General features: G+C 40.4%; 1 protein-coding gene across 1 annotated transcript; it reads left to right on the top strand.

The window, feature by feature from the left end:
- Window positions 1-15,723: 15,723 nt before the first annotated feature.
- gabrb4 (gamma-aminobutyric acid type A receptor subunit beta4) lies at window positions 15,724-61,405 on the top strand (the record flags this gene model as incomplete). Its single annotated transcript, XM_079172282.1, has 10 exons — window positions 15,724-15,806; window positions 17,779-17,873; window positions 44,832-44,899; window positions 46,211-46,431; window positions 52,934-53,016; window positions 56,509-56,646; window positions 58,457-58,609; window positions 59,771-60,027; window positions 60,656-60,745; window positions 61,052-61,405. The coding sequence occupies 10 exons, from the start codon at window positions 15,724-15,726 to the stop codon at window positions 61,403-61,405; spliced, it is 1,542 nt and encodes a 513-aa protein (XP_079028408.1).
- Window positions 61,406-72,089: the final 10,684 nt, after the last annotated feature.

Genomic DNA, 72,089 nt, shown 5'->3' with positions numbered 1-72,089 from the left:
CAGAGTTGCCCCAGTGGAGATCCCTGGTGGCCAATGCATTCAATTCTGGCTTTACTTGGGTGATCCCTGCTGCTACTGTGTGTGACTGTATGAAGCTGAACATTGAATTAAAAAAAAACCTCAACTCAGCCAACCTCTCCTTAGTAAATTAAGTTAAAAAAATATTGACTCTAATTGTGGTAGGAAAGCTCAATAATAGATGTATTTTATTATTGGACATGTTATCTATAAAGTCAAAGTGATTACATATTTGTATTAGCACTGTCGCTCTGAATGTACTCTTATTCAAGCTACTGATGTAGATTCTGTGCTTAGTCTTTAGGTTGTGTAGTACGGGAATTTGTAGCTCGGGTACGTCTCCCAGAGCTGCCACACGCTGTATTCGGACGAAGCAGCCGCCTGAATGCTAAAAGGATGAGGCAAGCGTGCCGGTCGTTTTCTCGTTTCTGCCACTTTGGATTTAATCCAATAAACAAACTATAAAATGCACATGGACCATGGATGTATTGACAAGCAGCTCTCCTTCTTCTTTCTCTGGACTGAGGGCAGACTAGCTACAGTGACTCATACCGTCTCTCGAGCAACAAGTGGTACTACAAGAAAGTACGGGCCGGGGCCAGTCCATTATTATGCTCATTTCATCACATCTCTGCAACACAATACATAGACGTCTTTGTCTGACACAACGTCAACATGGTGACTTCTTCACATTCTGATGTTCAGTACATTTTTTGATTCTTTTTTACTTAAGTTCTGGCCAGATCTCCAAGAATATATTAGACATTAGGATTATACATTATCTTTGGGCTTACTGCTCATTAGGTAACCAAACTGGTGAAAGCATTTAGCACCATATACGTATCCCTTTCTCAGCCAACTGACTTTGGTGAAGCGGTGCCACACTGCTCATACTGGGAGCAAACGCTAAAGTTAGCATGCCTCACAGACGGATGGCATGTCCCAATTCCATACTTTTTTACTCTGTTCACTAACAGTGAAATGCCCTTCTGAGTGTTTTGTTGATGGACACCATTCTCCTCCCACAATGCAATGCACAAACATGTTAATGAATGGTGGTGAGACGCTAACTGCTAAAACAGTATATTATGATAACTATGGAGTGCATACTGTAAAGAATTAGTATGTAAGATTTGGGACACCAATACATACACATGAATTATATTGTCGTATAAACCGGCTAATGGCTAGCGGGACGTGACGCATTTTAATATTGATTCAAATCCTATGGTAGACGGAGTACTGTATGTCTGAAATTATACTTATGTAATAATATGTATATTATTGTCAGTACTTTAGTAAAGATAAAGAAGGGACTTAGTTTTACAAAACAAAAGCAATTTCAAAGCAATGCCTTAATTCCATTAGCAAGGGTGATAGCTGCAAAGTGACAGCATCCCATTCATTATCTATGCAGATGAAGAGAGAGGGAAGACGGCAAGAAATCTATAGGAAAGTGTCAACAACATAATTGAAAGTGGCTATGTGCCACTACAACTATTCATATGTTGGTGTCAAACACAAGGTGCATCATAGAGTGAGTAGATTTGTAGCCATGCTAGTGGCTCCAGTCTCCTCTCTGCTGGTAGGATCTCAGTTGGAGAGGGCACCTGGTAGTAGATTCATCACTTCTGGAATACAAGTGGCCATCACTGAGTCAGTCAATAGCTTATATGATTAAAAAAAACGTGTCCTTGCATGTTTGCACTCTGCTGCATCTATTGCCAGTACATGAGCAAATGTGTTGGCCAGGAAACAGACAGTGAGCCGCTTCCAAATAATTCATTTGGAGTACAGTGTGGTCCACTGAACAAGGCCATTCACTGCTCATCCTACAGACACAGTGACACAGTGTGTGAAAGAGGCACCACTGCCCCCTGATACACCTCAAGATTTGAGTTTCTCTAAATCTGTTTTTTTGTATTTGAATATAAGAATTCAGGAATCCAAACAAAATAGATTTTGGCACTAAACAAATATTCTATTCCTGCCAGGAAAACTATTCTGATGTCCCGTTTCTCCAGCATGGTGGATTTCCTCTTTGAAAGTGACACTGGTGCTATTCCTGCTGCTGATGGGATCACAGGGCTAAAATATGAGAGAGATGCCACAGCAGTCTAGTACCAGTACGATTAAAGATATTGGCGTCCAGGACGTCAGCAATGGCACTTGCCGATAGATGGTGTAGTTTATACCCACACATAGATTACAAGATAATGGGTCTGATGCCTAAAAGGGCCCTCGTCCAACCTGATCACAATGGTGTCATGGTGGCTTCCATGTTGTGTGGTCTTCAATATGAAGGACTTTTGACTCTCCAGAAATGTTTTGTGAAAACCATAGAGGGATGCATTTTTCTGAGGATTTCCTTCAGGCTAATATCAGGCCCAGTCATAAGTAAGCTTATAAACTTATCAACTGGTGAATAATGATTGAACATCATGTTGATTGGATAGCGTTCTGGTAACCAGTCATCCTGTGAGGTCAGAGGGTTTTTCAAAAGTCATTGAATACTAAATACCTGTCTTGGCCCCTGGCTGTGATTTAAGGGTGTTCACACCAGTTACAGTAAAAACACAATATAATTGTTTAATATGCTTTATTATTTACAGATAGCAAGGATAGCCAACTAAGTTTTGATAGAGACTTTGTCCATGTCTTGGCTGAATAGTACTCTTGACTCCACTACTCTCCACAAGACATGGTGGTGGTGGTAATTGTGGGTCATTATACATAAGCCACCTGCAACAGTAGCCCACCACTGTCTCTGCTCCCTCACCCATTAAACATGATTATATTAAACAGGTTCTGGATTACAATGGCCATCCAGGGCTTGGTGTCCATCTCCTGAGACCGACCTTTGGTACAGGTCAGCCAGTAACATAACGTACCATAGCTAGTGTGGAGTGCAGCGGCTAAGCTCATTGTTCTGGCCCTGAGTGTGTGGGCACAGTCATTTATTTGTCCAGCTGAGTGGCTGAGAAGTTACGAGGGCCTTCCTCAGAAGCGTGGGTTTGCCTGCTTCCAGAATGTTGTTGGCCTTGGGGGGCCAAATAGTTAACCTGCATGGTTGCTGTAGGAGGCTCCAGAGTCTCCGTCTCATCAAAATCTCAGCCAAGGAAGGATTGACTGTGTTCTTGGGAGTACCAAAGGATGGCTTTAGCTTGAAGGCAAAGTCGGGGAAGCAGGTATAGTTGTAATAGAGAAGGGAAAATGTTGGTGACGTCTAGCCATCTGTGGAGGTGCACCAATGGAGCTGTCAGCCAGGCCACACCAAAGGTTATGAAGGCAGGTTGGGCTGTAGACTGACATGCAAAATTACCCTAATTTCAATTGATTAGCATTCTGTAACTAAAGGTATAACGCTCGACAGTAAGGGTTGCCAGGTTGCCTTGCCAACCATTTTGGTGCATTTACTCGTGTGCACACGGGCATCAGAGGCAATGGTGATGCAAACTTAAGTTGTTTGACTGTGGGGTGAAAAGTTCAACTCACCCTTCAACATGACAAAAAAGTGTGAAAATGGATTCAACAGACGATGAACCAGATGAACCTGAACGTAAAACAAAAAGGAAAATTTGTGAAGTCTTGGGAGGCGAAGCGTCTTTGAGCTCTAAAGTACTGCAAAGCATGTACAACAGTGACACATCAAGTTCAGCAGTTCAAGATAGCACATCGTACAGAACCACGGGGGCTAGACAAACACCGGAGCTCAAAGCAACATGCGTGGGCAGCTCAACGACATAATGAGGTGGAGGCTGCAAGAGCTGGCACACCCATTGACGGGCCGATGAACACCGCCGTTCACAAGATTGTCATTATGCTGACGTAGAGCCGCATGCTACATGCTATGAGTGAATACTTATTACAGGTAAAATGATCTTGTGATTCCAAAGAGGAAAGCAACGATTACAAGACAAAATTGGGTGTTGCAGAAACAAGTTCTTTTTGCTTTCCCATCCTATAGCTAAAGATTTACCTGGTTGATGTCCTGCCTCCCAGGTTGGGAACCACTGTCATATAATTTAACAAGTGGGGATGCTGGGTAATTAATCATGTCGTCATTGCAACGCTAGTGTTATTGTGACACCGTTAAGTATGGGCACAACACTTAAAGTTCAATTTGCACGGACAATAATTTATATACAGAGATAATGCAGCAATATTTATCTGTTAGTGGTATTTGGATGTTAATAGAACAAGTCAAATGAAACAGTATATGTTGCTACTGGTCAGAAATCTATAGTTTTTGATACATCAGAGGGAGTATTTGTCATTATTGGATGATTTAGGTGTTGGTCATGGGAAGCATTGTGTCATCAGAAGATTTAAACTTAATCATTCTTAAAGTTAAATTTAGCTGACAGTGACAGGTGATGAAAACCATCTTCATAAAAGCTTAAAACAAAAGAGAAAATAAAGAACATGAAAATATTTTATTTTTAGGATCTGGATTGTTGTTGGTTCACATACAGTATAATGTGAGTGTAGTGCTCCGTTCATTTGATTTTTTTCATTTAGCACTTTAAACTACAGATGAATAAATTCACAAAATGATGTTGACACAAGCATACTGTTTTTATCAGAGGTATCCTTTGTATATAATATATGCACCGACTGCTTCAGTGAAGCAAAACCAAAAACTGCGAAGACAGCACTTTTTCTTCCAGATGCTACAGTCCAGTAACATAATAAGAGGTAGATCGCTTTTACAACTACTGAAATATAATCAATTTCACTGACATTTCATTTCAGTAGAAAATTGTCCCTCTTTTATTTGAATTCTTCAGTTTTATTAATTTGGAGACTACATTTTCATTGAAAAGTGCAATTTATGTTGATTTCAGGATTGCGTGCCACACGTCCAGCTATTTCTAATGAAAGAAAGGTGGTGATAGCACAGGGGCTCAAGGTCAGCGTACAACCCCAGCTGATTCAGAAACGAATATCAAGCTGAATAATGTCTGCAATAAATAACAGCTCCACATTACCGTAAAGGGGTAATAAGTAAGATTTTACTGCCCCGTCGCACCAAATGACCATAATATATCTGCGCTGGGTTGATAGGATTATTGATCAATACAAGTGAATCAACACAACTCATCAAGGTCCTGGATTTTCTCTCTATTTTCGAAATTGAATCTTCCTGTTCATTGAAATCTCAAGACATTTCCTCCCTCCTGCATACTTCCATTTTCACCTGCCTCAAGATGGAGGAGGGTGTCATGTGCAACCGACCGGCATCACGATTCTCAAAAACCAGAAATAGTGCCTTTCTTTGTGTTCCTGTAGCTAGTCATTATATTTTTCTTTTATAACTCCACTCCCAGGTGGTTCTAGTGTCTCAGAAATAATTGGGAATTCTGAATGGACTTTATGTCAGCCGCAGCAGCTGGTAGTCGCTCTCCTGGAGGTGTGGTTGATGGAGACCTTTGACCTGAGGGAGGACATTGCTGAGAACCTCCTGCCTGCTGAAAGACAGTGAGACGAGTCACAGCAACTTCTAAAGCTGTGTACACCTCTCATTTCATGATGTAATCAGAGAAGGCTAACATCTGAGGTGCTAAATGCTTCATCATAGCAGTTGTTTCAAGTATGAACGTGGTGAGTTTGAAGTGCGATCTTCCTTTTTTGATGAATATTGATAAAGAATCTCAGAATGAGAACCATTTATTGCCAAGTATGTTATACATACAAGGAATTTGACTTGAATGGTGCATAACGACAAACAATAAACACAGTGCAATACCGAGACATCATTTTAAAATAGACCGGATTTCAAGAAGTCACTGCGCCTGACCAAGAAATAGTCCCCCACGTAACTCCCCCTATAACCATAACATGTTGTAATGTCAGTTTTTGCATAGATCAAATATGCCATATTTATGAGTGAGATTTAGAGAAGCTGGAAGATGGATTGTGTGCCCTCTCTTTCCATGCTTAATGCTAAGCTAACCGGCTGCTTACTGTATATTTACAACACTGAGTTCATTGGAAAAACATTTTGTTCATGACAATCTTTGCTTGTGATTACAAGAAACATTCAGATTCTGGACGGAAAAGGCCTCAGAAATGCACCTCTAGTATCTCACCTGCATGTCACCGTTAAGCCTGGCGTGTAATGTCTAGCTATAATAAAAAAAAAATGATAGTGTCCATCCATGGCTCATTTAGCAAATAAGATGATATGTCTTCGCGTACCTGCCTGACAAAGTCACAGAGCCTCCCACTAATTTGCTTTATGACTTACTTCTCTGTGCTTGCGTGATAAGCTATGATAGTCACCTAATCTTGTAACTTCTTGGCAGCTGTGCGCTATCTCATCAATTAAAAACTCCCCAGTGGAGGATTGGATCCCAAAAGGAGTTACTAAAAATTGATTATCCAATTATGATCTGCTTACAGCTGTGTAATTATACTTGACCACAGTTCGTCCTGCTGTGTCATGAGGGGATTGCTGAAGTCCATCTCTTTTTAATTAACCTGAATGAATGTGCCCCAAAAACTTAACAGAATGGGCTGATGCATTGGTCTGAGCTGAAATTATGAAACGACCGGTCCCGTGTGAGCCCCAACCTGTGACATTTCCCGACTAATCATAGCTCATGTTTGTTGATTTCTGAAAATAGCTTCAACTCATTTCTGTCACGAGTGAATGTGAACACTCATCTGTGCCTGTTTCATTTGGACTGCATGCTATTTCAACAGGGAGCAAATGAAAAGCAACATCACAGGCTCTTTTAAGGGTGTTTTTTTTTTTTCTGCAGAGAATGTAAACACAAATCACAAAAGAGACAGAAACTCAAATATGAAAATAGCATAATTAACTGACACAACGTGAAGCGTTGTACCTGAAAAATGGAGCATACACACTCTCTACATCCGGCTTAATGGACAGGACACATCCTGATGGAATGTGGTTCAGTTCCTGGGAGAGTTCCCCGCTCATGTTTCCGATCGGAGGAGAAAGAGAAAAAAAAACAACCTTTTAGTCCAAAATGGACAGACAGACACGTTGGCTTATCGGTGTTTTAATGCTTCTGCCTGTCGCTGTTTATTTATCTTCTCTATTTGTTTGTTAACTGAACACTCCTCGCTCTGTGCTTCCTGCACCTACAGCTCCTTGCATCACTATGCTAACTCCACTTTATGGACCTAAAAGCTTTTCAATGCATCTCAAAATATTTATGAATCTAAATACAGTTCTTTTGCTTCAGCAACTGAGTGTCGGCAGTGAATGCAGCAGAAACCAACCTATAGAGTCATATTTGCAGAGTCAAGCAGAAAAGTCCATTTGGGCAGTGAGACTATTGACTTGCTATTGGGAGGATGGCTAATGGCACTGAAAGAACATGTTTTTGTGCGGGAGTGGATTAGGTTATCCCACCAGCTCATAGTGTGCTGTGCCACTTATTTTTTTTTTAAACGGGCAGGATTGTCTAATTTTGAGGGACAAATAATTATTTTGTGTGTGTGTGTGTGTGTGTGTGTGTGCACAGCCACACATGGTTTTGTGTGTTGGTACATTTTTGTATTTGAGAGCATAATAAGCATCACGGCCCTCAATCTATTCCTTCTTTCTCAGCTCAACCGCGAGGCACATTGCCTTAGGTCTGTTTCATATTGTGAATTAATTATTCTCTGCTGGAATTGTGTTAGGACGTGCGTGTGTGCACATGTGTGTGTTTTAGTGGCTGCGTGTGTGTGTGTGTGTGTGTACTTTGTTATTGCAAAGGAAATGACAGAGCATAGTATTATTTCCCATCTACCACATCCAGACCTCATATTTTTGAATGCATTAACTCCATGGCTATTGCAAATGCATCTCCAATGCCAATCACATTCCTTTGAATTTTCAAAGATGGAGAGAGAGAGAGAGAGAGAGAGAGAGAGAGAGAGAGAGTGAGGAGGGAGGGGGTACGGGGGTGAGGGTGCAAGGTGGCTACTCCTCACTCTTTGTGGCTCTGTGCTTGTTTAAAAAAATAGAAAATAAAAATCTTAAATGCAGCTATGTGCACTGGAAAGCCTCTGCTTGCTGAATTTTAAAATACCTTTGGCTCCATTGTTTTCTTTTTTCCCCCTCCTGTGTGTATACAAGCTGCAAGCAGTCACGCAGCTGTTTCCATGGCAATATCTATCTGTGTGAGGAATTCATTAACCCTTTCTCGCTGGGGTTCCGTGTAGAAATCCCACGTAGAATACAGATAGGAAAAGAGGAAGGGATGCTACAGTGCTATTTTTGACTATACGCTACTATTTATATAATGCTACATATTTTTGGGGCGTAGCTTTTTGCTTTGGTGTTGACATTCATTGTTTTGCGTGCTCTGGAGACAACTGAAGGCTGTTGCATCAGGCTTTGACATTTAAATTTAAGGAAAACTGAAATGAGGACAGTTTGAATGCAAATAAGGGAATTACATGAGTTGCCCTTTTGCCAGAGGAATACGAGAGTGACCAAATGAAGCCTCCACCTTACAGCTATAAGCCATCCTCGCCGAGAGAAATACATTGAGAGCGTGTTTGATAAAAGATAACTCAATGGCACGCTGAAATCCATCTAGCTGAAAGACAGTGTAATATAAAAAATACATGCAGTGTAAAGAGACAAAGAGGGATCTATGACAAACACATGCAGACTGCTTGTACCTACTCACACATGCAAAGACAAACAAGCACACTTGCATACGCTCATTCTCAAGAGGGAGAGCGAGGTAACGCCGGTGACTAACTAAAGACTTTGCCGGACGGCGTACGCGTCACAGACGTGCCGTTTTCATATTGATAAACCATTGAGAAGATGAACCTCGTGCCAGACCTTTACAAACACTTAATTAATTATTTTTGATTGTATCAATAAAAGGCCACAAGGGTCTGGTTAAATATGCACCACCCCAAATGTTCTATAAATGAAATGCACTGAGAATCGCAAAGGGACACGGGCGAGGTGGGGGACAGAATTACAGATTTGTATTAGTGTTTGTCCTCCATCAATAGCTAGTTAGCATCGAGTGTTGCGCCCCGCCCATGCTAATTTTGGGGCCCGGCGAGCCACGTGACTGTTTGAGATGTGCACTCCTCAGGTGGAGAGGACAGGGGAGTGTTTCAGGTCAGTTAGCTGTGTGGCGCCTGCAGGGGGGGAGGGAGGGAGGGAGGGATGGGGGGGCGAGCTCTTCGTTTTCTCACTTAGAGGGATGAACAGGTAGGTGTTAAGCTGCTTACCTTGCATGTAATTGCACAAACTGCACAGAATATTATTTTTTACGGAGGGTGGTGTGACACATCTAACCTTTTGCTTAGTCTGATTAGTATTGTTCAGACCAAGCACCTCATGTCATCGCTATTGATCATTTTTGAAATATGTATTACATTTTCCCTGCCTGTCCTTAAAGGGCCACGACTCTCTTGTTTATGGTCAATCAGGACGTGTTCATTAATTTCCAATTAGGTTGGAACATTGATACATTGCTGTGAGCAATTTAACACGAGTGTGAAACAAAGTACTAAATGTTGAAGGTGAATGTCTGTCAATTTTATGGCTGTGTTTAATAATCATGAATGGATGTCATTCGGTCTGAGGTCATAAACCATACACAGTGCACCACATACAGTAGTATGATCAATAGAGGATATTATTCATGATGCATCAGTCTGGCTTGTTTACATGATTGTGTTCTTTTCCTGCAGAAACCCGAGGTGGACCAAGCGGAAGCATTAGCATGTGTTCCCCCCTCTCTCGTGTGTGCTCTCTATGGTTTGAGTGTAAACAGCGCTCCTCACAAGGATTTGGAACATTGTGGTGCAGTTCAGCCTCAACGAGCAACACACTGCACTTTGATTGGTCTTTCTGCGGTAGCATAGCAACAATTGCCTGGTAGCCTGCTACTAGGTATAGTGCTTCAGAGCCGTGTGTTTTCAAAGCCTCCAATCTCATCACTGCGGTCAATGAATGGTGTGCTGTTGAAGTTGAACCTTCATTTTCTCAAAGCTTGCCAGGTGTACTGTTACACAGCGGGGAGGCGTGCTCATGCGGCGCTGCTTTGAGCTGCCAGTGTGATCACAGTGTAATATTCCATGGTGAACAGTGGATAATCATCAGGTTTAGTCATACGGTGCATACATGCAGTACGCCTATACAGATTAAAGCTGACTCACCTGCCTTCGAACTCCCATGTACAGAACCCGGCACAGTGCTTGCATAGATCACAACTTTTAACTTGACTCTGACTTTATAGTCAGATGATTAGGTAGTGACTCAGGAGGTCAATAGGTTCCCAATTTGAGAGGGGGTTTGGCTTGTGTGTGGCCGGGGGAATCGAGAGAACTGAAAACACCTGTGGATCTTACAACGCTGCCGGCAAACTGTGTGTCTCATTGCATACGTTTTGGTTTCCACTTGGTTATTGCTTCACTTTAAGCAGCATGACGGTGGCTCGGGACACTTTGCATTGTCCTGGTGAAGTCACATCGACCACTCCTCCATCTGCAATGGCGTGTCCATTGAATAGCCTTAAATGTGTTTGGCCACCGCAGGTACCCACCCCATTATTCAAAACTACGATTGGCTAAGTGCCCAGTCAGGGGCGGGACCTTAGTCGGAACCAACTGTGACGACTAAACCGGACTTTTGTTTATAGGTGACAATTAAATCTTATACCGGAGAAGTGGCAATGCGATGGATGAAGAATGGGCGCTTTATATTAAATTTGTATGTGATTGGTAGTCACATATATCTTTTAAATCACAATTGTAAACTCGGTAAAGTAAAAAACTGTAAGATACTGCAATGTAATTCAACTAGATGTGAGTGGGCCAGTCTGGACACACTACTGTCCATCTAGTCCAGGGTAAGTCTGGGCTTGGTAACACAATACACTAAAGACAAAGGTCAACAAGTTCAGCCAATATTGCAGTCATTCTCTCCAGGCAGGTTTCCTGCTCTGCTTTTCCAACACAAGGTGAGACAGCCGTGATGCCGATTTGATTCAACCAGTAAAGGAGAGCCCTCTCACAGTGAGGTGGACCAAACATGAACTCAAGCTGTCGTTTCACCTCATGGTTACAGACTGCGTTGCCTTGAATGAAACCTAACTTCTCCATGAGAAGCCCTGATTGTGATCTCTGATCAAAGGGAGTACGCAAAGTCCCACAAAACATTAGCATTAAGCGAACCCTCATTAAGTCAGCCCCTTTTACGAAACACACACATTCACTTATGTCACTGGCTAATGGTGAAGTTGCCTGAAGAAAGGATGAAACATGTTGAAACGTCTCTAAACACATCCGTTAAATATCTCATCTGTTACTTAGAGGATTGGGGTGTGTGACAGATATGAACAGCGGGAGGAACAGGGAGTGACTGGAAGGCACCAATGCATTAACCATGTGATACTATTTATATCATGGGAGCATGGGTGACCCAGTAACTCACGTGTGTTATGCAACATATGAATGGAGCAAAAAAGAGCATGGTACATCCCAGGGGCTGGGATCTCCTTGTCATAGATGCCAATTAAAGGTAATTGCAGTAATCAGGGAATGCTGTGAACGGGAGCGCTATCGAGAGCGAGGCCGACTGTGGCATAAAAACACGGACTGAGCATGCCCAGGCGGTGAAGGGATCAACCTAGCACGGTGCCACATAGGTTCTAACTCCATATTGCACGCTGCTCTACTCTGGCTCTCACTAACATAACCTATGGGAGATGGACTGTCTACAAAGAATACATATATGAATATGGTCTGCTTTTTCAGCAATTATCCAGCACACAATTACTGTTGCCTTGGCGCCTATACATGAATAGAGTGATTAAAAAACGAGAGTACGTCAAGCTAGTTTATTCTCAAATTGCCTGGTGAATAATTTGCATTTAAATCACTGAATCCCATTTTGAAAACCAATGTGGTGCTAGATAAGTATCTACCACAGATTCAAAGGTAAAAGCCCACTAAATTACTAGGTTTACAAGGTTATAAACAAACATACAGTATTCTCTCCATTTAGGGACTGTATGAACAAATCATCGGAGTGGGTGTTTCACTTCTTTAAAAAAAAAAAAACTGTCAAGGGTTATTAATGTTTCTTTGGATCCTCCCCTCTTAACTCAAACTTAATTTTACGACTAATATGTTAATGCTGATTTTTACACAACCCAAATCACAGATGAGGAATTTCCACTCGCCGAAATTATGGTAAACATAACAAATGGTGTGTCCTGCTAACCGTGCTGCTAAACAAATATTATTTAACCACTGTCACTGAATAAGTGAACGGTGTGCAGGTAGTTACTCAGTGGCTGCTAAGGGGCTTCAGCACTGTGCTATGTTTGCTTTGCTCATTAACAGTTTTGTCTCTGTTAAAGATGCATTATATTATATTATAGGTTTGGTAATATAATGCTTTATTATTAATATTATTACTTGTAATGCAGAATAATGTGAAGGCGAGGTTTGGCTAGTGAGAAAATGTTCAATCCCTACACACCTTAAAGATCCACATTAATAACATTAATGTTACGGTCCAACTGACTGATAGCGGTCGGAATAGCAACTAGAACATAAAGAGATTCTGAGATGGCAAAAAAATCATCTGTTGAGCCCACAAAAGGATGTTTTTGATGTTAATTATTTTGTTTTTACAGCAAATCCCATAAGAAAAGGATGACATTAGATATAAATCAGGAGCATTGAAAAAATAAAGACCCTCCCTTGCTCTCCCAAAGAATTCAGATCACCCTCCTTTTAGCAAAAATACATCCACTTTTCAGCTTTTTCAATTATAAGTTCATTCAGTATTAGAGATTGTAAAGTTTCTATGACTGCTTCAAATGATTTCCTGAGTGGTTGAAGACAATGCAACATCAGACATTTATGTGCTCTCTCCGAAGCCTTTAAACTTCTGCTGCACAGAAACACCACCCTCTTAGATTTTAACTTTGGTCAGCAAATGTTATTAAGCTTGCAGGCAAACTATTCTGCACAAATAGTCTATAAGAACGTAACTGACTTAACTCAAAGTCCACTGCCTAACTATTCCCAAAGCTTTCATCCACATCCCATGGTCTTCTTTGATGGGTTAATGTAAGTAAATGCATTACGTGGTTCCCCCACGGAAACAATTTAACATTAGGTTTAAGCCAGGAAAACCACTTAGTTAGGTTTCTTAAACACATCATGGTTTGACTTCATATAAGTTCGTAAAATATGTAAACCTGTCACAGATTTAACTTCCCAATAACGTCACAATCAGGCTGTGGAAGCTTGTGGGCACAACTCTTCACTCATGTGATGCAACAAGTAGGCCATGGACTGTGAAAGCCAGTCTGTGTCTTGCAGATCATGCTATGTTAATTGCTCACCCTTGGGTGCCAGGTCATGGTCAGTCATGGTGTTGCCCTGTTGATGCACAGTATGTAATGTACTTATGACTTCTGGTGACTGGTAGTTCTCTTGAATACCTGTTGAATACACTTATTGTAAGTCGCTTTGGATAAAAGCGTCTGCTAAATGACTGTAATGTAATGTAATTGCAATGCCATTTATTTTTTAAAATGTCCACATGATGTCAGACTTATGATTGGGGGATTGAATATAGTCATGTTAAAAAGTACAGAAAAGCCAAAATACAAATGTATAATCATTCTATTTTTTTTGTTTTTGTTTTACATTGACACTCAAATAAGTAATAAAAAAACATTCATACAGAAAACATGTTTTTTTCTTTGCCATTTCACAACCCATGTGTTCAGTGCTGTGACATCACCTATAGGAGGGACAAACTGAATTCTACTCCTATGGGTTCAGATGACTGCAGAGAACAGTCAAAAGCAACAAATACCTGTTGAGTATTCACATGTTTTAAAAAGAAGAAGCTATCGACTGATTGATTCATCACAGTGGCCCTGACAGTGATGGTGACGATGAGGAGTATAGGACAATGATGATGAAGCAAAAGTAGTGTGAGTGTGATATCCCTGACACGCCGCATTTCTTTTACATGTATTATTGGAGGCTAAATGCCCCCCCCCCCCCCCCCCAACCCTATCATAACAGAAATGGCTCCATGGTACATCAGTTGCTGTCTGCTTTTGTCCCACTGACACCCCAGTGGTGACAGCATCGGGTCTACTCCTTTAAATGAGCCTTTGCGCATAGCCTTCGAATCACCACAACTGCATCAGTGCTGGCTGGGTTGCTTAGCAACTGGACAGCACAGAGATCCCTGAAGAAAGCCTCCTCTGAACAAAACACGAGCTTGTGTGATTCTTCAATTGTGGTGTGCGCGTTGGCAGTTTCCAGTAAGGATGTGTTTGCTTCAGATACATAGGAGCGAGTCCTGGTTCGCCATGAGGAATTAAACGAACAGAAATAGATAAAGAAAAAAAAAATTGTTTAAAGAAAAAGATTGCGCGCGTTCACGTAGTGTGTACGCGCGTAACTGTGTGTGTGTGTGTGTGTGTGTGTGTGTTTGGGTGCGTACGTGCGTGTCTCTCTGTGCGCGTGTTTCAACTAAAAAAAATTGTGCCAAAGTGGAAGAAATGCACGAAAACGCACCGGCACACACTCCCAGCATCCTAATGGGTTTCAGAGAGAATAGACAGACGCGATTCAGCGCATGGACACACTGTCGCTAAGGAATTCACCTTAGGTGTCCCCCCTTCCCCTCCCCTCGTTCTCTCCCCCTCCAGTAGGCTAGGACATCATTTTAATTTCAACTAGGAACTCAAAAAGACAATCGAAAGGAGACAAGATATCCTCGTCGTGTCTCCTCGGACTGTTGCATGTCTGTCATTTGCTCAGTGTTTCCACGAGAAGCGGAGCGGACCCACACTAACGTGTTGAAACGCCATTCAGCGTTGGACAGCGGAGGCAAGTGGACTTTTTTTCCCAAATAGGTACGCATCTTTGGCACGAAATCCGACGCTGTGATACATGCATTGTCGTATAAGGGGGCCATCCATATTTCTATCTATTTTTTTTTTTTTCCACCAGAGGAGTTGATATAGCCTGCTCTGACGTCTGCATCAGATATTACCCAGTGCTTTTTCAATGTGCATTTTCCCCTCAGTGACTTTGCGCTGATCTACATCATCAGCAGCGGCGGCAACGGGGGGGGGGAAGAAGAAAAAAAAAGGGAATGAAGATTTCAATTTTCTTTTTTTTAAACCCACCGCTCCCCTTCAGCCGACCAGCGTCTCCAGCTCAAACAAATATCTTTTAACCAGCATCACGTTGTGGAATAGTCTGGCGCCAGAGCATCGCTGGAACCATGCCTCTTCTGCAGATTTGGACTGGGAAATTTCATCCACCGATTTGATCATCAAGAGGCTGCCGCTCAGTCATTCATGCCAGTGTTTGTTTTTTTAAGGGGAAGAATACTTGTCATCACTTTCAAAAGTATTGTGTATGCTGTTTTTTGAGCAAGATGTCTGATCTTCTGGTGTTGGTCGAGGGGCTCTGTGACCTGCACGGATTTCCATAGCCGTTGAAAACAGCGGGGGCCAATTACGAGATTTAAAAAAAAGAAAGAAACACAACAACAACCCAAGAAGCCTAATATAATGAACACATCGCACGCGTAGGTTAGTTTCTTCGACATTTTTAAAAGGCAATTATTTTTTTAATTGCCCGTTTTTACTTTGTGCATTTTCTGGAGGACCACTGGACTGGTTGGATTATAGAAACTATATCTAAGGATTTGTGGAGATGTTGGGTCGTCAAGAAGATAAATTATGTGGAATTTTCTCTGCTCTGGCGGCTTTGTCCTTCTTCTTCTGCTTTGTTCAAAGGTAAGAAAACGTGGCTTGGACCAAAAGAAAAAAAAAATACCCGTCCCCACCAACAGACGTGATTGCCGGTCAATAAAAGGCTGAGATGTGGCAAATCGCATAAACGGGGCACCCAGGCCTACTTATTAGGGGCATTGCTGCCGATATATGCTCTATTAGACGGTGCTGTGGCGCGCGCGAGCGTAAAAACACGCGCGTGCACAGTATCAAGCCTATTGTGAAACGTTAACCTATACTCCCGATATCAAAATGGGGATGTACACATGTGTACTGGAAAGGGCGACTCTAAGTATGATGATGCCTAAAGTGACAGCCCTCAGTAGGCTACAGTAGTGTTGGCCGATGATTAGCTGATGGGATCGATTAGCCGACAATCGACTGATTACTCCAGGGTAAGCAGCCAGATGTAGGTCTCCAGTGCTGTGGCAACACTGTCCGAAAGCTTACTTATTGTATTCATCTCTAAAAACGCAAATCCTATTCATATAATCTACGTGATTGCCCATTTTAGTGACCGGAACCAAATCAATACAAAAAATAAAAAATCCCTCTTCTAATGTTGTTTTAAAGACGGTAGGCAGTGTGTAAGAGTTAACGTTTCAATAAATACAGTCTTGTCAAGTTCTTGAGATGTTTAGCCTACAGTATGAATTACTGCACAGGCCTTAAAGAACATCATCACACTCCCAATCTCCAGCTCAATCCCTTTATTGTTTTGTTGTTAAAGGCACTGATACATATCCCTCGTGGCCCACTCCTTTTCCTGGGCTGCAGTAACCTGCAGCCTCACTTATGAGATGCAGGTGCTCAGCTCAACTGGGTCGCACCTTTTATTTATTTTTTGACATTTTGAGCCCATTGCAATAACCCGGAATAACAAAAGAAAGGGGCGTCATCTTGCATGTGTTTCAGGTGTCATTGATATTCACCTCATAATGATGCTCTCAGGTGTCAAACCCACAAGTCCTGTAACCGGCCAGCTTGATTAACAGCTGCACTACCTATGAGCTAATTGAACAGTGCTTCCGTGACTGAGCCGAGGGCTACTGCTCCTATCAGGGGAGCAATTTTAATTTTAACCCCCCCCCACACACACACACAGACACACACACACATGATCATTGCACACCCTCCCCTTAACAAGGAACCTCAGCTGGAGAGCCGGTCTCGGTCAGGTGATGCAGGTCATGGCACCAATGTTATAAGTGTCAGTTAGACGAGTGCGGACTATGCGTTCCTCCTGGGGATAGTCTGTCTCCAGTCCAGGCTCAGACCAACGAAGCCTCTGAGAGCACGATGGGAGGCTGTGTTTAAATACGTGGCTCACAAATAAGACTGAGCACCTACTTCTTACGTGAGCGAATAAAACTAAACTATAACATTGTTAATCTCAGTGCCACTTTTTTGAAGGACCCACATCAATTAAATGTATTACAACGCAGCTCCTAAACTGATTAGATGAATACACTGTAGGTGGAGTTCCAAAAGGGGTTTGTTCCCTATGACAAAACAACAGTCAGCAGGCTTAAATATATTTGTCTGACAACTGAAGACGTTTACTAGCTAAAAATCTTCGCGTGGTGAATGTTTATTCTTCTGAGTGTGCCCAGAATACAAAAATATAACTGAAGTTGATTAAAATCTAGGATGAAATGGATGAAATATGACATACAAATGCTCACTTTACAAGAAAAAGGGATTCTTGGATGAATGTGTGTGTTGTGTTTCGTTTAATGCATCCTAAGTCCTCATTCCCTTTGTCAAATCCTCACCACGTTGGCGTAAGGGCTTCCTCTTCCAATTCATGTCATTGATGTTGAGAACAGAGTAGTAATCATTGTTTAGTGCAGTAATCATTTATCGTACAGTTGGTGTGCTGTAGAGAAACAAAATATCTATGACAAAAGTAGTCAATCTTCAGTATTCTCCCACTACTTAAAATGGCTCTTACACTTGTGGTTTCTCCCCTCAGCTCTTCCACTGGAAGCACCGGAATGTCTTTGGCCAAGACCACCGTGGACAAGTTGCTGAAGGGATATGACATCCGTTTAAGGCCTGATTTTGGAGGTAGGTGTTGCGGCTACGTCCTCTTTTGGGTCTCTGTTGTCGAGGGTATGTGCACGTCAGGGGGTTGTACACCGTGATATTCACGAGTCATCCCTCTGAAATCCGTCGAAGAGGGGGCCTGTGGCAAAATATAGGGGACGGCTTTGATGTGACTTCTACCGCGTCATTACTATGCATCTATTCGCATATCGGAGATGGCTGCTCCTCGAGAGGTAGAGCACACATGGAGAAGAGCAGTCAAACACGTTGTTCTTTTAAGACCAGGGATGGTGAACATATTGATTTTTGATACTTTTCTGATTGTCTGATGTTCTGTTTTTCATGGCGTCTTTGTGTCACACGGCAGTTTTTTCTGAGCATTTGATTTGCAAATCAGGGAAAGCACTTTTGCCCCATTAACTTTTATCTTTTATCTTTTTACATCCGCTCTTTAGAATAATGGATGATGAATTATTTTGATAATTTGATGAAAATAGAAGGCGTGGGGGAACAACTCATTAGTGTCATTTGGGCTGATTGTTTTGCTAAAACGATTTAACCACAATATATGTTAAGCAATATAAAAAAAAGTTGTTTTTTTGAACAGCTTACTAGCCTAATGGCTGATGGCTAATGGTGTATGACAACAAAGGCCTACTTTAATCAAAAATAAAGGTTTCCAGAAAAACTATTCTTGCAAATTGAGTTTGGCACCTGTATCTACATTGTGTAGGATGAATTTAAAGATGAAGCTTCCTGTTTCATGGTTCTGACATTGGCATCTGGGCCCTGGTCTGTGCAAGGCCACTCACTGAAGACATCATAACTCAGCGCTGACTGACAGCCACACTGATGGCTCTAATTGAATACAGTATATGACTGTACCTAATCATTTCAGCACCAGCTTTTTGGTTTCTGCTGTACACGTGCCCCAAATCTTTGTGTTCAGAAAAGCTTATTGCTACTTTAAAAAACAAAACAAGAAACAAAGAGGGCTTTTTATTTCCAGGGCATGTTAACGGAGTGTGATGCTAATTTAATGAGAGTCTGTCGCCACTTGAATTTGCTCTCGCTCTGCTGTTTCATATAAACAAAAAATCTATCCTATATGGAAAGATATCAACATGCTGAAAAAACCTGCTTTCAAAATTGATGACCACCCCTTGTTCAGCCACAATTACTTAAAATCTTAGTCAGAAATAACAGAAATGACATTGAACTTATTGAAAAAATCTATTTGAATGAATGTATGGAGAGACAATGTTGCGTGACTCACCTGCAACATATCGGAAAATGCTCTGCAGTCAGGTTATGTGTAAAAATGCTGGACCGCATTAAATAATATTGCATGAGACATGATAATGTTCATTGCCTCAAGAACTTCACATATTTAATTCACTCTGACAGGTTGGCTTTTTTTTTTCAAAGCTAAAAAATTATTTTACGTTTACAATATTTGATATTTTTCAAATTTAGAAATACAATGATTTACATTTTTTAGACAGAATTTGGCCTATTATTATCGGTATTATCATATTCAACATATACAATCTAATTTATGGCTATTAGATATACACTATTCGCCAGTATCTTCTTTAAATAGGCTTGAGGCAGCAGTTTGTCAGTTATGCGACCACATCACACTTGATGAGAATGAGAGCAAGCAGTGAAAAGCATATAGCAGGTGCACCTCCTCATATAACCTTCCTCTGTTTAGGTTCTCTGCCAAAAACAGATGCTCTGATGAAGGCTTATGTGCCAAAATGCGTTAGCCTGATGTTAACCATTGTAAAAATATGTTATAGTTGAGGTTACGTCTTCGTTCTGTGTTTTGGAGCGCTGCCATTCCAGAGTTGTTTCATAGATTCGGTGGAAGGAAATCAGAGCAAGAAGCAAAGAAAAGTCTCCTTCACAACTGTGTAAAACAGTGGAATCAACAGTAGTTATGAACATTTCAAATTTAAAAAAATTTCAATTTGCAGCCAATTTCAGTTGGGGAATTATCAGCTTGCTTCTATAACATATTCACACCTTACTCAGTTAGTAAAAAGGCATTTCAAGTAGTGCTTTCATGACAGTTGGCGGCAATTCTAACAAATCTAAATGACTTTAGAGACGTTCTTTTCTTCCTCAGCAACAGTTGCGCTCACCAGTTCTACCGGTCAAAGCAGACAAAACGACAAAATGTAACCAAGAACTGCTAAAATGTTGTTGCCCACTTTGATAATAAATATGACTAGAAACCTTTTGTTTATAAAAACAGAATGAAATATAAAACTGCATTTATTCTGATCAGACGATTGGGTAAAAGGCATATCTACAGTATTTTTCTGTGTATACTAAATATTGGCACATTTATTGTATAATTTCACCTCTGTGCAATTCTTTGGTTAAACAACTAATGGATTAACGACAACGACAACATTTTGTATTACTTAAATAACTGTGAGTTCAGCAAAATCCAAGGAAATGAAAGAGGAAGTGTTTTGATGTTTAGCTCTAGATTAAATTATTTTTTGTATTTGACTTCGTTATTAGCAGGTTTGTAATATTTTTAGAGACACTTTGACTTAAAAGTGATTTCAACAAACATTTCGACTTCAATGTTGGTTGCTTGACTGTTGGCTGCAGCGCACTATTGTCTATAGCAGCCTGTGAATGCACTGGAGTGGGGAGAGCAAGTTTTAGAGAGTGAGTATCCCAGGCAGAGAGAAACTGTGCTTTACCCTCAGGCCAGGGGAGCTGTAGTCCATCATGTCTTTATATTTCCAACATCAGTCAGCTACTTCTGTCGTGACACACACTGCTGACGACCTTCAGCTCTCGAGATTCAACAGAGAGGGTCTTAATTTGGCACAAAAGTGGACAAACACTGGACTGTGGCTCCTAACAGCCTGGCCAACACCCACATTTGAAATAAAAACCAACTCAGAGGTGGACATTGCTGGAAAAATATGGCCCTAATGGTCAGAAAGAGTTTGGCAATAATGCTGCCATGTGATGTTAATGATGTGTTGGGGCCTTACCACCAGTATATCTAGATGATATGGCCACTTTGAAGTCAGTCTATTCAGACCCTGCCCTCGTCCACCCTTTGGCCTGTGAGCCAAACTGGAATTCAAGAAATGAGACACAGACCCAGATGGCAGCTGTCCTAGAATTCCGGATCTTGCAGGGGAAGTGAATTGTATTTTTTTTTTGTAATTATAGTTATTGTTATTATTTAATTTGCAGAAAAAAATTGTTACATTACTTAGATTTGTATTCAGCAAGATAACCCGACCATTGCATACCCGGCAAAGAAAGTATAATTATTCAAGGATCGTTTTCTTTTCTACTTGTTTTTGGTACGCATTTGAGGTATGAGAGTGTAAAATCAAATGTATGCATATTAGCATAATATTAATACTACATAATCCAATACCGGAATTGAAAGATGTGCTTTGTAAGGACAAATGGCACATATGTTTGTATTACACTCTGCCTTCGTCATTGTTATGTGATTATAAGTTACTCTAAATTGGCATTGGGTACTAGGAAATAAGGCACATTATAATAGTGATTATAATAAATTATAAAAGATTATAAAGTGTTACAGCTATGGGAATTTTAATACACTATTATCCTTCCAAAAAAAATTACAGTGAGTGACCAGCAAGTATTATGATAATTGACCATATAAGTCATGTGGTCAGAGTATGTACGAGTGCTTATAACTACGCTTATATACAGCGCTGTAAGCACAACATAACACATTGTAAGAGTTTGTGTAATGCATTATAGACATGGAAAGTGCCACCGTAAATGTTTGCTATCTCAGTGCTGATTATCTTCTCCTATTTAATATACAACCCTAATGAAATAAGGATGAACACATTTTACTTCCAGTTTCTCCTACTGTAGTTATACTTTCTCACACACAAATGTCTCTTGTACGCTAGCTTTAACTAGATAATGAACGGGCAAATGCTTTAAAAAAAAAAGTATTCCTGGTTAGGCATATGATTCAATGACATGAGTAAGGATGTGTTTGGGTAATTTGGGCCTGTTTGTCAGTTAATCTGTGTAGGGAACTAAAGCTTATCGGTAGTGTTGGGAGAGAGATTGGAACACTGGAACATTGCTAATGGAATTACGAATGAGGTTTAAAAGAGCTCTATTCTACTACGTGTTTCTTCTGTGTGTGATATCCCGAACCACCGTGATCCAAAGCCTTGGTTGTCCCGTTTCAAAGTTCACAGCCATTCCAATAAGTAAGGAGAGTTTGACGTCTATATTGTGGCAGAGTTGTACCACTTGTTGGAGCACTGAATTTGACGGTGTGTTTAGAGACACGCTAAGACAGGCTGCTCTGAAGGGTTAATGATCATGGTGTACGGAACCTTCTGTTGGAAACTGTCTGCTGGTTTTCCGGCCAACCAAAGACTTCGGTTACTGGGTATCATCCTGGTACATGGTTGCCCTCCCTTGGGTTTCCCGCCCTTTTCCAGCAGCAGTTTAAACACTGAATAGAGGAGGATCTGATCCTTTGCCATACGTCCTATATCGGCACAAAATAGTGTCTGGAAGAAAAATGCATTCCTTGGGGGACCAGAACGGTTGTACCTCCCTGTGACTGATCGCAAATCGTGGAGGAGATTAAAGTAAATTCATGGCGTCATCACAACAAAGGGTTTGCAGTCCAGGCCCCTCAATGGTTTAACAGAGCAAACGTGAGAGCAAAAGTGAAGGAGGGTTTAGAAGATTAAGAGGGACAAGGACAGGTTTGTCTTGTTTTCTGCACCTTCTCATGCTCCGGATAGCCATGAGCTGCAAGTTGCTTTGAGCTCCAAACCCAGTAGGGCCCAGTCTCATTTATGTCAAGATGGCAGACAAGAATGTCTTTAAATTGCACTGAAACCACCTTCATTTGTGACATGACTTACAGTTTTTCCAAAACTGCTAGTGGCAGCATCCGTCACAAAACACCAGGGCACCTGGTACCATCAGTGTTGATGCCAGGAGACCAGAGAATGGCAGACAGTTCAGACTCAAAGGGTAGAACCTCCTCACAATAACAAACAGGATCTTTCATGCCATCGACCCCTGATTGCTGTGAGCCTCCTTTACCTGTAAGGTCTCCTGTGATGCTGGGGTTCTTGCAAAGCTCTCACTTGGAAACATCCTCCTGTTGAGTTAAACATGTCTTGTTGTTAAGGTATTTATGCTTTTATGGCTGCTAGTTAGTCCCACGTGTACAGCTCTGCGACTGCTTTTTTTCCGATCTTTGAGCATGCTCAGGGACATTCTACAAAATGTACAGTTTGCTTTGCTGTTCTAGTTTACCCAGCTGAGAGGAGTGAACTACAGCTGCGGTTTGTTAAATGTCCTGACAAAGACCTACTGTGGTCGTAACATGTTGGCTCCTTCAATGATTTAGCCACTTAACAGCTTTTAAAGTATTTCCTTACTCGTTGTTCTAAGATTTTGGAGTGCCTGGATTGCTTTCCTGTTTATCCCCAACTACAGCTGGCACAGGGACTCTAATGAGTATCGCCCCAAATGCAACTAATGTGCTCTTTTACATATACGATGTGGATTACCAAAAACTCTATTCTCTATTCTAGCACAAAAGCATAAGCTATGTAAAGCTTTGCATTTAGTCAAGCTTTTTGTTATTAGGATAAATTGATTCTTTTTGTGGGAACATGTTGATAATAATAAAAGGATAAAATGACAATATCCTTATACTATGATTTACATTTTTCATGGTATTTTTTTCGTAAGCAATTTAAAGCTTTGTAATGTTGATAAATTAGCAAGAGTACGCTAGATTAAAATAAATGATCCAACCGAAAACCCAGCCCAGTGTTGCAAACTCTTCTCCAATGAAAGTAACGAGCATCACTGGCTCCAAAAGTCCCTAAATCTAGCAAGCAAGTCGGCAACACTGACAGCCCGTCCTATCAGGCCTCGCTCCAAAGCCACTCCCCCAAAATTATCATTATGACCATAAACGTATCATAATGAATGTAAAAATAAGATTCTGGTGAAATGAGTAACCCGATGTATGAGTCCAATGATTTCATTCAGACTGAATGGTTTGACAAGCTTATAAGAAGTCCTGCAACAGCCACATATACCAGCTTTTTTCCCTTGCTTTTGTCATTTGATTTATTTATCGCTGTCCAAACCTCGCTTTTGTTTGTTTTTTAAGTTTTCCATTATTTCCATTTCCATGCATTTAAATCGAGCTTTTTGTTACACATTAAGAAAGATGCAGAGATGTATTATGCTACAGTTCAGTCGCACATCCGCCTGGCCGTTTGGCAAAATGAAGGTCATGATAATCACAGAAAAACACAAATTCATTCCAACTTCAATTATAATTTTGTATCTATACAAAATTTCACTGAAACCATGTGTCACTTTTTGAATACTCCTCTCATTCACGCTGCCGTTCATGCATACGCACAAACCCGTAGGCATTTAAGAGTGCTTGAGACGACGCATGTCTCTGCATCTATTGATTATTTCTCTGTCGAGTTGTCTGCCATTACAATAGAACCGCCTCTTCTGGACAACACAGCCCACCTTGAAATATTCAAACCCTCTGAAACTGGCACAGGTTTCTCTGAAACATGGCTTCAACACATATGTACATGTTGGCACGGTTGGATGGTACGCTCTATGATGAAGTGGTTTCCATAAACGTCCCATAAAATGCAACTGAATAAATTTATTAAGTAGAGTAATGAAATACATGACCCAGCTAAATCAGTTTCATAAGAGGCCCATTTAATTATTAACCAGTCTCTCAATGCGTTTACAAATATGGTGTTACCTTGAAGTAGGCAATTATTCCAATATCTTTTTTAGAAGCAACAACAAAATGTACACGGCGATTGTCTTCTTTGCTCATTACTGCATGAAAAGGCTCCTGAACTGCTTGTTGTTCGACCTAGTATCTGCTTCCAGTTCAGCTTTCCAGGATAAAAATACGAGGGGGGTTTGTTCTGTCGGTCAGGGAAAAGGACCGGCTGACATCGCTTCTGTCGCTATTATTCATTTGCACATGGGAACTGGAATCATGTAGAGTAATGGGTCACCGGTGGGCAGACTTTCTCAGGATTCTACAGGATTGAGAGATCTCAATATTTAAAAACAAGACGTCCAGTCAGTTGGAGGAGGTAACAGGAGCCAGCTCAGCCCTCACCTCGGTCACACAATCGTCCTTCTGGAGGACATATTTAAATCAAGCTGTCATCATCACGGGAATGGGTTTTATGATCTCAGCTTCCACCATTAACAAAGCATGACGGGTGACATATCGATAATACTGTCAACATGCCATTCTTTCGAAGTGCACGACATTTCTGGACTTCAAAGAACTGAATTTGTTCAAATCTATATTTACGGTCAGCACTACAGCATTTTATGGATAGTTAAATGTGCCGGGGTAGGATCACGTTTAAGAAAATGAGGCTGTCTATATGTATATATGGCACCAGGCATGGCAAAACATGTGTTCAAATCCAAGTGTCCCACTAAAAATGTCCAGGGGCTGATCTGAAGCAAGCACTTTTGAAATGGTGACTTTGGGATGAGCTTGTAGTCATAAGAATGTATTTAGAAATGAGTGACCCGATGTATGCTGTGCTGTAGAATACCAGAGTAGACTTAAGTCATTTAATAGTACATTGATGTAAGCAGAACCAAATGTACACAATTAATAACTTCAATATTCTTTCCACCTGAATTTCATTTGAATTAAAAAATGTAAACTGCTTATGAAGGTCATTATCTACATCATCAAGTGGGAGGTGCTACGCTGAAAACATTTATTCTCTACATGATCAATGTGCGGTACATACCACGGTCTATAATGTGATTACAGAAAACTGCACGTCGCAAAACATGCAACATTATAGTGGGAAAGAAATCACTCAGCAATGGGTGTGAAGCTCTTAAACTGATTAAACTACACATATATCTTCTCCTCTTAATTACATAGAAAAGCCAGAGAAAAACACACACAAAAAACACACAAAAAAAGTTAGCTGGTTGGGTAGGTGTTTAATAACTAACTATGTAATGCGCTTGCTGGCAAGTTGGTGTCAACACATCAACTGCAACTAAAGAGATAAGTTGATTTAACTTGGACTGTGATGCAACGCGTTGATCATTTCACTTCCATTGCTTCTATTTAAGGCTCAAGTAGATGACAGTAGACGACAAAGGTTTGCAAAATCATCAAAAACAGTTATGAATAATGTTGTAGAGCAGTCACGATGGCTCTAGAAAATTGCATTTGTACTGTATATAATGTATTTTATGCTATTCAGCATTTTCTGCAATGGTTGTTGATTATGTCAGCATTCACATTGTCTTTCTCTCCTTACTATACTGAACATGGAAAATAATTTAGATTATCAGCACAAATACGGCTCTCTCATGCTTTCCTAAGTTACTCTCCCTCCTTACTTTGTCCTTGTCTGGCGTAATAAACAGTGATACTGGCTTAGTGTGTATTAAATGGTATTCTGTCAGTTGTGCAGCAGAGAGAAAATGAATTTCGCCGAGCATACTGTTGATGTGCATAAACGGTGAGAAACTGGAGAGCCTGTAAATGTCTAACAGAGGGTGCTGCACCGGGGTGATTTATGGAGTGTTGTCATTTGTTGTAGATAGCCCTGCAGATTTTAGAAATCCTTGTGACTGCTCAAAAGTGAAAATCAGTTTTGTGATTATTTTGGATAACTTCAAACAAAACGCTTTCAGAGGTGCATGTGGAGATGCAAAATGCTTCTGTACAGGATGTACCTGAATTAATGAAGGTTCGCCTGGGTATCTATGAGGCAAAACAGACGGAAAAGAATGTGTCCTGTCCGCGTGTGAACATTCAATATCAACATACTCACAAAGTCCTGAGCACTGTCAATGTAATGCGTGTAGAATGTACTGTAGATCAAGACATTAGATATCGACATCGCCCTAAAAAAGACATATTGTAGCAAGAAATTCTGAAAATATGCAATGAGTGGAGAAGAGAAAACAGGAACACATGACAGTATAATATAAAGTACAGCCATAGAAATACAGTGTATTTTCATACAATAACACAAGAACAAAATGGAGCTTTACAAATGTTGCTGAGCTATTGCATTACATTGTTGGTACGGTAGTGTTGCCCTGTTTGTAGCCAATCGAAAACATACAAGTTTAATGTTGTTATTAGGTTTGCATGTCATTGTGTTTGGTTTAGATTCTTTTAAAGCCCATTGTTGGGTTTGGTTCTGCACAAATTGTACGTACGCGCTGCATATTAATGTATGTGGACATTACGTATTGGCAACCTCGGCTCGTGTCTTCTAATGTGTTCTCACCTCTAATGTACAGTACGTTGAAAGTCGCGTTCGTAGCTACACAACAGCACAGCTGTCTCTCAAGGCTCCATTATGACTGAACCGAGTATTTATCACAATGTACTGTCGAGGAAGTTGACATGAGCCTTTAATGGTTCCAGCTGAAGGCGCATTAGCGTATATTTTGCAGTTTAACGATCGCAGAACATGAAAAAGCCTTAAAAGGTGCCAGGAGTACAGGGATGTGAGAGCCTGACTCTATCTGCAAGGCAGCTTCTAGCCGTAACTGTAAGCACCTGATCCCTGGCCATATAGGCAGCATTCATTTCACCACTGCCTGTTCATCCTGCAGCCGTGTCATCAAAGCATGGTCACCTGTCCCTGTCTGCCATACACAGCCTGGGTTTTACTGATCTCATTTCCCATTGACCCAAATGAGCCCCAGCTGCAGCTTGATCTTGTTTGTAATGGAAAAGCAGTAAATGTAGCCATGAAACTGCAGATCAGTTGCAGTGAGACTGGTGAGTAGAATGGACACTTAATTGACCGAATATGAAGGAGAGACCCCGGACATGTGAGACAAGCAGGAGCTGCAGCACTTTATGTTCAGTTTCTGATGTTACCGTATGTAACGTCAGCGTAATTGATCTTTAAGGCTACGCTTTGTGTCCTATGAGATAACGGACTAAATGCTCTTCACATACTGTATGCGTGCAGCCATTTACAAAACCGCTTCCCACACGGTAGTTTTACCCTCTGCGAACATGACCGCTGAGTGATGCGTGCAGGACATCAGCTGCAATCTGCATTTTGGCGGCTGCGGCCATCAAGTGATGTATGGCAGCAGTTCTTTCAAGACCAGTGGACGCTTTTACAATACTGAGGACAATCTCTTAGTCTGTGTGCTGCCACATGTCAGATGGCGGGCCGCTTTGCATACAGGCGGATAGCACAGGCCGTCGTAACTCAGTCTCAAAGTAATGCCTATTCAGCGCAAAAACGGGAGTGTGTTGTCAGAATCCCAGGATGGATGCTGGGACATGAACAAATGGTATCTATCCTGATGAAGAGAGAACGCCCCATGATATATTTCGGGGGAAACACAGGAAAAATGCTCAAGCTGGGCACTTTTCCCTTTTCCCTTCACTTAGATTTCCCATTTGAATTAAATGAGGTGTGTATGTAGGCAGGCAGAGGGGGGCAAGGGTGGTGAGATATAGCATGCAGGAGAAAGGACATACTTCATCTTCACATTCAAAGTGTTGTTTTCAGCAACTTTGAAATGAAGGAGAAAAATGCTGATAGAATTGCACTGGGATGTATTGCAGCGGACTGCAAAGTACAAAAACCCTGGGTCAGACTTTGGGGAGGCATCCTGCATGCTGGGCTTTTTTCCCCCCATTTCCACTCTCCTCTTAAGGTCCCCAAGGACACACTTTTTTGAATCTGCAGTGATTGATGGGAGGTGTGCCCTTGACAGGGCCAGGACAGGCTGGCCAAGGGCAAGATGCAGCTATCCAATTGTTTCACATAGATAAACAGGGAAAGAAATGTCATTTACAGCATCTGGAGATAAATGCTGTCATCCTCACTACCAGGAAGCACGCTTAAAAGCCCACCTCGTTATTGAATTCCAACAGCCGGCCGTATGAAACGGGTTTCCACATAACTATGATTTGTGCGTCATGCAGAGTTGGAGGGAAAACAAACGGGATGAGAGAGCGTAGATGTTGAAGTCAACAATATGCGAAACGTTAAAAACATAAAAGCTGGATATTGCAGTTCACAAATACGCTTAAGGTCAGAGATTTTGATATTAAGTGGCCTTTGTAGTTGCATCCTCTCTGATGTTTGGCCTACTGTGTTCACTACTAGTATCCATCTACATAGAACTGTATCTATTCTTTGACTGTGTACCACTCTCTCATGGGTGTGCGATTGCTCAGCATACACTAGAACATTTAGCATATTCAGAAAAGATGAACTGTTTGTGGTTCATCTGTGAGTTTAATCCAGTTGCCGTGTCATGTCTAAAATATACAGTAAAATGTTGTTTGTCTCCGACAAAAAGCATTAATTTCAAGTTGAGATTAAATAGGAAAAAAAAGCCAGAGTCCTCTGTACCTCCATATTGTGCTACATTCTAAGCCCGCCCACTTTTTAGCTGTCCATTTAAATGCAAAGGATTTGATTAAAATCCCTCTAATAAATGTACACAGCTCAAATATTCTGTTTCTCTCGGGAATACTCACAGTACAGAAGCTAAAGACGCTCTGTTCTACATTTCTACTGGGACTTTAAGGACATAGAAAATTCAGGACGCCACAAAACAAGCGGTAGTTCCTGTCAACACATCGGTTACCATTCAAATTTGAACTGCGGATAACCATAGCAACAGAACTTTCTGCTTTGTGCTGCGTAGACCTTGGTATAATCGTGATCATGCACTCTGAGGTGCTCTGATATAAAGAATAACCTAGACACCATTTTGTGTTTTGTCACTTACTGTACATGCAACTGTATGTGCTGATATTCAGTGTCAGGAAGCAGAGTGATCTGCAGCTCCAAGCGGTTTCACAGTAGTTTGCCAAAATACATCCACACTTTAGTACTTGAGGTAATGTATTGAGACATTGAGAGGCTGTCATATAGATTTTGCATAGATCCTTACTTAGGCTCACATAGCATACAGAGCGTGACTATAGACAGATGGGGCTCTGTGCGGTTGGGGGGTCCCATAGAGAGAGTGGGCACTATGACAGTGTGTTGAGCAGAGAACGGGCCTTTGCTATGGATACAGATTGGCACCTTGAAAACCCTCCTGTGTTCAAAGAAGAATTCAGTTAAATAAAAAAATGCCGCCATTTGCTATATATGCCCTCGAAAAGACAAACTGATGGTTTTTATTGTTTCAGTCAGCAGCAATCTATAACAAAATGCGTATTCTACATAAACAATAAAAGCTATAAAGAAACTATAAAACTAAAACTATAAATTAAATGAATAACATCTTATTTTCTTTGGCATTTTGTCACACAGATATGCAATGAATGATTGCTGAGTAACGTGTATGTTGATGTTGTAAAGTCTGTGTTTGATCACGTGACGAGAGGATACGTTACACGGTAGCTTTCTGTTTGACCCCTCTACTTCATTCGACTGTAGAATCCAACGCAACGTGGTAAAATATGTATACGCCAAATGGTGTGTGTGTGTGTGTGTGTGTGTGTGTGTGTGTGTGCGCGCTCCCTACCTAGTAACCAGTGCGCACTGGGGCCCGTCGTAACTACCTCACACCACTGATACAGCACATTTTGCGGTATATGATCCCTGTAACTACCCTGCAATGACAGCTGCGTTACAATCATGCGCATTAACTTAAAAATAAAGCCGTAGCTCCAAATATTGTGATCATAAAAAGTAAATAACTCCAGCCGCTGGCTGTTTTTTGGCACTGTTTTGTAAAGTGCATGCTTTCAAAAGATGATCCATTATTCACGACTGGTTTTGTCTGGTGGGTACTTGGACGTCGCGGGTACACTGTGGCTGCTCTTATTGAGTCTCAGTTTCCGTCAACGACCGCTACGCAAACATGTGCTCACACTTAACCGCGTGTTCTCGTGTCAACCTGACAGGCTGTTTTTCTGCTGATTTGATTCATAATCAGCTCTATTGATGATCTCTGTATTAGTCGGACATTCTGTCCTTTTCACAGCATCGCTGCTGTGTACATCATAAATGTAAGTGTAGTCCAATGTCTACTGGACTGCTATCATTTACTACCTGCAAAGTGCTCATTTAGTTTATAATTTATGCTGTCTGGTCTCCATTAAAAGCATCTGGAACAGATCCGTCCATTTTGCCTCTAAGGTCACATGCCTCTACAGTTTGAATATAGACGTACGGAGCTGACGAGCTGAACTGTCCTCCAGTCACACAGCACACCTTCTCTGTTTCCCTCCGTCTTTGAGCGCACAATATCCCTTTTCCTTTTGATTCCAATTTTTCCATTTGGTCTCTGTGAGTATCTTATCTTGTTGTCCTCACTTTACATTTATGTGGGTTGTTTTTGATAAACTATTTTCTCCTTGTTTTTGAGTCTGTCATTTAGAGCCTGTTATCCAGCTCTCTTGACTTTTGTTTGTCACGTTGTTTTTTTCTTTGCTTTGTTTGAGGTGAGAAGTTTTTTTTTTTAGTTTTTTTTTGCGTTTCTTTTTTTATCTCACCTGCACAATGTGACTTTCTCTGTTCCTTTGGTGTCCCATCATTTCATGTGCAGATAAATGAACTCTAAACTCTAGATGGTGGTGCGTGAGAAGCAAAGAATATTCGTCAGACTCATAAGGGTAAAAAAGAAGTGTATTATGTGACGCACGTATTTCTCGGATTCAACATTCTCATACCTCTCTTACATCCTGGACTGGTCAAGTTAGGAACGTTCATTTTGTAGTTGTCATTTGTAGTTTTCTTTTAGGACATTTGTTGATGGCAGGACTACATATGGGAACACCCAGAATCCAGTTTAACACTGGGATTTTTATCTTCATGACATTGGAGAGATGACGTGAGACGAAGGGGAAATATATGGGGGATGACATGCAAAGGTCTCGGGCCAGACGTGAACCAAGGACGTTGCGATTTATCGTCGGTACCTTAACCCCTCAGCTCCCAGGGCGCTCCAGTATTTCACATTTTATGGTCTACGGTTGCCTTCTTAAAACATTCTTTGGTCGCTGTAATTGTCATAACAGCATGAACAAGCGAGTGGAAAGAATCAGAGGTGTTAAAAACATGTTCAAAATGGCAGCCAACAACATGATCCCCTTTTTTCACTTGCACGCACACCAGAGTTAATGTAATGGCCACAAATTAATATATTAATAAAGAATTAATTCATGAATCCTAGTCTCTTGAGACACATTAGCCATGATCGTTGAGGAGGATCTACACATAATTACCACAGGTTAATGTAATTACGCAGGCAGCTTCGGCAGGACTTACCATTACACGGCACGCCACTGAAGCAACTGGGATTTACTGCACATGTTGGGTTACGCAGGAGATGAGCTTTGAAGGAGACAGAGAAAAAGCGCAAATACCTAAAAATGTTTACCTTTCCCACTTGGTCATCCTTCAAGATGTTCACTTCAAAATCATAAAGGGACATGGAAACGATGGCAATTGATTAAAACTGCCAATGTGTGACTTGCTGAATAAATCAGGTCTATAAATACATTAATTAGAAGTTGGACCATAAATTAATCATACACTTCTTTAGCCAATAAGTTTCCGAATGGCTTCAGGATAAACCCTGCTACGAGGACACTTTGTCCTCAAATGCCCACACTGTACTTGGGCTTTTTGTTATTTATTCATAAAGAAACTAACCTCCCAGGGTCTTCTTTTTTTAATTTGAGTTTAAAACATTAACATGACATCACACTATCTTGTAACTTACATACCTTTGTTTGTGCAGCACATGGCCGTCAAATCCAGCTCTGCACGTCTTTTGACGGTATAAAGCATCATGTTGAGGTCTTCTAATGTTTTGTCCATTTGATGATTCCCCTTTGCTGTTTCCAGTCAATGCATCTCACCGTTCAACTCAAGCTTACAAGAGAGCGGGCATGCATTTTTGACTTCCTTCCATTTTTTTGATATTTCCACAAAATGGACTAATTATTTACTCACGCAATATAAGTGCACTAAATATTTATTTCATACTTTTAAACTATATTTTATTTACCAGACTAAGCTGAAATATACTAAACTAAATTATAATTAAACTAAACCTTCTATTGTAGTTCTTTTTCCATCCCTTCGGAGTACTTTAACAATGTTCCTCATGGGATTGTAATTTATGAGTTGGAAAGGCAGCCGGTAATATGCGCAGTGTTTCATAATTCACCCACAAAATCTGCGTATGTAAGTAGGAAGCATTGTTCTTATGCATGCGGCGTCTTAGTGTGGAATCAAAGTCGGTTTCATATATCAGGTTGGAGGTTTGTGACAGGATAGGACGATAAGATGAGGCCACCTTTACTTATCCCCTGTCTCTCTGGCTTCCTGTGATGTACTGCCTCTGCTCTCCTGTTTTACCTCATCATTTTCTTTTTCCTTCTCCTCTGTCCTCCTTCACTCGTCGCGCCAGAGCTGCTTTAATGATTTCCCGTTATTCACCAGCTATCACTAATCTTACCTTGTGGTTTCTCCATCCATACAGTAGTTGCCATAACAGTGTGCTGTATATTTAGAGCTGTTCGGCAGCGTTAGTGCTAGCAATTTATTGTCCTCAGATAATGCCGGAAGCTGCATTCATGCCATGTAACTTTTATGTGATTTGGAAAGTCCCATCGAGATTGAGAGCCCTTTTTTCAGGGAGAGCCGAGTACATGCTAAAGAATAATACAGGATGCAATATATATAGTAAAAAGTCAAAGTCATTCATATAATACAATATATACAGTATCATTCACAATTACATGCATGTAATAATATGTTCATGGTGGGATTAACAATACTAAAAGCATGGGGAGGGTAATAATCGTATCGGCTCAAAGATAAATAAAAAGTTGATCATTTTGAAGCATTTGAAAGTTTTCTGAACAACTTGTGACTTCATATAATAATAGAAACTGATTGATGCAGAAGGTGTCCAGGTTATACGACTGAAGTTGGAAATGTACGACACGATTAATTAGGCGTCAAGAAAAATAACATGAAGCAGAGCAGCAGAATGAATCGCTGTGTCAAGACAGTTGGTCTCCTGCTGGCCTGTTGGGCAATAAAACTGAGCAGCATGGCTTAGATCAAATCACACTGGGGACGCTACTACAAATGCTGAAATATCAAGTGTACCGTTTCCAACATTAACCTTTTTACTGCAAACATAATTATAAAACAACAAAACCCTTTTATATCTTCCCTTTTTTTTTTTTTTCTTCCTCTGTTTTGCCCGCTGTTAAACTCTAAACTAAAACATCTGAGTCTGTTCATCATTCGTCTTCATATGAAAACTTAATGTGGTGTAATGCTGTACTGCATTACATATGTATCGAGTTAAAAGCACAGCATGTCTTTGACTGATTGTATGGTTGTATTTTTTTTTTTATATATCCTTTACTCAATCAGAAAGCTTCCCTTGATATACAATATCGGGCTGGGAGTCCTGCACAAGATGAGCAGCGCTTAAAAAAAGGTTTCATATGTGTCCAAAGGGGGACGGATCATCATGAAAAGTGTACCGGAACACAGCAACAGACACAAAACACACAGGAATCAGAGGTTCAAATAATCAAAGCAACATAGTTGCAACAACATTGCCGAGAAAAATAGATTTTAAAATATTTCTAAACATGTCGAGAGAGGGAAAAGATTTCAAGATTAAGTTTGTCGTACAGCTCGTTTCCAGCTCTTCCTGTCATATTCCAGTTCCCCAGCTCTGTCCGGGGGATTGGGACCATGACGAGAGTTTTATCTGATGATCTAATGTTATAGCTATATGTCAGTAAACTGTACTGTGATATTTTACCCAGTCAAGCTTTTGATGAAAATGAAAACCTAACTCGATCGGGATATTTAAAATGTATTTATATAAGTGGCAAATGTGAATTTAAAGTGTATTTTTTTTCTAGATCTATTTTTCAGTTCGTAAGGCTTTCAAAGCAGGGGACAGCATTGCCGTTGTGAAGAACAGTGATTGTTGAATGTCTGTGTATGAGAAATACATACAACAGTGTTTCCTATTGCAAACAAATGACAGTGGAGGTGTGATATTGTACTTTACCAGTGATTTACCTTCTGTACTGCTTGTAAGCAAGCATTTTATTCTGAAAAGGCTACGGCAGAGCACTGTGGAGGGGAGACAATAACACGACTTATAAATGTTTTTGAATATTTATTAAGACCACATGGTGGCTCAGCGGTTAGCGCTCTCGCCTCACAGCAAGAAGGCCCTGGCTTCCAATCTGCCAATCTGTTCGAGACCGAGATCTTTCTGTGTGGAGTTTACATGCTCGCTCCATGTCTGAGTGGGTTTCCTCCGGCTGCTCCAGTTTCCTCCCACAGTCCTAAGACAGCAGGTTAGGTCAACTGGAAACTCTGAATTGAATTGCCTGAAGGTGAGAACGTGTTCGTCAGTCTATATGCGTGTTTAGCCCTGTGATAACGGCTGGTGACCTGTCCAGGGTGTACTCTCCGCGACCAGTGCATGCTGGGATATATAGGCTCCAGCTCCTCGCAACCCTGAAGAGGAGCACGCAGAAAATGGAAGAATGAGTATTAAATTATAAAATAAGGATATAATATGAAAATATTCTTCTTCATTTATGGCTATAAAGAAAAATAAGAGCTTAAAGAGTTTATATGCCTTACCTAGAATATTTATTTTTTGTTGATTTCTGAATTGCAAACTAAATACAGCACCACGCAACACAAGTATTCTGTGAACGGATATTTAAGGTCTTGAAGGTGCAGCATGAATAAACTCTCAATGCACTCTCAATGTTTGCCATCCATAGATGTTCATATAACCAACTCGGTAAAAGCATGATGATTAGTCCAATTCTATTGATGATTTGTGTTTGTAACCAGCCTTCAGGTTCCACATACTGAGATTTAAGTGAACACTTTTTGAAAAGTATAATTGTCAACTATGTTTTTGGACATTAGGAGAATTTGCTGTGACGTAACGTGTTCTCTTTGTTAATTTCTTGGTAAAAAGGGCTTCATGAGGGCAGCGGCCATTGAAAATAAAAGCAAACACAGACTCGACTGGATAAATCATCATGCTTCTCTTGCAACACTGTGGGGAAAATGCTGCACAGTTGCTATGGAACCCTGTGTTGCTAGGCAATGGGTTGATTATCAGAGTTTTTTTTTTTATGTAAGAGGCAGAGTGGTGTTTTCTTCGCTGTCTACCAAATTTGCTTTCAAAGCTGACAGGTTTTTACAACTGACAGGATCTATGGAATAACATGACAACGCTGTCCACGATTCAAATGCAATTCATCCAGTTTGATATGTTCACACTCTCCGGACGGGAATCTGTGCCGCACTGAATATTCAAACGCTCCAATATTTACATGAAATGTAAACACGAGGAAAGGTTTCACTGGTAAACAGCGATGTTGGGGAAGGAATGGTGCTTCTCCTTCCTATGTATACAGTAAAAAAAACGTATATGTGAGTGTAGCTTCCTTAAGAAGCCTCTTTAATTAGATTTCATCACGCACTGGTGCTGAACGGGGCGTATCGAGATGTCTTCTCATCGGCTGAAAACTCATTTTTCTTGGCACAAGTACAGAATCAACCCAGATATGCCAAAAGATTTAATTCAGCCCCTAATCTCAGCACCTGTTTGCTGGTAATTTATGCTGCTCCATTTATTAAAATATACAATTTATAAGCAGTGGAGATGGTGAGGGAATATCATAATGTTGCCCTCTTGTGGTTGCATTCAGATATCAGGCTGATTAAGCCTTTTATAAGTGGAGAAAGCACTTTTGTTATTGTTGATGTTGATTGTCTTTCTTTTTTTTAAACAGCTTTTGCATGGCACCTTTCTTTTGTTTTCAGACATGTCATGAGATTAAAGGGTAGGCTGAAAATCACTGCAATTTCTAAAGCAGACATTATTAATGTTCATAGTCTAAGAAAATATGGATGTAATGCCCCTTTTGAGGTTTGCAAGTTTGCCAAATACAAAGCACAAGCAGTGGATATCAGCAGGGAGGTCCGACTCTCTCTGCAACCTCCTCACATGCTTTTCTGCGTCCATGCGGTCTTCAGATTAGTCTGACGAGGGACTCCTCCCCTGCTGCCCTTACGTCTGATGAAGCCAGCAATTCTTCAAATTATATTACATTTCACAAGACTAAAACTAACAATGGTCACCCTAAGGCCAGAGTAAGCAAAGGCCTGATGTGTCTTGTCCTGCCAAACTCCATTAAAAAGTCTAAATATTAAGTGCTGCTTTTTTTCATCAGTAAATGAGTATACAGGCAACGCTGGCAAACATATGAACCATCATGCGGTGTTTCATTTCATCGCAGTGCAAGCAGGAGCTTTGGTTGACATTGACAATCCGTCATAAAAGCACTTGATGATTTTTGCAAATCTGTGAAGCACCCATCTGGTTACTCTCTCACAGATGAAGGAGTGAGACCGCATTAATTACAAGCTAAGACGCCCCGTCACAGCCTTCTTTACATAGACGTCTAACGTCCAGCTACTGTGCTTGGTGGCTCAAATTTGAACAGACAAACAAACAAGATGACTTATATTGTTTTCATATGAGCTTCCATTACCAAGGAAATCATTAAATAGGCCAGCCTCACCGCCCACTACAGTTTAGCTTGTCTGCCCTGAGGCTAGATGAGACCGTCAGACTTGAAGCTGAATGTGGCAACACATTGTTGGAGTTGAGAGGACAGCATACATACATAAGAGAGACGGAATAGGATGAATAAATAAAAAAGCAACTGTCAACAAGGACAGGAAACATGATGAGCCGAGCGAGATGCATGACTGGCTGGTTTTTTTGATCCATCGAGGGAATCTAGATCTTGAATCGAGCCGCTATCGTCATCGCGAGGTTCCCAACCTCGCTGCTAATTCCCTCATCCGTGATCCAGGTCAATCATCCGATGCAGACACACACTTTAGATGTTGTGAGGATGGTGTAATAATTGTAAACTGTTACCATGGGGATCATCAGGGAGGCAGCACCATTCAGTAAGCACGTAATGTAAATGCTGCAGCGTTTAGTTTCAAAATGCAGCCATGTTAGTATTATTAAGGAGGCATTTCCCAATAAAGATAAGAGGAATTAGGCCCATAACACCCCAGCAGGCTAAGCAGTAGTTATTTCCCTGCTTACAATATGTACACAATTCCATCAAGCATCATTGCTTTTTTGAAGAGTGAATGCCATTTTATTATGCACTAAAAATACCATTTGTTTTTGATATGTTGTTTAATTGATCACCTTTAGTTCTGCTAGATGGCTCTTTTGGGACAAGGCACTGTCAAAGTCATTAGCATATAATTTATACTCTAATAGGAAGGATATCGGCTGAGGTAATGATATCCAGGGAAGCCAGCCATACTGTTACACAATCGCAGAGATTGATCATGAATAATATTTTCATTAAAAGGACTAGTTTGTGTTTGTCAAATGTCCTCTCAGTAAATGAAACAGCCTGAAACCAGATAGACCGGTTAAAACTGGTAAAATACCAACAGGCTCGGATGAAGACACACGCCGTACAATAGTACGAGCACTGTCAAGACAGTTGGAAAATACCGCTCCTCTATGGCAGTTTCTCAATCATTCTGCACTTAGTGATCAATATCTCATTGGCACAGAAGTGTATGGTGGTCGTCTTTTTTTCTCCTTGTTGACTGTCGATACGCTGTCAGTTTTCCAGGTCTCTCGGCTCGGTGGGAATTGAATGTACTTCGTGACTTGATTGTGTTGCTCCCAGACCTAATTCTCTTATTCTATTTAATAATAGTCACCTCTGTTGCCATAGAGAAAGCTGGAGGATACACTGTACGTCCTGACTTGCTGCTCACCTCCAGAAGCCCCACTGCTGCAGTAAACAGCATGTTTGTGCTGGAATATCTTCATACGCCCTGAGCTCATTTTTGATAAGGGTTGAGGCTTCGTCTTTTTTTGTTTTGTTTTTGCAAAAATGATCATAGATTGATACCTGTCCTATATTTGATGGATAGTTAGTTGCCATGGTAATACTTGCACAACAAAGGGTGTAAGAAAACGTAAGACTATGTCATCGCATAAATGACTCATTCTTTAAATGTGTATGTTTTCTTTCACTTTATTTCTATAGTTAATCATGAGTGAAAGGACGGCAGCAGCCTTGGGCGAGCCAGCAGGGTCCTTACGTTTCAATTGTTGTACAAATTAAACAAACAAGCTATAAAACAGGTTCATTAGTGAGCTTTAGATGAGCTGATATTGGCGGATTTTGTTACCTTTGAACAGAGCCAGGCTGGCTCTGTTCCAGTCTTGATGCTAAGCTAAGCTCTCAGACTGTTGCTGTGTGCGTGTGTTTACCCGACAGATGACTGTAACTGTAACTGTACCAAACTTGCAAAAAAGCGAATGAGCAAATTTCCAACTCATCTTTTATTGAATTTAAAGAAATCACTGCAAAATGCTGCCATATTTTATATATTGAAAGGCTGCTAAATAGTTATGATTGGCTATTGAATTTAAATAGATCTGTATAGGTGCCAGTTGTCCATTTATGAACTGATAGAAAGACACTAAATGCTCCTCCAAAGTTAAATGTCTTCATTGCTTAAAGACAAACCCTAGATCAGCCCTCTTCTCCTCTTTTATTGGTGCACTGGTGCTTTTGCAGCGTATATCCACCAGTAATTGTTACCACCCTTTGCAGTCCCTTTGTGCTCACGGCAAGCATGTGCATTCACGTGTGCATGCTGGTAGTTTGTGTAGTCCGGACTCTGCCACACCTCAAATGGTCAAAAAACCCCACAGGGCACCTTTCATTTTGTAAAATTGCAGTAAATCTGTTCTATTGTCTGAGCGCTGTCGCTGTGCCCAGTTCTGCGGGGGGCCACACGCTGTGTTCAGTCAAGTGGCAAAACTGGTCGACAATTAGAGATCAGTGCATATTGTTTCTTTGTCTAGTTTGTTTTAATGGACTCGCATCTATATCCAGCCCATCATCAGACATTTGTTGAAAGCTATTCCTGTTGCGATATTGGCCTGACATTGGTATAAAATCAGAAGCGGGTCGACGCATTCAGTAGATTCTTGGAAAAGTAGTGGAAACTGTTAACACGCTGATACGATAATTGTTCAGAGACAATATGGTTTGCCTGGGGACGGTATGTTCTCTTTCACTCACTCACTCCTTCCTTTGATATGAAATCCAGACAAAAGGATAGACTAAAGGATGACTGTAGCACTTTGTGCTTCTGTTCATTAGTATTCTTTTTTTATCTCCAAATATTAAGTGGTGAAAATAAATCTAGCATTTTGTAGACAATGTTGGAAATGGTGGTTGACACCGAACGGAGAAATGCTTATTTAAAGATGTAAAGTCGTGTTATTGTTCTCCCAACTTGTGAAGTACAAGTACAGGAGGAGCTTGAGAAAAAAAAGAAAAAGGCTGTGGTGACAAAGTGAGTGAGTGCCTCCGTTTCACTAAAGATGGGTCAAAATATGCAGAGAGAGAGAGAGAGAGAGAGAGAGAAAGAGAGAGAGCGAGAGAGAGATTTTATGCTTTCTGTTTTCATCTAGCGAACAAATGTACTTTGACATCTCTGGGGAAAACTGTTACTGGTTGCCTTCACAAAGTGCGATGGAAAATGGCTCTACTTTTTCCCTTCTTTTTTTTTTTGAAAGAGATGGGTCAGGGAATATGACAAAGCTTCAGGGCATTTAGCGTAGTAGGTGGAGTGAAGGGGGAGGAAATAGGATTACAGAATATAACAGGGAGGAGAGATGAGCCTCTTTTTTTTTTCTTGGTGAAGTGGTTGGATAGTTAATATTTTAGTACAAGCATTTGAAGAGAAACATCATAATTAACCAATATCCGCAGGAAGAAGTACATGATGTTTACGTCTTTTAAATGAATAAGAGTACATGTTTACATGTCAATTTCTTACCATCATAGTTTTTAAACTATTTGTGCTGTTTGTCTTTTGGCCATCTGATGGACATACTATGGTCAGTGTGTCCACACCAATGATGCATCCAGTAGTGTTGACCTCGAAACAGAAAGGCCCCAGAGTTTACATCAGGAGTTCTGTATGTCTCTTAACGCTGTGATGTCACAGATGAGTACAGTCACGACTGTCTCCCCTCAGGCTTCGAGGGAGTATTTCCTGACCCTAATACCTCAGTAGAGATTACGCGATACTACATACAGTAGTTTTGTGTGCAGCAGAGGTTACAAATAAAGGACTACATTGTGATCGTGTTTTTCTAATTTTAAGGTTTATTAACAAAGCTTTGACCAAATGGTCCAGTTGAGATCATTAATACGATATTTTATGATCTATTTACTCAAATTAAATCAGCTGGTTTGGCTGCCTGCGCACAGAGTTCCATCAAAGGTGCCGCGGTTGGTTCCCATATTTCTTTCTTCAGTGAACTTGAGAACAAACTTGCTAACTTGTGATTGACTGGGGCCGCTGGAGAACACTAATACTACTCCGTCGACTTGTTAGCGTGTGCATAAATTGCCCAGCACACAGCTGCCACATGTTTTTTTCAAAGCAATTAGCAATGTTATAAACCCAGGTGGTGTTTAGCACATGTATGCCAATCCACTTTTATTTGCAAGCTGCACCACAATAGCTACTTAGAGTTCAGGTGGATTCATGCGCTGAAATGTGTGCAGTAGGTTTAGTTAGGGCTGTTAATGTGTATTCATAGGATGTTTGCCTCTAGGTTTTTAGCAAACGGTGCTTAACGCTAGAGACGCGTCACTTGAGTGAATGATTTATTTGGAGTAGTGTTGGTGCAGACGCAGACTCAACGGTCCCTGCGGTCTGAAGTTGGATCGGATCCTGGCAGTGCGCCCGGCAGGAGGGCGTATAAGTCTGCCCAAGCATGCAAACAACCCTGTGTTAAACCACCTGTTTAAGCCATATTTGCTTTGGGTCAGTGGGACGTGGTTGGACTTTGCACGGGGTGCTTGGACCCCGTTATAATTTCATGCAAGGCAGCGCGTGGCGATACACTGAAATGTGCTGATACAAAGTACAATTAAATATTTATTAAACGAAGTGGACGTCACGCTTGGTGAATTCTCACCTATAGAAGAAAATGATGATTTTCCTTTGTTTCGTCAGAGCAAACTGCTGCGGGATCAAATCATGCTTAATGAAGTTTTACCCAACAGCGCAAGAGTTTCCACTGGCTAATTTGTACATCAAACTAAATGCTGGTCAAATACTTTTCATGAATATTTCTGTCAAACAAAATGTTTTTGCTCAGATGTGCTCATTCCTCTCTTATTTCATACACTCGCATGTACAATGAGCTCCATTCTCTAAGTAATTGAAGCCAGACACACGATGTGTGGGTCTACACTGTTATTTCGGTGATGAACACTATAGTTAGAGAGGGTAAAGTGCAGACTGACAGCTTTGATTGGACTGTATTTTTAGCCGTATCTAATAAAAAAAGAAGTACAGTCGTATGGCCTTTTCATGCACTTAGATTCTTTATTGAGGGTTATATTGTCAATTTTTATACATTGTCAAAAATATTTATGGGATCTGAACTGTGCAAGTCTGCAACCCATAAACGTCACCATTACACATGCTGTCTACAGTGAACGTCAAGATCTTTCCATTCTTTTGGCATTTCAAAGCGTTATATTTTGAGAGGATTCAGAAGAAACGCTGAGTTGTAGATCTGATCTGGTCAAACAGACAATACACACAATATGTTAAAAAAAACCCTGTGCAGTACATCCATCAACTGGGCATAGAAGCGCATCACCCCATCTTCTGTGAGTCACAGTGACCCATAAGAGTCTGTACCTTATCCTAAGAAATTAAGAAAATCGAGACTCCTACGTAACGCTTGCTTCAGCTCATGGCCGTCACATTGTGCAAGATACAACTCTGCAACGTTTTAAAGAAGAGAGTAAATGTGAAAACAAGTGCTCTAAACATATGTGCAAGACAAAGAACAAACAACTAACTTCTAGCTGCTTTTGATCAGGATTATAAAAAAACGGTTCATTTCTCGTCATTAGCGTCTTCTGTTTTGTTCTCGATTTGTGCAGTGAGTCAGAGACAAAGACGAAGACAAACAGTGACAGAGAGAGGAGGGGTCTACACGGATGGAAACAGGGGGGGGGGATAAAGAATGCACATAAACATAATGTTTAAATCCTATTTGAGCAAAAGAAGGTTCTGCACCTCCTGATTGTGTTGATACATGCAAAATGTACATACTGAAGTACAGCTGTTTTCTGTGTTGTTTATGATCCTTATGCTAATGTCATTTCCACTGTGATACCATGAAACATTATCTGAATATACTGATTCAGCACTGCCTCATAAACCAATCACTGGAATGTTTCTGCTGTTTCTGTTCTCTGCGTCAGCACTTCATATTTTGTGGCCTGATCATTCTCGCTGAAGCAATGTAAGGCTGACACGTTTCAAAGAGGTGGGAGGGGGGGGGTGTTACAGATAACATTAGGACTAAAAAATGCATGAAAGGACAAATAATTTGTAATGATAAAACACTGAGAATCCGCGTCAGAAGAATCTATTCACTCACAAAGTCCACTGCCTGGGGTAACAGCTTCTCAAGTGCTGGGGTACCGAGAAAAGAACACATGGAAGAAAGAAAAACAAGCAACTGTGAACAGACTCCAGCCCTCTCTGCAGTTCTTCGTCTAGCTTCTTCAGTGTTACTGTCTGTGTTGACCAAGCAGGTGTTGTTGTCGTGTTATCTCTATTAACAGATAGTGAAGGCAGGATCTGTAGGCAATGGGACAAGATTTCTGTATCGGAAGCGTTCTAGTGTCTGTGCGTAGTCCGTTTGTAGTCCGACTATTATCGACCAATTGCTTTTGAGCAGAATTTGGTAGCATGCAGTTAAACAGTCTGCGTGGTGGGCAGAAGAGGGGGAATGCATTGATGGAAAGGCCATCACGCAACCTATTGGCTATTGTCTGACAACGATTTAGCTATCGAAACATTAAGAACTTGACAAAGGAACCCCCATTCATACTGGTTGTTGTCCCCAGAGGGTAAATCAACGTCAAATAGGGTTCCGAGATTGGTTGCAGTGTGATGCTAATATTCAAAAGTTTATTTGGATTTAACCTAATCTGAAAAGAGCTGAAAACAACAACAAAAATGAACTTCAGGTTAGTCTTAAAAGGAGAACTTAAGGGTCAGGGAATGCCCATTTATCACGGCAATTCTTCAAAATGTGTTTCAAGCACACAGATGGGAAGCATGTAACTGAATATGTTGCACATACGCTTATCCATGTGATCATACACGACATAGTCACACAGCGTGTCTGAAGGCACCTACTCGTGGTTACAGTGTGGGCTCATGGGCACTGTGAATGGATAATCCTTGTAAACCTTAAGTTGTGTGAATGCTGAAGTGGGCTCTAAGTGTTATCTGCACATGTAAGGGAGATGATGTGCATAGCTGTTTACATGTCGACAGCATGTACTGTAATCATGTAAATGAGACACAGTCTGCTCTTCCCGCTCCTTGCTAGCCCAGAAATTAGGATGGATGAGTGCATTTTCCCGGTGTTGTTTAATCAGCGTATGCTGAGAGTAGCTGGTCTTTACTTTCTGTTTCATGTACACGCTCTGAACAGAAACAACTGATTTTAATGTTTCATCAATGTAGTTCAAAATGTCTGATGTGGGACTTTTAACAAGGAATATTAAAATCCGGTGAATGGGTGAAATCCATTCTTCGCAGTTGCAAACATTTTTCCACTGTGGAAAGTCTGACGTGTGAATTTAACATCATCATCATTACTACTCTATCAATTTACTGTGCGTGGTGCACACACATTCAAAGTACACCAGTTGCATAATTATCCTTCCTGTTCTTGACCGTTTTTGCTTTGTTTCCTCAGGTCCTCCAGTCATCGTAGGAATGAGCATCAACATAGCGAGCATCGACTCCATCTCAGAAGTGAACATGGTAGGTTACAATCTTCTTTGTGTTGTGATCCCTCATTGGCTTCCCACCTAGAACTCCTGCCAGTTGTGATTGTTGGACAACATTTTGGCCTTGAATACTGATATCTAGCTCATATTGTAATCCTTACACTACTCTGCCAGACAGCACATATTGTTACGCTCTGACACAGACTTTGGAGCAGTCGCGAATGCAGGCTGAGTTGTGAAGAAGGCAATATGGCCGGTGTCTGAGTGACGTCATTCAGTCTCACGGCGCCCTCTTTATTTCACTCAGCTTGACTCCTCCCACATGGTGCGGCAGATTTCCTTTTGAAAATGTTCTGTAGTATTCTTTATTCTTTTGTTTGTTGGTCTCGCTTTTGCTTTTGAACGGATCGAATGATTTTCAACCTGTTCAAATCCACAGCATGCTTTTTTCTTTGATTTGTTCATGATCTACTTGAGATGTCTTCTGGTGCATCTTTCAATCATGACATCATAGTAGGAACGTAAGAACCCTTCTTATTAATGATGAATCAAATGAATGCTAATGTTCATGAGGGTTATATATATAACCCTCATGAACATTAGCATTCATTTGATTCATATATATATATATATATATATATATATATATATATACACACACAAATATATATATATAGAAACAAAAACAAACAAAAGGACAATGTTTGTCATCGGTTTGCTATTTTTGTAGACAGTCAAGTGTCAAAAAAGATTTGTGCTCTGTGTTTTTGTCAAACTCATTTCTATTTCTGCATTTGAAAGAACACATTTTTAATGACAGATATGATCGAGAGCGTTGATGAAGTTGTTTATCAGTAGCGGGGCTGAGTGCTGATTAAGACCTGGTTGTTCTTTCACTTAATCATGAGTGATTCTTTTCAATACAAAACACATTGTTAATTACAAAACAGGGTGGAAGGGTTTGTATTAATAAGTAATCCCCACTGATAAGAATCCTCCCAAATCACATGTATCACACTTCTTTTTTTATATCACTAAACATCTTTAATACTACAGGTGAAATATTTGCTTGGATAATTGTTGAAATGAGTCCAAAAAAGAGAATAGGGGGGTCAGTAGGACACAGCCATGCAGTTTGAACTTGGAAAGTGGTATTAAAGTGTTGTTTTTTGCCTGTGATAACATCTATATTCATGTCTTACTCCCATTTTGATAAACCAAACTCACTCAAATCAGGCACTTATAGGCACGATAGCTTTTTTTGCTAATTTCTTTCCGTAGCTCATGACCTTGTGTACAATTGAGTTGTTTTTTTTACTTCACATAAGTGTTTCCTTCTCCCCAGGACTACACCATCACAATGTATTTCCAGCAGAGCTGGCGGGATAAGCGTTTGGCCTATAGTGAGATGAAGCTAAACCTGACTCTGGACAACCGTGTAGCAGACCAGCTTTGGCTCCCTGACACCTACTTCCTTAATGACAAGAAGTCCTTTCTTCACGGTGTGACGGTAAAGAACCGTATGATCCGACTGCACCCAGATGGCACTGTGTTATACGGGCTGAGGTAAGAACGCTGAACACTCTGCTTTTCACTGGTGGTTTACATCAGAATTTCTCGTTTTAATTTGTGGCGTATCAACAACATATAGTGTTGGTTGTTTTCCATCCTGTTCCATGTGTCATCAACATGTTGAGCCTGAACTACTGGAACGATTTGCAATTCTCAAAGAGGATTTACATAAAGAAAATAAACAGCTGTCCAGCTTTAGTCGTAGATAAAAATAAATTAAAAATTCATATCATTATTTTTAACTCACCCAAATGACAGTATTGTTCCACAAAAGTCAGAACTGTTAAGAAAACTGATAACACATGATCAGTGTTAATTAAAGTATGACTGAGAGTTTGAAGTAAAACAATGTCCGTTAATGCAATACTGAACTCACACATTCTTCCTCTTACAAATGAAATGTTGAGTTCTAAGACAATAAAAGCCGCTTCAATACACTAAGGGGGTTTTTGCGGCGATAGATTTACTGGTCTGGAGTTGGAGTGGTCAGATTTCAAAGGGGAGATGTCACACGTCTTATCGTTGGGGTAGAACACAGCTGCAGTTAAATCTGATCTGCACTTGGCTCATTTATTGGCGCAGAAGCGTACCAAAAACGTTCTGTCGGGCCGAGCGCAACGAAAGAGCAACTGAGCAAACACCATTCCTTTATTTTCAGTGCCCTGTGTTGTATCCCTGCAGCATCGCAGCTAGATATTCACTTCACCAACTTTATGACTCCTCTGCACCGTCTTTGCTCTCGCAGTCCGAAGTTAAAGAGAGCAGGTGAACTGCCCACTCTAGATTGCCCGTAGATGATTCTAATGTGAGTGTGACTGCATGTGTCTGCCTGTTCCCAGCGATGGACTAAAGAGACCTAGTCCAGGGCGCTTCTCTGCCTTTTGCACAGTGCATGCTGGGAATTACCCAGAAAAGGAAGGTGGTACGGTATAGAGAAGGGATGGATGGAGTTATAGTGTCTTTTTAAAATGTTACTTTCAGAAAGATTTCATATTTGTGCTGGGATAGGCTTTACCCCTCCATGACCCTAAACAGCATTATCACCTTCAGAAAATGGGTCGATGGCATCACCAGTATTTAGAAATCTAGAGCAAGAGCAAACGGATGGAAAGGACGAGTGGTACTTGCCAACAGTAAACTGCTGAAGACCCAGACAAACTCCTCATAACTTTTGACTGCTGCCTCACATGTGGAGCCAGAAAAACAAGATCACGGCTGCTAGTGTTCTGGTCTCGATTATGACACATCTATTTTTGGCAAGAAAAAACGACTTTAAAGTTTTATTTATAAAGTTGATAGTCCACAAAGTTCTAAGTGTGACTCAGGACAAACACAAACAATATTTTGGAAGGAGAGGGGTATATTAAATCCAAGACTCTTTGTCCCAGAAAGGCTAAAAAAAGGTTCAAAATACTCACTACCTCAATGTCCCAAATCACTGTGACAAACTAGACAATTCAGTCAACAGTAAATGTGCACAGAGGGACCCATCTTGATTCCCCAGGGGACGGCTAAAAGTACGACAGCGTCCTGAGGTTTGTTCAAGCTCAGAATGGATTGCTGCTTTTCTTAACACAAGTCATTAAAATGAAGTAGTTTGATGGAGGCAAGGAAGCTGGGAACGTGTTTTGTTCCATGAATAAAAGAAAATGGCAGTGACAAGGTGTAGATCATACGGAGTAATGAATTATTAATGCAATAATCAGTATTCAGAAACTCTGAATTACTGAATTGGCGCTGACACAAAAGGAGATTTGATGGCAAAAGTTTTTTTTTTCTTTCTTTCTTTTTCCTTTTATGACTCTTCACAAGGTATCAGCTTTGTGGAAATGCAGTCTCACTGCTGCTTTAACTAAAGGCTGCGCTGCAAATGTCTGCCTTTTGGATGACTCTCTAAGGTTTGCTTTTCACCCTCTGTGACAGTCGCACATGGGCCTGGCAAATGTACAAGTGCAATCTTGGAGCAGCATGGTGAGAACGGTCTGGATGGAGATTTTAATTTTTAGAGGAATACGTGACCAGGTAACCGTTGGTGCGTGTTTTAAGGCCAATCAAATCACCTTCTGTCTTCCCCCTTCTGCTGCTGTTTAATGGCTACATCCTACAAGGAGTTTTAAATAACGTTATACTGTAAGTAAGAATAACCCATTTGTGTAAATTCTAATTTGGTATTAATCAATTCATTAAATGTACCATTGATTGTTTTAAATGAACAACTTCACATGTGTGCACCTCCACCAAACAAAGCAAGTGGAAACGGGATCAATTTCAAGCCATTTGGTGCCAACATCACACTGTGCCACCTGATCACGTTCCCAGCTGCTCCACGTACCTCCGCACATCCGGGTTCCTTTGGAGCCACAAAAGTACCACGCAGACACAAGCATAGTAAAATGGACTTGTGCCTGAAGAAAATAGCATTACACCTGCCTTTGCACCTCTACTGGCTCTGTGCCTGCATGAAACAGAGAGCGAAGGCTGTTGCCAGGGACACTAGCATCTTCCAACATCTTGACTTCAAGCATACTGCACGGTTTTACTGTTACCATCACCCACTGCAGTAATGGCAGATGGCATCAGGCCCTTGGTTTTGTCCTCCAGACCATTTTTTTTCAGCAGTGTACAATAATTAGAAGCAGTGCATAATCTACATGCCATGGTGATTTCAGGACCTTTGCAAGCCTGTAAGCATGCAATTAAACCGCTTTGTGAAAATGTTTGACTTTGCCCAAGGGTTGTGTGGACATATTTTTCCCCCCCGGAAACAATAGATGTAACTTTAACAATAGATGTTGCGTTCTCAGTTCAATTCATTTGAATGCTGCGCCTCTCGAGTTTGACCACTCGAGGTTTTCTTAAATGTGTTTTCTTGTAAAGACCGCCTGTTTGAACACCTGCGCACAGTAGAATGCAAACTGTGGACAGTCACATTACACACACTGCTGCACCTACTGCTGCACTCTCACCTATCCACTCACTGTGCAATGTGCTGATACTGGTCTTTGCCTTTTTTATTTTTTATTTTTATTTTTTAAACCATTATTTACCTTGAATCCTAATGCTTAAAATTGTTTTAACCCAAGCTGTGCTGATTTGTGTTGAACGCCCTCTACTAGTTTCGCATTCATTTGAAGTACAAGCTCTACGACATCCACTGATCTCGTGTTGAGCGTTCTCCGTACCTGCAATCTTTATTCTGTGGATAAACCAAGCACATTACAAAACATCAAGTTTTTTAATGTGCGTTCTTTTTCACCAGGTTTGTTTTATATTCCTACAAACAAAAACGTACATGTATGCAATCGGATTATTGAAAAAAAGTTGCTATAGTCAGATATACATTTTTAAAAAGAAATTTAATTAAAGTGAGAATCAAACAATGGAGGAATGATGGTGCACTGGAAGCCCAAAATTCAAATCAACTCACGCCCCTAGAACGAATGTTGCTTTTGCAAACCTTGCTTAAATTGACATTTTTGAGACATACCGTAGTTGGTGCTTTATTTTTAAGTGAAGAGGAGGGAGGGGGCCGGACCTGAAGACTGCTGAGTGGTGCAGCAGAGCGTTTGGGTGTTGCAAACAGACAAAGTCATTCGCAACGTCAATAAAAGAAGTCGGTGTCAGTAGAAAGTGTCCGGCCCTCTGTGCATGACAGAGCAGCTTTTTTCGAACTTGCCAGTGAGTCGAGGGGCTGAATCATCCATAAAGAACTGACAACCCAGGTTTTGTTGTGCACGTGGTCCTGAGAGCATCGAGGGCTTTTTTTGAGGGAAACGTTTGCCAGATGGTGATTTCTCTCTTCCAATCTTGTGTACCTCTGTTTATTAAACCATGGTGTAGTACTATGATCTTCTTTGGTAAGCAAGCTGCCTCACAGAGAGAGATGCAGGAGTAGACTGTGTAGGTGTCGAAGCTATTGCTCATATATCTGAAAGCCTCCCTGTCTGTAGTGCTGAGCCTCTTGGATCCACCTCCAGGTTGCTTTTAGTTGTCACGTAATGCGGGCACGACACATGGTTTGAAAAGCCAAGAGTGGCCTGTAGAAATGAGTGGAACTCACCTTTTAGTTGTGGATCAAAAGTTTGTACTACCTCAGACACTACGCCCTACTAGCAAATCTCCTTTTGTGTGTGTTTTTGCATTGTAATCACATTAAAGAATTTATATTTACATCAATGATTCTCAAACTCTTTTGCCCACGATGTACAGGCGTCTCACACCTCTTGGTAATAATGACAGAACAATACAAAACAACTAACATTGCATATCATGTTGCAAAATCTGCAAAGTGAACAGACCGCTGAGTGTCGGACTGCAGTGGCTGCTCAGGTCTGAGGTTGCTGCTTGACCGTCTCTGGTGGGACTGGAAGTTGCTGACCTACATCTGCTGACATTTCCAAATCCCAGGCCCTCGCAGTGAGCCGTCCCAACTTGTGCCTACTCAATGAGGATTCTCTCCTGGCTTGTTAACTGTCACATATAAAGTCAATTGTATTCGTCCTGAGCTTTTACCCCCTCTCTGCTAGGGTGTAAAGGGGGGGGGGGGGGGGGGGGGCTGCTGCTGCCAGGGATTCACTGCTTCATTGTGCGACCAGAGGGTATTGTCTTTAAAGAACAGTAACTGGGTCTTGACAGGATATGTCTTCCTGTTTATGATCCTCCATATTTCACTTACAAGATGCATTTTTGGCATATTTTCTTTTGGTGATGTAATTGTATTACCACTACTTCAACTTTTGTACTTGATAAATTGAATAAAAAGGCTGTGCTTAAAACGTATCCGGAAGGTTCACTCTAATTGGACTTAAAGGCCCTTAAATGTAATTTCACAATCAGCGTCTTACTCTGAATAACAGGATCATACATGAATACGTTGAGATGTGTTGCTGAAGCTAGAACAGCTTTGGTTGTCTCAGATTAGAGAACTCTGTACGTCTTCATTCCTCTGGGTGTAGTAGCTAGTAACTTGGATGTTTATTTGTTTAACACCGACATCCACCGCTTTGCAGAGAAACACTGTGGAAAACTTTTTGCCTAGTGACCTTTCCTATTAATGTAATTAGGCATGATGCTATCTCCTCACAGCGTGTGTCAGTAGGGGCCCTGCTGTACACTCAGAGCAGAGGAGCACTGTGAGGCAGCAGGGCGGTGCAGCACAGCACAACAGAATGCAGTTTGAGCAGCTTACTGCTTGTGCAGCAGAATGCAGCTCAGTGTCATTGTGAATATATACCTGTCACACATTTTGTTTATGCATTATTTTCTTTACCCTTCAGGTGCCTCCTGCTATCACGGACCCAGAGGCTCCACATGCTTGTGTGCTTATTTGGCCCAATCAGCTTTAGCAGAACATATTTTGTTTCCCAATTACTCGTCGACAGCACCTCTGTTCACCCCACCATGACCAATTTACAAACTCCGTGTTCAAGCGATATATTTCCAACGCAAACAGCTTATTATCTACTGTATTACTAATTCTAAGGTACAGTAGATGGTGGTGCACATTTGCTTACTGCTCTCGCTGTAAAACCACCGCCTGTAGCAGCATTGGTGGCTTTCACCGAAACATGATTGATAATCTATCCAAAATGTGAAACATGCTTTAAAGGGTGAAACTTCACATTGCTCTCATCATGCTCGGTGTCAGGAGCCACCAGCCCGTTCACAGGGGAACGAGCTGGTGGCTCCTGACACCGAGATGATGAGCTGAAAATTAATTTTTCTATTTCCTTTACACAGGAGGGCAGTAAGCGAATGAAAGCTAGTATGATGAACACATAGCAGCTGGTATGAACAGCAGAAATGTAATTGCTAAAATGTGCTGCTCCGGTAAATATTTCAGTTAAATGCCAAAGACCCCTACATGTGTAATTTGTAGCCAAAGCTGGGGTTTTTCCTGGGCTACTGGGTTTATTGATATTAATAAACTGCTATGCATACATATTTTCTAAAGCTACCTGACAGAAATGCACATCTTGGAACTAGCAATAAATAACATGCATTGACAAAATTGCAGATGCTGAGCAGTTAGTGATCCATATAAAATGATATATTTCTCCAGACTACTCACAGAAACATAAAAAAATAATCATATTTATGAGTCTATTTATGAGAAACTGTGGGAAACACCCCCAAAACACAAACTATCCCTTTTAAAATAAGAGAGCAATGGGTTGCCGCATATGCACCATGACCCTGAACCATGAATGTGCTGCACAGTTACATACAGTCAAACCCACTAAGATGCATGCCATAGTGGCCAAATGTCTTCTCAATAATATAGGTTTAAAAGCTAGCCGTGAATTATTGAACGGCTTTCACGTTTTTCCGCAAACAGCCACAAAATAATTTCTATGAAAGTGCAACTTGAGTAAGTGGCGGACACACTGGCGGTTCATCATATTGTGAAACTTGTTACACCCCGTGTTAACCTTTTTCTGGGAAAACATGTTGTGCATCCATGTCATTATCTCTGTACTGTTTCTGTTTTTCTTAGAATAACCACCACTGCTGCGTGCATGATGGACTTGAGGAGGTACCCTCTCGATGAACAGAACTGCACCCTGGAAATTGAAAGCTGTGAGTATGATTTGACTTTGTCTCTCACAACAAACACTGAACTCACAGTTACCTTCAAATGCAATACACATGACTGCCAGAAAGATGTTTGAACTTGGTAATCTTAAAATCATTGAGTTGCCTCTAAAATATGACACGCAATTAATTGAGTTTTTTGTGGTAAATACATTTTTACGTAATAATTTAGAGGTGTCGTTGGTGAAATATTTGGCATCTATGCCAACGTGTGCCATTTGTCAGATGAGTGACCTCTGCAGTTGATGACCGCCTTGAGAAATAGAGATGAAATCACAGTGCTTGCTGATGTGCATTGATTAGTATTCCCTCAGTGTGACAGATGGACAGGCCCACCAGTGAGTGGTGAAGGCAAACTGCTAACATTAATATTAGGGACCTTACTTCATCCTCTATATGGCTCTTAACATCTAAATTATATTAGTTCCATGCAATATGTGAAGAAACACCCGCCATATCCACAATATTCATTTCAATGAATAATTTGCACATGTGACACACGTGTAAGTAACAAGGAAATAATAATGAGTTATTGGTTAAGTGTCATTTAGCACCTGATTAATCAGGAGTGATTCATTAAGGAAGTGGTCAGTATGTAGATATCCAGATATTTGGTTCAGTAAGATAGTATCCAGTAGTGTTTTCTCAATGATAGTAACTTCAATTCAATTAAATCATTATCTACTATTGTCCTTAAAGGATTATTTTTGGGGAATAAGCTTTTTTGCTTTCTTGCAGGAGGTTACATTAGAACAAGACAATAAATAGTCTGGATTAAACTAACAAGATATGATGTGTTAATTATTGAATTGTGGAGGTTCTGGTAGGTGGATATTGTCACCTTTTGGACAATCAGGCTAGCTGTTTCCGGCCGTTTCCACTCTTCTTGCTAAGCTAAGCCAAGCTAACCACCTCCTGGCTTTATCTTCATATTTTCCATACAGTTATTGGGGACATGCTGGTTAGCCCCTCTGTTCCTACGAGAGAGTTATGATCCATCTCTTTTCACCAATTGAGTAGTACTCCTCATGGCTAATAAACTGGTATTTATGTGTGAAATTGGTGGAGTTACCTTTGAAGATCATAATAATGACAGCTTGACACTTGAAAGAAATGCCGACTTTACACGATATCACACAATATCATTTAATTGACATCTCATGTCTGTTTTTTTTCAAATGCTTTAATTTAGATAAATCAATATCCAGGAGAAAAATGTGCTAGCGGTGTAATTAAAAATTGTATTTGCTTGATCATTTTCATCGACCGCACCATCAATCAACCCACTTGCGCCATACAGTAGATATTTGTGGTCCTTGTTGTTCAAAATAAAACTGCACAGTGTTTACCCTCGGGGACATCAGTAGGCAATGAAATATGGATATGCCATGAATTAAAAAGTTGCAAGAATATCTGTTAATGCTCATGGAATAAGCTGCGCTAGTGGGAGTCATGCACATTAGCCATCAGTTTGATTGATTAGGCAGGCAGTTGTTTCAATTTCATGAACAATGTCACATTTCCTTACCCTATAACCTCGGAGGGAGATTTAATGGTAATGAATCCCGGTCCTTTAGTGAGTTTAATGCCATCCAGGTCTGGATGTGGGGTAGTAGAATGTGAAATGTACTAACACTTCCCGGACTGAGAAATTGCTCTGCAGTGAATGCATACTGCCCAATTGACATAAATCTTCTGCTGTGGTCACTTTCGATTGCGCTGCCAGTTGAGAATGTGTGGGAGCGCCATAAGAAGTGACACGTGTTAATAAATATTCATGCACCAGTTAATGCATGCATTGATACAAAGCTCCATATAGGAGTCTGGACTGTGTAGAGCATGTGATTGCAGGCCGAGACAACATGCAAATTTAAGTCTCAGGTAGAAATGTTTTTTCTTTTTTTTTGGTGCTGCTTGGTCCTACAGGAGAAAACATTTCTCCTTAAAGCCCGTCTCCTCGCACCGTCTGACTACAATCTGTAATACATCTTTAGGATTACTTTGGTAAACCTGTGATGTCTTGTTAAATGAATTGTACTTAACTCAACCTGATAGTCCCATCTCTAGCACTAGGTTTGAGTTTGATCAGTCTGGTCTCCTATAAATTACATTCCCATTGAAACAAAACTACATTGTCAATTAGGTTTTGAGGGGAAAGTATTTTCTCCCGGGTTTACATTTGTTTTTGATCACAAACACGTTTCTAATTATAGTCTGCAGAAATCTGCATGGGGAGGTTGGGTCAAAACAAGACTATCATCCAGGAGACAGCTGTTCATGTCCCGTGTGAAACCAAAAGTCAACGTTGACTTATCTTAATTTACACCCGCAACTTAAATAAGTTAACCTATTGAACATAACCAAGTTGTTTTGTTGGGTTTTTGTTTTGCTGTATTTCAATTTTCAATGTTAATTACATGTTTAAAACTGTTACAGTGACCAACATCTTTTCAGAATGAGACCTTGTCAGGTGGCTTCATTCCAGTAAGTTAGCAGCAGAAAAATATTTTCTATTTTATTTTATTTTGCTTTAGAGGTCTCATTGAAGATAATTATGTAAAGTCATACCCCACAAAAGGATGAATTTGTAAAAATAAAAAACAGGCTTTACCAATAGATAGAAAAGTCCATTGATGGCAAAATTAGTATTGTGAAACAGTTTTGCAGCTATGCGAGTATAGTTTTGCCATGGGATACATAGTTTTATGATTACAGTTGTCACTTTGATTAATCTAATGCTATTTCATTGTATATTTGTTGAAATTATTGGACATTTTCAATTAAAATACAGTTAGCAATCAGTTAAATACAGGGTGATACTAATAATATTGGCAATAATGAATCAACAGAGCTAAATTTAATCACAATGACAGTTGTGGACATTGACAAATCTCACTGTGATTATTGGGTGCTGTGTAACTCATGTCCGAAGGGTAGATTGAAGTGTGTTGGGAATATTAATGGGGAAACCCGAAAAAGAAGCCTTCGTTGAAAAACCTGTTGTGCTGTTGTTCCACCTCACAGATTTCAAAATGTTTCATGCTTATGTTAGTTATAGTGTGTGTGTGTGTTTCACATTGCTCTTGCCAAAACAAAGAAATGTGAAAAACCAAAAAGTATTTGATTGCACTTTGATAGAGAAAATATTATTTGTTCCGTCGATTTTTGCGGGTTGGGGGTTAAGATGGGTTACGATTGGTGAAGATTAATATGATCACTATAGCCATTTCAGGAAGTAGTCACAGATTCTTCCAACGCAACAGCCTCCAACAGTCAAGATACCAGGACTGAATAGGTTGTTAGGTTGCTTAGCTCTGAATGACTGTAACGAAACAGAGTAGATTGATGCAGTCAAAGCGACCTCCACTCATTATCCATACTCTTGGAACGGACTTTAAATAGAAACATGATTATCTTTAATGGCTGCTGCTTCCCTTTCTCTTCTCTCGCCCTGAATTTGCCCCGACCTTGACACAGATGGATATACCACGGACGACATCGTATTCTTTTGGCAAGGAGACGACAAGGCTGTGACGGGCGTCGACAAGTTGGAGTTACCTCAGTTTTCCATTGTAGACCTCCGTCTAGTGTCCAGGGAGGTCAGTTTTACCACAGGTAAGCCTTTTGTAAAAAAAATGCCTCTAATTTGACTAAAAATCTCCACTGCATGCACAAAATGATTCTTACACGCTCTATGAACACATCTGGATCCGTGTCACCACTTTGAGTTCTGTGAGTGGGGGCATCAGTAGATACGTCATTGTCACTGTGGGGAATATGATTCTATTTGGGTCGTGCAGGAAGACGATTTCCTTTTTGGTGCAGCAGAGTGGCCATTTCCACATGTTTAGATAATGTGCACTGACTTGCAGAATAACAAAAACAATGTCAACTGAAGTACCGAACGTTGGCTCATGATCACTACAGTAATCTGATATATTTTATCATTGGTGTTCATTTTAGAATCACAACTGAAATTAAGCACAAAACATTTACAGGAGTTGTTGTTACTTAAATTCAAGTTTGGGATGCTTTTCCCTGAGTATTTCTATTTTTTGGCAACTTCCACTTCTACTTCAGTGTGAGCTGTAGGTTGGCAGATTTCTTTTCACCTTTGGACAGAGCCAGGCTTATTGTTTCACTCTTTATGCTAAACTAAGCTAACTGTATATACTCAGAGTGGGATTAACTGTCAGCAAGAAAGTAAATAAGTGTATTTCTCAACATGTTGAACTTTTCTTTGATTGTAAGTAAAGAGTCAGATTACCTCGTCCACCACTGAGCAAGAATATCTGGATTTTAATTACAGCGCAGGATGCTTTCAGTTCTATATTTCAATCGCTGACTGACTGTATAGAGATGGCTCTCTGACTCTGCAAGCCCAAAAAAAACAACCAAAAGTGATGCGTTACTAGAAAATCAGTTCTCTTATTTCTGTTTACCCGGGGCTACCGAAAGACAAAAGTAAAATTCAAGTGTAATTCTAATGTTTGAGTTTAATGAAACCCGTGAACATTTGTCGCCACCATTAATCTAGGATGTACTTGGGTGATCTAAGCCACTTGTCTCAGGTTTGATGAAGTATGTTTGCTATGGTATTGATTCATTAAAAGATTTACAGGAACCTGGAGATGATGAGGTCATTCATCATTGTGTGTTCCCCCATAGCAAATAGCCTTTTAGATTAAAACCATCACGCTTATCTGAAGCCTTTTCTCATTGGTGACATATTGGAAATAAAACTGCAGATAGAACACATAGAATGGAATTTAACTATATTTAGTGCAATTTGTATTGTTTCCAACCTCGTAAATTTCTAGTTATAGCTGAAGCAGAGCGATCCTTGATGCAAATATTGCTGTTTGCATCAGCATCAGCATTGCATTGTTGTGGTTGTTTAAATTAAAGTGCAGTCAAAAGGCCAATTAATGTCTTGGCACAACCAGCTGACATTTTACTGTAAAATGCACAATGGAATGAGTTACCACCTTGCAGGTGCAATGGGCGTGCGTTGCAATCATGCACCTCTAAAATGCCGTTTTGGTAATGTTTAGAGGACAGAGAAAGTGCAAAAGAAAAAGCAGAGCAGCTCTCTGTGACAATTCTCAGAGGGATGCTGGAGCTGCCTGCTGAGATAGGGGGTTGCAGAAAAATCTGCCGTGTTTGCGACTTTCTGCCATGTTTAATTGGAATCGAACTTGTCCCTGGAAAGGAATCCATCGCTTTGGGGAAATTAAGTGCTCCATCTGAACAAATGGAGAAATGACTACCCTGCGCGTTGTCAAAGTGCAGACTTTGGAACTCTTAAGTTGCGCCAACGTCACCCACCTCCCCCTCCCTGCTCGCCTTTTTTTCCACTGATGTGTTTTCACTCTGACTCCCTGCCCTTTCCCCCAAACTGTCACTCCATCCTTTCTCCTTACAGGTTCATATCCAAGACTTTCGCTGAGTTTCAGGATTAAGAGGAACATTGGATATTTCATCCTGCAGACATACATGCCCTCCATATTGATCACCATCCTCTCTTGGGTCTCCTTCTGGATCAATTATGATGCTTCTGCAGCTCGGGTGGCCCTGGGTAAGAAACTGCCGTCACCGCCACATTATCAAACTTCCAACTCTCCCTGATAAAACCTGGCTATTATCACTGGAACAAACAGCATGTGGTAGACACATGGCCATTGTTGTTATGTACATTGTTTGCACTTACTGGCACATTAAAACTATCAACTTTATTCAAGACAACTGGTGCAGTGTAAACACTGACAGTCCTGATGTCCAAAGATAGAGATGAGTAGTATTTGAGTATCTGAGAGGGCTAATTATGAGTAAGCCTGAGAAAACATACATTCTCATAAAATAATATAATATAGTGTGTCACAATGTGTCACAATGTCACAATGTCCAACAAAACCCCATCACTGCTTTTGTGATGTTTATGACATATTTCTGACAAAAACACATATATGATATATATAATATACTGACCTTTGACTCTATGAAACTGTTATTGAACTTATTACAAACCCAAATCCTTGAATGAACGTCAAAATTGCAAGATTAGAAGAGAAATTGGGAGTTCTGTAAACAACATTTTTCTGTAATTTCTTTTCACACTAAAACTCTTATTCCTGCTACTGTATGTTAATTTATGTCGTCTCCCCCAAATTCAAGGATAAGGTAGCAGTAGGCACCGTAAACAAATTGAGAAAATGTCACTTTTAAAACTTCTTTGTCGTACAATTGGCTTAATCATCAAACAATACAAATATGTAGGATGCTAAAAAACATATTGACAGTGAGTTTCACTATTGTTGCAGTGGAATGTAACTAAATACATTTATTCAACAACTGTACTTACTGTAAGTTTAATTTTGAGGCAATTTTACTTTAGTTTGAGTATTTCCAATTTCTGCTACTTTATACTTCTACTCAACTACATTTTCAACATGATCTCATCCCCACTGCGTCGTCATAGTGAAGCCTGTGCGTAGTATCTTGACCGTTCTGTTGCCTAATGACCTTATTTATTCAATTTATATTTTGCTGATTATAATGTTGTACTTTTATTTACACATTTAGAAGGCAGGACTTTACATTTGATGCTGTATTTTTACGTTGTGTTTGTACTTTTACTATATAATTCTTCAAACTCTGATCTACAGTAAGGTCAGATGGTGTCAACAACTTCTGTGTGTAACGGCGATTTCTTTGTTTCTGTGTGTGCTGTTGTGCTCAGGTGTGACAACGGTGCTTACCATGACAACAATTAACACCCACCTTAGGGAGACTCTCCCAAAGATTCCGTATGTGAAAGCCATCGACGTCTACCTCATGGGCTGTTTTGTGTTTGTGTTCCTGGCCCTGCTCGAATATGCCTTTGTAAATTACGTGTTCTTTGGCCGGGGCCCTGCGCAACAGAAGAAAATCAATGAGAGGCTGAACAAAGCCAACAACGAGCGCACAAGATACGAAGAGAAGCGCCTGAGGGAACAGGTTTGCATCTTCATCTGCTACCTCTCTTTCCCTCTCCGTGTCAGTCAGGGCTCAAGTACAAAACAGCCAATGTTCTGCCCATAAGATTTCTAGCCATAGCCATTTTATCCACAGACACATATGCAGTATTCCCCCAAGTAATCTTCCAGAAGCATACTGACGCCACCACAGCCCAATATGCATTCACCAACCATCATCCATTGCTTCTACCTCGAGCACTGACTGCTTTTTTATCGAGCATAGCCCTTTTCATTGAGATTGAGATTCATCTAGCCCAACAGTGGTGTAAAACATTCTCATTTCTTATTTAGGTTGTTGTCTATGTTTATGCTGCAGGCTTCATTCATTCTCACTTTGCTACCTTATGTTTTAATGTGTATTTTCAAACTAAACTGGACAAAATATCAAAATGCGGGCTGTTTTGGCAATGGCGGATGCTGAATTGGTCAGACTGAATGAAGCCCCCTCCCCAGTTTTTTTGTGTGAAGTACTAAATGCTATGCTTATTCAAAGTTGTTGACTGCTAACTTCATGTCTAATGCATTGTGTATTTTGAGAAAATGTGCTTATTTGCCAGAATTTTTATAGCCGTTTTAATGTTCTCTTCATTTTTCTTTCACATTGCAAGGACTCCATTTCCGTGCCGTATCAAACCAACACCTTCAGGTCATTTACACAGCGAAGAAATCTGTATCTCGAGGAACAAAGAAAAGTTGGGGTACATTTATTTAGAAATCATATCAGCTGTAGGCCAGCCCTCACAGTAAAGTCAGATGATTAAGGCTGTTCAAATTACTTGTGTCACTTTTTTATGGAAAGTCACTAATAGATGTCTGTATAAAGAAACTCTTTAACTATTTGTGTGGCATGCAAGAAATGACATTCCATATCATCCCTGCATTTGTACAGCTTGGGCTACGGGAGAAGGGGGCTTGATATAAGTTTCATAATATTGGGGATTTGGGGCTACTGCTCGACACTTCCGCTCTTCCTGACGCGTAGTGTCTTCCCCATGTCCTCGCAGGTGGATGTTTATGGAAACATGCTCCTCACCACGCTGGAGATGAACAACGAAGTGATGCCTTCTGACGTGGGAAGCAGCGTCAGTGACTCTCGGAATTCGGTCATGTCCTTCGAAAGCACCGGGGTCCAATTCAGGAAGCCCATGCCGCCCCACGATGGCTATAGCCACCACTCGCTGGATCGGAGCGCTATGCGTAGCCGGGCCAACTGTCGGCTACGACGACGCTCCTCCAAGCTCAAGTTGAAAATCCCAAACCTGTCAGATGTTAGCACCATTGACAAGTGGTCCCGGGTCATTTTCCCAATCACCTTTGGATTTTTCAACCTAATCTACTGGTTGTACTATGTGAATTGATGTGCATCCCACTAGGAATCATGGGCCATATTTTGAGAGCACATTAAATTGGCTTTGATACAGTTCCAAAATATGTATACACATATACAAGTTGAACATATGTATATGCATATTTATATATATTATATTTATATATACACGTGTGAAATCTGAAGGACCTTTCTGCTGTACAAAGTATTAATAGGATGACTTGAATGTTTAAGAAGAATTGTGAGAGAAGAATTTCAAGGCTTTGAGTTTCTTTTTCCTCCTGAAACAAAGAAACAAAGAAACAAACACAAGATCCCACCTGGGGGGTTTGGAACTAAAGACTGCATGATATTTTTGCTAAAAAAAAACAACAAGAAAAAAGAGAAAGTGAAAGCTCTTGAGAGAGAAAAAGATGTCTCAGAGTCCCATCGACTTTTTATTGATACTTATTGTAATCAAGAAATCCTCTACTGCAGCTCATGAAATCAGTGGTGGCTCGTCTGTTCAGGCATCAGCTGAGTGAGATCCTTGACCCCCCCACCCCCCACCCCCCCAGCCGCCCTCACCTAACCCCACCCCCCCATAACCCCGCCCATGGATAACATGCACGGAAATCTCCGGTTCTACTATGTACAGCAACCTTGTTTGGATTATGTGTTGTTCCTTGGGTTTTTTGAAGTGATATCGTTCTCTTTATCAGACATCAGCTCTGGCCTAATGGGCTCCATTAGAGGCTCGCGTGGATGGGATGTTTGACCGCCGCATTCCCGCCCAGAGTCAACGCAAACTTGTGTTCCTTTCTCTTCTCATGTTATTTTTAGAAACACGTCCTTGGTGGGGTGGGGTGGGGGAGGGGGAGGGGGGGGGGTATTTTTCATTATGGTTGAAAACAAGTGCTGATTATTGTAGATATGATTTTGTCTTGAAAAATACTGTGATTTCAGAGAGTGTCGGAACATGTTCTAGAGCTAGGGCATTATGAGATAAAAGAGTCAAAGGTATGCATTTCTCATTTTGATTGTGTGAAAAAAAAGAAAAAAAATATTCTATACATTTTATCATTCAGTATTCTCATGAAAGTATACTTGTACTGTTTATTTCCTCCTATTGATTGATTCTCATGCTCTTTAGACGCAGAGTTCATTGACGTCATATCCTGCTTTGTGTTTGCTATAAGGAAATGGGAGGAGTGCTTCTGTGATTTGTTTGAGATTATTCCACAGCAAAGATGTGAGGTCATGTATTTATATTCAAAAGAGTCAACATATCAGCCCGCAGTTTGACCAGTTGTCATTCAGTATACAGTATTTCTTTGTTTGTTCGTTGAGCATTTGTGTTGGAGTAGCAGTTTGTGAAGGCAAGATTATTTGATTGGGATAATAATGGGCAGCCCTGGCAGAAGACATGAGGAGAAGGATTCAACATTTCACACTTTAACTCGATCAGTGCCATCACACTCCAGAACCCAGAGGATCAGAAACATCAGCCTGATCAGGAATGATGCAGTGATTCTCGGGGATAAAATGTATGATAAATAGCCATGAATTGAAATAACAACCAAAAGGCCTATAACCATATGCATTATTGTTTGGTTTTGCTCTCAAACACACACACACACACACACACACACACACACACACACACACACACACTGCATATTCAGTGCTCAGGTTCATTTGCAAAGTATGGGGAAAAAGTAGTGTAGGACCCTGTATTTTTGGGGAAATAATCACGTTAATTATCAAGTTTTTTTGGTTGAGGAATCCATATGAGCCACCGAATGAAAGTTAAAGAACTTAAGATGAAGTCAGAGCATTAGATGGCTGAGGCAGATGGACAGTGGACATAAGTAGGGCAGAAAACTGATTTGAACAAATCCTCCTGTGCCTGTTTAGCTTCAGCTGAAGTGCAGATCAGCATCTTGTGTCATCTTCACTTCAGCCACAAACAGGCTCTACTTGGAGCAACAGGCTCTGAGCAAAACCGACGCAACCAAACCTACCATTGAGTCCTGTAGCAAAACAAAAAGAAAGTGATTCATTAGAATACGCAGCACAGCGTGGTCCCTTGGAAACACAAATAGAAAAGAGAAGGGTATTTTCATATACTGTACACAAACACATGGGAACAAGAGGAGGATGGAGGGACTGCAGATAAATCAATTAATCATCAGAAACATCCACTCCCCTCCGAGCGCAGGATGTAATATGCATAAGATGTCTTCAAAAAGGAATACCGATCAGAAACCAGGTTTTAGTCCAAGTTTAGTATTTATTTTTGTTCAAATTTAATGCATTTTTGTCATAATTCTGTAGAAGCAAAAGCAAGCCAAAAATATCCCCTTTAAGTACCAAGTGATCCATAAAAGATATTCAGGAAAATGGCTTGAGAGTAACAGGAAGACATACTGAGCTGAGTGTTATGTTTCTGTCAGCAGCTGAACAATCTGCCGTTCGTCTCTCAGTCAACTGTGAGGTCCAAAGGATTACATGACCAAAACATAGTGAAAAAAGACCATTTGTTGTTATTTATGACAAAGCAGTTTCTATTGTGTTATATAGAGATTACATATTCAGTATTAAACTGTAGGTGGCTGGTAAGAGTACCGGCTGAAATGTTGGCATATGTGCACAAATTCAGAAATCTTCAAAAAGTTGCCAAATGGAAGCGAGTCAAGATTGAAATGCAATGAACTTGAATACGGTAGCATTATTTGTTTAAACATGGGTGTGTTACGCTAGTAGCCCCTTATGTAGCCTCGAGGCGCTAGGCTCAAGCAGAGCTGAGGAGCGGCCTGTTAAGCTCACTTCTTTCCAACTACACACGCCCAGATTTCTTTCATCGTCTTCACACACTGACTCAAGTGACATCACTTGAGGACGTTTACCGGACTTCACACAGCTCCCTCTGGAGCCACAAAAGGCATTATACTGATGTTTTCTCCACATATGCAGTACTTCTCCCCAAGACCTGTAAACAGACTTTGGTGTGTGAAATCAGTGGAGTTCCCCTTTAACTAACAATCTCAAGTCTCAAGTACTAGATATGATTCTCTTTGTGCCAATTGGGTTTTGCAATAAGCTAAAGAGCAGATCTTAATTCTGTTCCTGCAGAATATGGTTGGGTGTATGATGTTAGAAATTTCTGAGTCAGGCACTTTTGAGGTGGTGCACATTCACACTTTCAGGTAACCTTGTCCTTTAGAATAAAAACAAAGAAAAGTGGTAATAGTCAGTGGATAATGAATGCAAGTTCATTCTAATAACACCCTTTTACAAATTAGTTGTTCATCCTGGTCTGCACGCGAACAGCTTGACAAACTGTAAGAAGGCAATATGATGGATCTTTACTAAGAGTAGAGTCAGGGTGTGAGGTCATGGGATACTGTTTTCCAGTGCAAGAAAAGCACATAGTTACTTAAACGCAACCATAGCTGTTATTTAAACTAAAACAATGGAACATGTCCGACCAGAAAGAAGCCTAGTCCATCTACTCTGTGGTTTCAACTTGCTCTTACATCTTGTAGCGCAAACTAACACAAGTATCAAATTCTCATTCAGGTCGGTTTATCCTCAGAAATGAATATCATTTATTTTTCCTTGGAATAGTTGATGCATATCTTTAATGAACTCCAAACACACACAGTGGAGAAACTAAGCAGCCCTTGCATGCTCGCAAAATATACTCACCACTCATTTCACTGGACATGAAATCAGCACATTCATTCCAAAAGCTGTGAGGATCTTCTGTTTGATGCTTTTACTTTAGGATATTAGCTTTTACAAGAGATAAGATTGATTTCTTTTGACACATATGTTCAAGGAGCAGAAGAGGAGAAAAAAAAGTGTTGAACTGATTTCAATGTGAATTTTCTTGCCTCTAGTGTATATGTGTAATTACATGTGAATTGTACTGTAAATATGATATCTTTCACTTAATAGTTCTTAATGCATGAACAAAAACATGGCAGTTCGTAATACCAGCTAGCCTCACTGCTAATGGCATGGACAGCTTCTCTAGCATTGGCATACTTCTGCAAACGAAACCTAAAAAAATGAAACACAAGAAATACATGGTGTGAACAAGATAATGGAGAGATCAATGCAAAGTCCTCTCACAGTGAAGGAGTTTCTGGTGGCTCTGAGCTCGTATTGGTTCATCTGCTCCCTCAAGAACAAGGCTAATGCTAATGCTGCTGGAGACTGCTGGAAATTACAGTCCGCCTTGGTTCACTGTCAGCGAATGGGATGGTGCCATCTTGAATGAAATTCTCTACTTGGGCTTTTCCCCATTTACAATACAGAATTTAGGATTCGCGGCAAATTGCTGAGCGGTATACCTGCAGCGTTTACCTCAGCCATCAACAACCTGCTAAAGATATTAAGGGCATGATCGGCTAGCTGCCTTATAGAGGCTAGAGGAGCAGGATGGCCTTAAGAAGGCGAGTGGGGTGTTCTTTCCTGTTCCTCAATAAGACAGTCATGTGTGCCCTTGAGCAAGGCACTTAGCCAATTGCCCTAGTGCAGCTGCTCACTTGCTAATAATAGAATCTGTGTCTGTGCAGTCTAGCTCCCGGAGGTAAATTATGTTTAGCTATGTGAGGGTATCGATAGGAAGTTGTCCCCTGGATGCAACTAGTTAAAAAAATCTTTTCCACAAAAGCCCCCTTGGTTCTGTTCAAGTAACTAAGTATTGTAGTGTAATTAAGCCGTCTCATCAGTGCTATAATTACCAGCCGGGATCTAAAATGGTGAAAGTTATGAATCATGTCACTTTTTCGTTGACCCCAGTCTTCATGTTAGGGCGTTTCATCTGGGATTACACTACTCCCCAATAAAAGATATGCATGACAAGTTATGAATAGCACTGAGACTAACCCTTAATAAAAGAGTGGACCACAAACATGCAAGAAAATTTCATCCACCAAACACCAGAACGTGGCTGACAGACTCCTCACTGTTGGAAGAGCTTTTGCTGGTGCATTCATTATTTTGTATGTACCTTGTAGGTTTTGTTTTGCATGACCTAAGTTTTGAAAGGTTTATTTTCATATATTTTTACTCCACACCATCCGATCCATCTTCACAGCCAGGAAAAGAAAGATCCAGTGTTTACATGCTCAAATTGCACTTGTTTTACAGCCAGCTCTTTAAATCTTGTGAAACAAACTGTTCGTAAAAACTGGAGGAAAAATGTAAACATGTAGAACGTACATTGTGTGATTCATGTGAATCATGAATATGTACTTCTATACAATGTATTTGCTGTAAATCACACAATTTGGAATAGATGCACCAAGTGCATGCTGTAGATTTATCAGGTTCAGCATAAGCATTAACATCAATCGCCCTTCAACTACAAAGGATGTAAAGGATGCTCACCAGTAGCATCTGAACGTAAGCCATGTGATTGCACACTGAGTGGGTGTTCCCTGTATTTTCTCTTCAATAAGTTGCCTCTGGTTATGGTCTGTTGTCGATTACTGTATGATGATGCTTGCAAGAAGCTGTGCTCATTCCCAGTTACACATCAGTATACCTCCCTCTTTGAAAAAAGCATACCAGGGAGACTATCTCATGTTTAACGAGTGAGTAAGAAGGATTTTCCAACACTTTATAAAAATTGGCAACGAGAAGAAAGAAACCCACAAGACCAACAGTCCATTATTTTTTTTTCAATATGAATTAGTAAATTATTTGATTCATCTCTGTGTTCACTTCTGATTTATTGTATTTGTTGCATTTGTTATGGATTGTTATTCTTACTGTTGTTGTTGTTTTATCATAAGAAGGAAATGTAATTCATCTGATATACTGGCACTGGAAGAAAAATGCATTTGGTTTTTGTACTGTAATTGTTTTGTTCACATTGGGCGCTTATTTGATTCAGTTGTTTAATAAGGTGTTTGATTTCATTTGGAGTATCAGTACTCATGGAATCAACATTTGTGTAGTATGAAGTTGTATTTTTTTTGTCAGTGCAAATTAATGTTATAGTGTCAATCAGCTTTTTTAGGTGTTTGAACAAAATGTGTTTTTTACAAATACAAGGTGTTCAAGTATGTGGTATAAAAAGGGTTATCATTCAAACAACAGACTTTTTACAAATAAAGGCTTATACAGTAAATAAAGCTAATGTCTTTTCATTTGCCCTTTGAGGACTAATATACTGCACTGTTTCATTTGACGTTTTATTCATTTATTTTCAAATATTAGTCCACAAAAGGTAAATAGCATTCAATGTTGCAAATTAAGAAGATAAGATCAGGTATTTACCATTGCTATTCTAGGTTGTTGTCAGAGCGCTCACCTCTTAGTTGGTGTCTTGCTTTTGATGGGGACTTTTAGACACGGAGACAGTCCAAAAACAAAATTTAAGAAAAATCAAGAGTATCTTCTTTTAATTTGATTACAAAACATTGCGCGTTTATGAGAATATACCTTCTTTCATACCCTATTTCCTGAATAAAGACGCAAAGTGACACCTGCTGACAAGTGTACTATTTCCCCCCTTTTAAATTCAGGAACTATTAAATAGTATTTTTTGACATTGTTGACAACAAAGAATTACAAATTATATACTGCCGTACAGGTTGGATAAAGTAAAGTTGAGCCATGTCTGGGTCAGTTTGGGTTATGCATCTACAAAGCACAAGATAACTAATTAATGTTGTTAGAATGACAGATGCAGTTGAAACTCTTTGCTGAGACTTTTTGTCCTCTGTTGGAGGACATGACGCTTTATATACTAACACATTTGGACTTTTTTTCAGCTGGATGCACTCTGGGCTTGAACCACAGCAAATATTATGTGGCGAAGAGAAGGTGAAGAGAACAGTGACTGCACCTGGAGCAGAGAACAGTAATGATCCAGTAAGACATTTGACATATTATGGTCCCCACATAAAGCCTCTAAGGATTAGGAAACAATGTATTGCTGTCCAAACCAGCTCATTGATTTTATAGATTCATAGCAGCGGTAGTTTGAGGGACCTTGGGTGCAACCTCTACCCCCACTAGTCCTATGTGAAGGGACAACCTAATTAAAAGCACAATCTGCGACTAAAAGATGTAAACAAAGTAGTTGCCCCGACTACCAACATTCAAAACACTAACACCAACTAAACCGACGGGACTTTTAAAGGGCCAGTTTGAAGGATTTGGCAATATCTGGTGCTGAGGTTGCAGATTGCGACGAACTGAAACGTCTTTGTGTGCTAAGCCTGTTAGAGAACTACGTATGGTGGTCCGCACCAAAAACACGAAAATGTGAATGGGCCTATCTAGAGGGCCAGTTTGTCCATTCTGTACCGCAGAAACATGGCGGTGCAACTCCTTGAACAAGACCCACTCCATAGGTAACAAAAAGACAGTGATTCTTTTTTTCAGGTGATTGAACACTGACAAAACAATAGTCGTTAATATTATACTGTATTTCTGCCAATAGAACCCCCCTAAATGCAACACACTGGCCCTTTAATACATCGACACTTTACAAAGTCATTAATTGCATCTGTTTAAGTTCTATTTACATCAGTAATGTTTGTAGACACATCTAGAAAACAGACTTCTAACAGTTCAAATCTCATTTTTCATATACTCTACCAGATATGGATGTCCTGGGCCTCGCTGTGTGGCGTCAGCATGTTCGCTCTGTGTGGATGTCCTCCGGGTGTTGTGGTCTCTTCTCACAGTTCGAAGACATGCTAGGACCACAGGAGACTCTAAATTGCCTGGAGGTGTGAATGTGTGTCTACACGCGTGTTAGCTATGTGATAGACTGGCAACATGTCCACGCCTCACGCCCCAATGCATGCTGGGATAGGTTCTAGTTCCCAGTGACCCATAACAGGATAAGCAGTTAAGAAAATGGATGGGTGGTTGTACTTTACATGTCAAACTCTGCAATTGCTGTGTGAATATCAGTGTATTTGTAATTTATACGGTCAGAAAAAACACTGATCAGGCTTTAAGTTGTTAACCAAATTCAACACGTACCAGAATGTGTTGTTAATTGTGCATTGATGGCTTTGAATAGCCATCAGTTCCAGGCTTCATTAATGATTTTGGAGCAGTGACATCCCCAGACGCTAATACTTCAATGTCGTTCGGAGCAGGGCCTTGTGTGTGAATGGTGCACATGCATACAAATGACACATACGCAGCTTGATGTGCAACAACAATTACAATTTACAGTATGAAAACATGTGAGTGTACATCCTACACACCATGTGTATGCATATTTGGGAATGGATTTAGGGGTGGGATTTGGTGATGCATTATTTATATACAAGTTTGTTTTCTTTCTAATAGCCGAAATATGACTTCACAATACAGTCCAAGGCATTAGAGATAACATGTAATGCTTGTTATGTTACCAAGCCTGTCCCGAGAAATCCTTACTCATAAAACCCTAAAAGTATTTCTAAGCTACGGTTGGTAATCTTGAGAAACTAGCAAGAGTAAGTTCGATTTTTTTAAGTATCCAACGGAGAAACCCAGCCCAGTGTTGCCAACTCTTTTTTCGATTAAATATTCAATGCAATTATTATATAACAGTGAGAGATTTAACAAGACTAAGCAGCTACGGCCTTGCTAGCAGCTCTGTGAGGCTTAGGCACAGTGGTCACAATGCTCACGATGACAATACTAGCATGCTGATGTTTAGCAGGTTCACCATCTTAGTGTGGTACATTAGCATGCTAACATTTGCTAATTAGCAAAGTACAGCTGAGGCTGATGGAAATGTAATTTTGCAGAAATTAAGTCACAAACTTATGTATTGGACAAATTAAAAGTTTGACCTGATTATCACCAAAGTCATTAGAATACATCATCTGGGATCATGAATGTCTGTACAAATGTTTGTGCCAATCCATCAAATAGATGTTGCAGTATTTCACAAGATAAGTGTAAACTTTGACCTGCTGAAGGTGCCAGAGGAAATGTCAGGGGATCAACTATAGTCAGGAGGAGTCATCCTCTGGGCACCATGAATGTCAATACAAACTTCCAAGTCAATCAATTTAATTGTTTTTGAGATATTTCTGTCTGCTCCAAAGTAGTGAACCCACATTGCCATCCTGATGCCATGGCAAAAAAACAAGAAAGCACATGATGCGGCATCCTGGTGGCCTAGCAGTTAAGCTGCATACCGCATAACCACAATGTCCCGTTCAGCAATGCGCTCTGTGCTTTTCCTACTGTGACATGACTCGTGGTGGATTATGCTGTTCTGTCTGTTTCATTAAAGTTGGGCAAGGAATGGACACTAAACTACTTATTGGTACATGTGAAAAACCTTTAGTGACAAAAGAAAAGATGGGTTGCTGATGTTCGTTGGGATTTCCAAACAGCAATACTAAATTTGATTCAATTAAAAATGACAAATAATATTGTCACTAGTTAATTGTAATATTTGTTGTAATTTTGTGCCAAGTCAGACTTTGATGAAAAATCTAATTCTGCATTTAAAAATCTTTTAAGATATTAAAAACAGGGTTTCAACAAGCTGTCAATGTTGAACTCGTTCACAGGCACGAAGGTCCGCTCTTTTTTTTTTTAAACACTAAAATGCCAACATGTATTTGTCGCCTTGGTAAAAACAAAACAAAAAGAGAGAAAAAAGGACAATGTTTTGGTTAAGATACCAAGCTGGATAGAAGCTGTAGGCCTAACCTTAAACATGCAAATTAAGATAATAGCTATAGCCTACCTCGCTCTTGTTTTTCCCCATTTCTGCTTTTTTTCTGCTCCATATCAGTTCTTTTTTGAGACATAGCTGTTTTACTATAAATAATGCATCGGGGCAAGAAAAGGCATGCGGCAGCACAGTCAAGAGAGGAGAGAATCATTCTCTAAATTTCCAGTCTGTTCAGTACAAAGTATGTACCAATGTACTTAACACAAAATGTTTAAAAATGGATACATCCTTTAGTCAGATTCATGATGTTTTATGCGTTTTAGAAGTCTTCCTCAAATGTAATACTTTTAAAAAGAACTTTAAGCAATATTGAACAGTTTTATTTCATGAAATTTATGTCAAACATTTGATCAGTAACTACAATTACTCTTTGGATAGCTCTGTTAATACCAGAACTTAAACAAGAATGATTTGAGGTCAGAGGTCAAATATTGATTCCAAAAAATGAATTAACTCCCTAATAGATAACTAGGGACGTTAAGACAGAATCAATGCCACTAATATGGGAGCAGGTAATAAAAAGTGATGGCAAAGCATCTTGTTTGGGAATATGAGTTTACTGCAGCAACACCCCCAATAGAGATACAGTAATGGAGCTGCAGATGAATCATTTGGACCATCTGAAACCTACACTGTATCTGTTTTAAATGGGACCTGATCACAATGCTTGAATGTATCTTTGAAACAGAGATGAGGTGGTTTGTGAGTTTTGCTTATGCCAAAGTGGCTGAAGATCTATTGGCCTAAACTGTCACGGGGTACACAGTATTACGTTGCTAAGCTCTTTTGTTGTTGTGCGGTGTATTTCATCAAGCTTAGCCTCCTCTAACTGTGACCTGTGTAATGATCCTCTCCTGGCATGCCTTCCTTCAGATACAAGGCAGATTTAATGCACAGGTTTGTCTCACCTAATTGATTTCTTTTCATTTCTTCTCAGTTGCCTCCACCGAGCACTTTGACAGTTGATTACACTGCTAAGTGAGTTCACCTTGAGAGGAGCTAAGATATATAA

The sequence above is a fragment of the Pholis gunnellus genome, assembly GCF_910591455.1.
Source record: "Pholis gunnellus genome assembly, chromosome: 13".
Lineage (NCBI taxonomy): Eukaryota > Metazoa > Chordata > Actinopteri > Perciformes > Pholidae > Pholis > Pholis gunnellus.
This window is presented reverse-complemented; position numbering and strand designations above follow the sequence as displayed.